Here is a 63,234-nt window from a genome sequence, read left to right on the forward strand (position 1 = left end):
CACTGCTTCCGATACAAGCCAGTCCTACTGGGACAGATCATGGGAAACCTGCCAGCTGATAGAGTGCGAAGAGCTCGGCCCTTTTTGATTTGTGGGGTAGATTTCTGCGGCCCATTCTACGTGTCTCTCAAGATTCGCGGCAGGCCCCCTATTAAGACATATGTAGCCGTCTTCGTCTGCTTTGTATCAAAGGCTGTTCACCTGGAGCTTGTAGCAGATTTGTCCACTGATAGTTTTTTATCTGTTTTTAAAAGGTTCATCGGGAGAAGAGGCCTTCCGGAGAAGGTGTACAGCGACAACGCCACCAACTTCGTGGGCGCGAGCAAGGTGCTGAACGAGCTGCATCAAGCGTACCAGAGGGACCAGGACCGGCTCAAGGCGTACGCAGCGCGCCAAGGCGTCGAGTGGTGTTTCATACCACCGAGAGCACCACACTTCGGCGGATTGTGGGAGGCAGCCGTCAAATCAGCCAAGCAGTGGTTGGTACGCGGAGTGGGCAACGCCAAGCTCACCGCGGACGAGCTGTGCACCCACCTGGTAGAGGTAGAGGCTCTTCTCAACTCCCGGCCAATCGCGTCCCCAGGCAACGATCCCAGCGATGGAGAAGCGCTAACGCCAGGGCACCTGCTGATCGGGCAGCCGCTTCTTTCGCTGCCGCCCGAATCAGATCACGACGACAGATGCAGCACGGGAAGCTTCGCGTACTTGAAGCGGTGGCGAATGCTGTCAGCGCTCAAGCAGCAGTTTTGGCAGGGCTGGTCCAAGGACTACCTGGTCAGCCTGCAGAAGCGTCACCAGTGGGCTACCAAAGGGCCAGACTTGGACATTGGCTGTCTAGTGCTCGTCCACGAGGACAACACACCGCCACAGAAGTGGACCACAGGACGAGTGGTGGCCGCAATCAAGGGAGAAGATGGGAGAGTGCGCGTCGCCGAGGTGCGAACACCCGCGGGCGTAATTAAACGCCCCATACACAAATTGGCAAAACTGCCAATAGATGGTTGAAGCACCGGAGGTCTTCAACGGGGCCGGAATGTTGCAGCAGACGATCGTAATTACCCTATCGTAGCGTGTGCGATGTTGTGAGCAGAGCTTTTGCTCTCACACGCCGCGCTCTTTTACTGCTCTCTGCGCATTCAAGATCGGCTCGACGGTGGAGTCGGGGAGTTTTGCTATCTCTGGCTGCGACCAGTCCAATAAATGCTTTGAAGTCGAGCACTTGTTTTTTTTTTAGTCATACATTACCTGACAATTTAACGTAAAAACCGAAACTAGAGCCCGCTGGACCGGAGTCATCATCACGTTTGTTTTTGGAAAAAGTCTTCCGAATTTTCCGAATTTAATCTCGAACTTGCCAAAATGTAATGGTTTGTTCATAAATACCAGTTTAAAGTGCAAAACGAAATTTATGTTTCTATTAGATAAGTATCACGACTAGTTCACAAATAAAAATTACAATATTTTTGTATTATATCGTATATTATACGTACCTTGTTATTTCTGCTCGTTCTTTTTCTAATTTTAACAATATTTGTTCTTGTTTTTTGGTGGTAGCCAAAATTTTCAATTGAAGTCCTTTTGACTTTAAATTCTTCTTCTGTAACTCCAACCAAGCCATTTTAGTCTTGGCTCGTTCTATTAGTAAATTTTCTCGTATGTTTAGAAGACATTTTAACTGTTCCAATTTGCATTCAATATTTGGTAGATAATTCTGTAAAATAAATATATTTAGCTTAGTTTTCTTTGAAGTAACCAATGAGTTGTTATTGAAAAACCCATGTATGTATATACATGTATCTGTTGATGATGAAAACTAATAGCAAGAAAGAAGGTATAATTTCGAAGCTGAAGCTTCAGATACCATGACAGTTTGTCCTCTGAGTTGTATGGCCGCGACCGCCAAGATGCCGCCAACACATTACGGAAAAAAATGCAGAACCGACAAGTCGTGAGTCAAGGTTCAAATAACAGAGGACAACTACACCAAAGCATCAGCGTCCAGGTGAGCGAATACAGTAGAGAATTTGTAAACAGAAGTCTTCAGCTGTTTAGAAGACAATAACGATTTTTATAAAGGCGCCATATTCTTCCGGCAAGCAAACGAAGCAGCTGCTTACGCCTCTCTATGGTTTTTAGTCTCTCCCTTTTCCTCAGTCATATTCGAAAGCCGTATTATTGAGCCATTTCTTTTGGCAGTGTGAAGACTCAATATTCTTTTTTTTGTGTGCAACTTATTTATGTTATACCAGGGTTAACTGGTCCAAACTTGGATATTTCCAAGTTGGTGCTAGTTCTTCAGATTTATTTATTTACATTTATTTGTTTTATATATGTATATATATTCCTCACGCGACACTATTTCTACTTTATGTTAACCCTCTAAGACCATAATCTAAAATAATTTTTTCTATAGTGAATTGCGGCTCCTGAACTCAAATATGTACTTAAAAAGAGTGTACATGCTTTCGTTTACCTGTAAGGTGAGAAAAAGTGAATAAGTGCCTATAGGCACTCTTGGGGCTCTGAGTATAAAAAAGTCATTTCCCAATTGCAAAATTTAATTTTATTTATTTTTATGATGCTCCGAAAAACAATTTTTGTTGGCTGAGCAACATAAATTCAGATTGCATTTAGTGCAAACGCACTGCGTTTGTGATGTTTTACAGTACGTGCACCATCTTCTTCCACTTTCTCGACCCAACCAATCCGGAAAATGGTTTAGCTGGTCAAACCGTAAGTGCGATATTGGATGCTTCGATTTTTCACCTCGTTTGAGCACTAGCTTTGAAGGTCGCTGAGAGAGTGGAGACTGCATTCTCCGCTCTGTCAGACAGGATGGAGACTGGATTGTTCGTGAAGATCGATTGTTGAATCCACTGATTGGACGACCTGGATAGCTTTTGGTTTGAAATGCCACCAGACCAGCAGCAATCGATTCGCGAAAATCTTGGAGTTCGATCAGATTCGTCGAGCATGCGTTCTCCTTTTCTATACGCCTGTATAAAACATAGGCGTTTGTTGCTGCCATATCGATAAGGTGGTAAAAAATTCGAGTCGCGGCATCCCGAGTTTTAGCTCTGATATGATAGCGGCCCAAAAGTCCATCCATTAGGTCCACGCCACCCATGTGAGCATTATATTCACGAATAATTTGTGGGCAATCGACTTCGATGTAACGCTTAGACTTCCTGTCGTAACGAGCAGTCTTTGCAGTTCCTTCATTGAAATTGTCCCTTGGAAATGTCTTAACACCCACATAAGTGGACAGCAAACGAACGGCTTTGTTGTCTTTTAACAGGACATTAGTTATGTCGACTCCATATGAGGAGCCTACGTACTCAGTCGAGAAACCCCTTGGCTCTTTGTTGATGGTACTATCGTTTGGCAGCTTGCAATCGTGGATTCGATTTACGCGCACTGTTCCAAGGCTGTAAATACCTTTCGCACGAAGATAGACCATCAAAGGGAGTGACGTATAAAAGTTATCAAAGTAAATAATGTGGTGCTTGAATTTTGTTACGGTTTTTGTTAAACGTACAACAATGTTGGCCGAAGCCCCAAGATCTGGGTGACCAGGCAAGATCACGTTATCACCTGCACCGCTATAGATCTCAAAGCGGAATGCATAGCCAAAAGAATCGCTGAAGACAAATAGCTTGATACCCCACTTGTGTGGCTTATTAGGCATATACTGGCGCAAGTGGTGCTTCATTTTTGTGTTGCACGAACAAATCGTCCACACAAAGGCGGGCTTGCTTTGGCACGGAGTCAAACCTTTGGTTGAGACAGTCGATGTTAATGCGCTAGTCACATAGTTGTGTGCTTTTAAACAGAATGATTTTCTTATTCTAGCATTTTTTGTATAACTAATATTTGTATTATTGATACAAATACTAATTCTAATTTTATTATTTTTATTATTATTTGGTATTAATATTATTATTATTATCTCTGGTCTGATGAGCTCGTGAGGTGGCTCAAAGGGGGCCTAGCTGAGGCCACCGGACGGGTCGCAGGTTGCGGATAGCGAGCGACCTACCTATATACAGGTCATATAGGTAGGTCAGCTGCGAATAATCGGACATCCCTAGGGAGAGTACCGAAAATAAGCAGCCCCGGACAGCCAGCGGGTGTTCGCGAAGTAGCAACACTGACGATGCGCTTGTGGTGCCGCCTCGTATAAGTAGCTCACACACTCCCCTATCCCTACACACTACCTACCCACATCCCAACCCCCCACATTCAGCTCACACCGGGCCGGACTAAGAGTGTTATTCGACCCGTGCCGAGAGTCAGCCTGGCTGGGGGCCCGGTATATAAAACTAGCCCAGTCGTTAACGGAGAGCTCAGGGACTTGGCAGCCCCCTGTTCTAAGTATGCCTTATCCGGGCAACGTGGATCTCTGCCCGGACGGACCGTACCCCTTCTCTGCAGCTCGTGGGAAAAGAATGGAAGAATTTAAAAACAAAAAAAAATGAGTCTGGCACTCCCCAAATGCCAACAGGGAGCAATCCCAAACAGGGGAAGGCAGCGGCCCAAAGGCCTGGCCCGACCCGCAAATCAGCAGGGAAAACCTGCGCGGCGGAAGATGCTAGGGAGAGCCCAAAGGGGTCCCATCCCGGTGTCGGGGTGGGTGGTGAATTGGCCCCCAAAACCGATACCTTGGCAGAGTGGCTATGCAATCCTGCGGCTGCTCTGCCTACTGGTAAAGTGGCGGGTGATGAGTCACCATCTACTAGTGTCCAAGCCAAATCTTTTACATATGCCGATAGAAGGAGTGCTGGCAATATACTCCGTCGGCAGAACGCAAGGCAGATGTCCAGCCCGACGGACAAATGGATAAAGAAGGTTGAGTGGGCCTCGAGGGTGCTGCCGAACTTTGGCAAGGAAGCACCGAAGAAGGAAGCCCCTCAGCCAAAAAGGCAGCGTTCACAAGAGACTCCGGGGCCGACACCGAAGCGCTCCAGAGTGCTGCCTAACACATCATTCTCGCAGATTGCCAGAGAAAGGACGCTGATTGGCGTCCTGGACAAAGGCAGCGCGGACTCCCGGATACCTAGAAACCAGTGGAAGTGGGTGGAAGCGGCACTGGCCGACCGCTGCTTCGAGCTGCTGGAAAAGCAGCCTGGACCCCCCCCCCCGTCTGCAAAGACATGGGCTGGTACCAGGGCTGCATAAAAATCGTAGCCTGTGAAGACGAGCGCTCCGTACAGCTGTACAAAGCAGCGGTAGCGCAAGTCGGGGAAGTCTACCCAGGGGCGAAGCTCGTCGCTGTAGACTGGAGCGAAGTGCCCAGTAGACCAAGGGCGAGAGTCTGGGTGCCCGCCTCCATGAAGGAGCCGGAGCGCATCCTAAAAATGTTGCAAAGATGCAACCCCCACCTCCCAACAGCGGATTGGAAGGTGGTCAAAGTTGAGACGACACAGGGCCCCACAAACCAGGCGGTGGTCGTCCTCAACAAAGAGTCGCTGGCCCCGATTGAGGCTGCCAAAGGCGAGCTCAATTTTGGGTTCAGCTCTGTGACCGTAAAGGTCTACAAGTCGGATGCGGCGGCCGAGGCACGTCCTGTCGACAAGCCAGTTGAGCAGGACGCTGCCTCGGAGATCGAAGCACCCGACGATCACACAGAGATAGACCCAGAGGGCTACTTCACCGATGGCACGCTGAGATGCGACTTCGAGGCGATGTGTTGCCACGAGGAAGTCGAGGACGATCCGGATGCCGACATTACAGTGGTGGAGAACACTAAGGATGTCCTTGAGGCTCCTTCAGATCAATCTCCACCACTGTAAAGCAGCATCCGCTGCCCTTATACTCCGCCTCGAAGAGAGCGGAGCAGACGTAGCCCTGATCCAGGAACCTTGGATAGTGGGAGACAAGGTTTGTGGACTAGGGTCGAAGGAGTACAAGATAATTGTAGCTCAACATGAAGGTAAAACCCGCACCTGCATTCTCGCCAGAAAGCACCTTAATATCTTTCTGCTCCATAACTATAGCGATAGCGACAACACGGCGGCAAGCCTAGAGCTGAAAGGGACACATCTAAGGCTAAACGATCCTCCCAACGACCTGGTTCGCAAACTAGCCAGCGACAGCGAGAGGTCGGACATAGACCTATTAATAGGTTGCGATGCCAACGCTCACCACACTCAATGGGGGAGCTCGAACACAAATGTAAGGGGTGAGTCACTTTTCAGCTTCATCCTCAACTCAAATCTATTTATTTGTAATCGGGGCAACGACCCCACTTTTATAATTAAAAATCGACAGGAGGTTATTGACATCACCCTAGTGTCTTCCAACCTGTTAGACATAGTCAAGAGTTGGCAAGTCCTTGATGACCACTCTTTCTCTGACCACAGATACATCGAGACCACACTATCCCTCGAGTGTCCGAAACCTAAGGACTATATTAATCCCAGGAAAGCCAGCTGGGAAAAATATAGCTCAGCCCTGGAGGACTTACTCCCCTCCAAAGCACCATCATGCCCTGACACAAAAGACGACCTAGATCGCCTAGTGAACAGGTTCACAGAGGCATGCAACAAAGCCTTCGCGGCAGCGTGCCCCTCTAGCAAACCTAGGGGGAAAAAGAAACCCCCCTGGTGGTCAAAACAAATAGACATCCTATGTAAAAGCTGCAGGACCCTCTTCAACAGGGCCAAAAGCGCGAACGAGGAGAGCCACTGGGCAGACTACAAAATCAGTCTGTCACTATATAAAAAGGAAACAAGGAAAGCAAAAAGGGCCTCTTGGCAAAAATTTTGCTCGGAAATTGAGGAAACGTCAGAGGCCGCAAGGCTTCGCAAGATTCTCTCAAAAACTAACCCCTCGGTAGGGTATCTTAAAAGGAATGACGGCACGTGGACTAACTCCAGTGAGGAGTCCCTGCAGATTCTACTAGACACACATTTTCCAGGGTGCACAACCATCGAGACGGCACATCTTCCAGGAGAGAGACCGGTAACCTCGATGGATCACATCCTCACAAAACGTAACATAAGCTGGGCAATAAACAGCTTCAACCCGTTCAAATCGCCAGGCCCAGACCAGGTAATCCCGGCCCGACTTCAGAAGGCCGGGGATACGGCCATCAACTGGCTACAAGGTATCTTCAGGAAGATACTGGCTGTGGGTACAATCCCGCGAACATGGCTTAAGGCAAAGATAGTCTTCATTCCCAAAGCTGGGAAAGCCTCGCACTCAGCTGCAAAAGACTTTAGACCAATCAGCCTATCGTCCTTCCTCCTCAAAACCTTTGAGAGACTCGTCGGGCTGCAACTGAGGACAACTATACACCCTCAGTTGCTGTCAGGCGCACAGCATGCCTACCGGAAAGGAAAATCCACGGAAACGGCTCTTCATGAAGTGATCTCAGCGGTAGAGAAATCTCTGCATCACAAAGAGTACTCACTAATAGCCTTTCTCGATATTGAGGGAGCTTTCAACAACGTTGTACCGGGCGCCATTACAGAAGCCCTGACTGACCTGGGGGTGGACCGTCACTTGGTGATGCTCATTGATCAATTGCTCATACGCAGGACGGTGACATCATCGATGGGATCGTCCGCCCAGTCAAGGTATGTCAACAGAGGCACCCCGCAAGGTGGTGTCCTGTCTCCTCTTCTGTGGAACATAGCAGTCAACAAGATTCTATGTGACCTAGAAGGGGGGGGCTGCAATGTCGTGGCCTATGCGGACGACGTTGCGATTATCTTCTCGGGGAAATACCCCCAAACACTGTGCGACTTAATGTCCACAAAGCTAGCGCAACTGTCGGATTGGACAGAATCGCGCGGTCTGGGAGTAAATCCCTCAAAAACGGAACTCGTACTATTCACAAATAAATACAAGGTCCCGCCCCTCAACCCTCCAATACTACAAGGATGCAGGCTCTCCTTTAGCGACAGTGCCAGTTACTTAGGGTTGGTAATTGACAAGAAGCTTAGCTGGAACCTGAATGTCAAAGACAGAGTGAAGAAGGCAATGACTGCACTCTACACATGCAAAAAAGCTATTGGGCTAAGATGGGGTATGATCCCAAGCATAGTCCAATGGATATATCAAGCTATAGTTAGACCAATACTACTCTACGGAGTTACGGTGTGTTGGCCGGCCCTATCAAAAAGGGCGATCACCAAGCAACTGGGCAAAGTCCAGCGGACTGCCGCCCTATGCATCAGCGGAGCTCTTCGCACCACCCCAAATGATGCCCTAAATGCCATCCTATGCCTACAGAGCCTTGACCTCGCAGGAAAGGAACGGGCAGAAGCAGCAGCAATACGTCTAAGAGACTCAGATCAATGGGTGACACAGTGCATAGGTCACTCAGCCATATTAAATAATAGCAGTACCGTCCCCTCAAAAACAGACTACCAAGTTCCAAGAGAGTACACAGACACTCCCTTCGACACAATCATCCCTCACAGAGACGAATGGCTCGAGGGACTCCCAGGCCCAGATGGGGCCATAAACATCTTCACAGATGGATCAAAGCTGGACGACAGAGTCGGAGGGGGAATCTACTCTGAACAGCTAAGCATAAGGCATTCCTTCAGACTCCCAGATCATTGCAGTGTCTTTCAAGCGGAAGTCATAGCAATCAGGCAGGCTCTAGACTGCCTACAAGCGGCTGCCGTCTCGGCAACCAAGCTAAACATTTATAGCGACAGCCAGGCTGCGATCAAATCGCTGAGCGCGATTTCCTCGAACTCGGCCACCGTGGCAGACTGCCGCAAATCTCTGCACGAGATGGCTCAGCAATTTGCTATTAGCCTGATTTGGGTCCCGGGCCACCGGGACATCGAGGGCAACTGTATAGCGGACGATCTGGCACTACAATCCCCCTTCTCCAAGACAAGGAGGATATCTGTATGCCAATGGCCACCTGTAAGCTCATTATAAGGGAGCAATACAAGCGACTAAACAACGATATGTGGCAAACAGTGCCACGATGTCGCACAACTCGGCAAACATGGCCGACCATGGACATGAAGCGCACCTCCGAGCTCCTCAAGTTAAGCAGGAAAAGGTGCAGCGTAGTCACACGTTCCCTCACGGGACACTGGCTAATAGGCACCCACGCTAACAGGCTGGGGGCCCCACATAACGATTTTTGTCGCAGCTGTAGAGACGAGGAAGAGGAGGAGACAGTGGAACATCTGTTCTGCTCCTGCCCAGCTCTCAGCAGAAGAAGGCTACAGCACCTGGGCTCAGCCTTTCTACACGACATCTCAGAGATGTCCAAACTATGTCCCAGGAGGATAGCGGACTTTGTGAGAGCATCTGGATGGGATAATTGCTGACAGGAAGTCTCACAACGCAGGAAGGAAATGATCCTATGCGGTATCACAACGGGCCGAAACCGGCCTAAGTGTGACGGGTTCCGAGCGAGCCCGGCAGCCGCCTCAACCTAACCTAACCTAACATTATTATTATTTATTTATTTTATTTTTTTATTATTATTTTTAATTATGTACTTGTTTTTGTTTTTATTTTTTTATTTTTATACCCGATACTCAAAATGAGTATTGGGGTATATTAGATTTGTGGTGAAAATGGATGTGTGTAGCGTCCAGAAGGAATCGTTTCCGACCCCATAAAGTATATATATTCTTGATCAGCATCAGTAGCCGAGTCGATTGAGCTCTGTCTGTATATCCGTTCGTCTGTCTATCCGTCCCTATCAGCGCCTAGTGCTCAAAGACTATAATTTCAAAACTTTGCCCCGCCCACTTCCGCCCCCAAAAAGGGCGAAAATCTGTGGCATCCACAAATTCAAAGATACAAGAAAACTGAAAACGCAGAATCGAAGAAAATGACTAGAGTTCTAGAGTGTAAAATCTGAACCAGATCGTATAATTATTATAGCCAGAATCAAGAAAAAAAATTACAGACTTTCTCGCTCTGTCTCTCTCTAACACACAGGTTTCATGGTCTGTTTTGCCAATTGTAAAATATGAGTTCAAGGATCTCAGAACTTATAAAAGCTAGAGCAACCAAATTTGGTATTCACACTACTAAGATATCGGACCGAGACGAGTTTGTTTCAAAATTTCGCCACAACCCCTTGCGCCCCCGCAAAAGACGAAAATCTGGGGCATCCACAAATCTCAGACACTATTAAGGCTAGAGTTACCAAATTTGGTATCCGCACTTCTGTTAGATCTCACTATAAAACGTATATCTCAAAATTTCGCCCCACCCCCTTCCGCCACCACAAAAGACAGAAATCTGTTGCGTCCACAATATTGCAGATTCGAGAAAACTAAAAACGCACAATCATAGAGAATGACTATCAGATTGCTGAATCTGGATCAGATCGGATCATTTTTATAGCCAAAAGGAACAAATCTGATGTATTTCTGTCTCTCTCGCACGCACTCTTTGTCGTGTCGTTCAATATTAGCGGCGTCTGCTGGAGGAAAGCCACACTGACTAAGTATCGGGTATAAATGTAGAGTTGCGGTCTCCGCAGTAGCTCACAACGTTCCCCTCGTTTTTTTTGTAATATTGAAAGGTAATTCGTATAGATTATTAGATGTAGAAAAATAATTGTTCTGTACCCTATCCATGTCTTTAAATCCATTTTGAATATTTTCCCTACTAAGATTGAGATATGATCGGTTCGTCTCTTATCATGAATGTAGCGGGCAATGTTGTTAAATGTGACTTTTAGTTTTTTTTAGATTCGCCGTCACAATTTCCAAATATTTCAATCCCATAAAATAAGGTGGGTGTCAAATTTGTCTTAGCTATCATTAGTTTGAGTATATCTGGTAAGTATTTTTGTGTTGGTGCGAGCTGTCTTAGTAGACCATATGTTCCACCAGTAGCTTTCACTGGTTACTCCAAGGAAGCGTATTGTTAAATGTTAATCCTAAGTTTTCCACATGATCTACGTAATTAATTTGTTTTCCTTCGATTTCAAGTTTTGGATAGGCCATCGTATTTAGTTGCTTCTTGTATTTTATTACACATTTAAATTTATCTGGATTAAGTGCCAGACCATTACGCTTCGCCCAGCTACTCACATTGAATAAATCACTGTTACACACATTTATACACTCATCAATTTTACTCAATGGACGACTAACATACATTTGGACATCATCCACATACATACACATGACTTTTACAATCCCTGCAGTACGGGTCATTAATGACTCAGCTGCTGACACGTCGATGACCGCGTCACTACCCCCGATGACATAGTTGATGACCGGCCATACGCTGAGCTGATGACATTAACATGGAGATGTCCTAGGGCATAATCGATGACATTGTCATCGAGCATTGCCGAAAAATCATGCACTTAATAAGCGATGATTTTTACCTAAAAATCATGCATTTTATAAGTGATGATTTTTTGGCTTAAGTCATCGCTTATTAAATGCATGATTTTTGGCTTAAATCATCGCTTATTATGTGCATGATATTTAGGAAAAAATCATGCATTTAATAAGCGATGATTTAAGCCAAAAATCATGCATTTAATAAGCGATGATTTAAGCCAAAAAATCATCACTTATAAAATGCATGATTTTTAGGTAAAAATCATCGCTTATTAAGTGCATGATTTTTACCTAAAAATCATGCATTTTATAAGTGATGATTTTTCCCGAAAAATCATGCACTTAATAAGTGATGATTTTTCACGAAAAACCATGCATTTAATATAAAAAGTAATACATTGTAATTGTTTATTTTTCCAATTATTTTTATTTATTATTATTCATTATTGTCTACTTTGAATTTTTTTTCCCTTGAGGTCTTCTGAAAATGACTATTCTTAATGTTGTGAATAGCCTTCCGAATCACTTTTTCTGCTGGCTCGTCGGGTATTTTCATCTTCACCGCCGCTGAAATAATTTTTTATTTAACACGCGCACAACACATATTATTAATTAATTAAAAACTGCAATTACCTGATAATAATAATAATCACATAATAATAATTAAAACTCCAGATTAATAATCACTTATTAAAACTCCGTCTGACGATTGCAATTAGCAAAGAACAAAGCAAAAGAGTTCTGTCGACGCAGGCGCAAAGAAGACGAAAAGATAAAACTAAGTTCTCTGCTACTGCGCACGGTCGGCAGAACCGAATTACGTTCGGCACGCGCGGAAAATAGCAAATGCAAAGCGAAAAAAGAAAAAAAGTGCTGTCGACGCAGGCGCAAAGAAGACGAAAAGATAAAACGACGTTCTCTGCTTCTGCGCACGGTCGGCAGAACCGAATTACGTTCGGCACGCGCGGAAAAGAAAGAAAAAAAGAAAAAACAAAGGGTTCGATTTGGCTGGCGTCAACGCCTCGATGACATTGTAGATGACATTCGTCATCGCTCAATGCTGGTACTGCAGGGATTTAACAGGACGTCTGGGAGGTCATTCACATATAATGGGAACAAAAGCGGTCCAAGAACTGAACCTTGAGGCGAGGCACTCCACGTATAGTGGTGTCTTACTAATACCTGTCTTCTATCAGCTAAATACGATTTTAATAGCTTTATAGCTACATTACTAAAATTGAAAAAGTTGACTAATTTACTTAATAAGTTTTCGTGGTTAACCGTGTCAAATGCTTTACTGAAGTCAAGTAGTACTAATAGCGGCACATTTCCTTCATCTTGTTATAATCTAATGTCTTCCGTTATATTTAATATTCCCGTAGTACAAATTTTTTGTCTTCTGTAACCTGACTGTTTGTCACTAAGTAGTGTTCAATTGTTCAAGGAATTTTGACAAAAACGATAGAATTGATATTGGTCTATACTCATTTTTTCCTTTAGGGACCGGAACTATTTTCGCAAGATTCCAAGTACTTGGAAATATTGATTTTGTTAAGACAGTGTTGCAAATATAAGTCACATGTGGCAATATTTTCGGAAGTAAGATTTTTAAAAACTTTTGGATGTATTTCATCTATTTCCATTGCATTTGACTTAATTTTAAACACAGATTCAAGGAAATCACACTGGCTGGCACACATAAAGCTAAATTTATTATCACAGGAACTATTCGGTATATTGTCAAGATAGTGATTATATGCTACTTCAGGTATCCCGTTTATCACAAATATTATATTTAATTCATCTATGTCTACATCAATTTTGGTGTTATTTGTCCTCTTCCCTATTCCCAAGTCTTTGAGCTCCCTCCACGTCCTTTTTGTTGATATTGCACTTTGAAACCTTACAGAATGAAAAGACTTTTTAGCTGTCAGTATTAATTGGCTGGTTTTTTTCCTTAAAGTTTTAAATTCTTGATAATGAACAGAAGTTCTGTAGCGTTTCCATTTGTTATATTCTTTGGTGCAATCTTTAATTTACGCAGCGGTACGAATTTCTCATAAAGACATGTTATGTGAGCTCGTAGTTGTTCTACTTGGGAATTAACATCATCCATGTTAAATATTATTTCCAGTCATATGAATGAAATGCATCATTCAGTTTGGTAATGTCAATGCTCTAAAAAATGTCGTTACCATATGTCGTCGTCAGTCTTTTTACAATTAAGATCATAAGTCAGGAAAAGTAGGTCTTGTCTGGAAAATATTGGAACAGATAACTGATCATATAGAACGATTTTTTCTTTATCATTAACAAAAAAGGTCCAATAATGTATTTGAAGTGTCTGAGAAATGTGTTGGTCTACTATTATTGACTAGATGAAAGCCGTTAATGCCATGGCTGACGCCATATGTCGTTCCTTCAGTATATTGCTGTTTAGAGCCCCGATTATAATTACGTCAGTATAGCTCACAGATAATTCTGAAATTACATAAATTACTTGGTGGTAGATTGTATTGCGATGTGGTCTGTACAGACAGCCCAATAGCAATTTAAGAGAACTGCTAGAGGCCGATAATTCTATAACAAGGTAATGTATTGCACTTTTGGAGGGTGTTTGCATATTAATTTGGAATTGAGTTTCTTATTTATGTATATAGCAACACTCCCACCATTTCTTCCCGATCAGATCGGTATAGATCAAATCCGGTACACAAAATGACATTATCACATAGATGCGGCATGAACCACGTTTCCGAAACACAAACTACATCAACATTCGATTGTTCAAACATATATCGTAACTCATCAATCTTACCATAAAGACTCTGAGCATTTATATGACAAATATTTATGCCATCTTTTTGTTCTGCCAGCGTAAGAATCAATATCAATATTCGTTCGTTCTCTTTCGTAGTGATCAGACGCGTTTTTGTTTTGCGCTCCGCATTTTTTCCTTTTTTTTTGAATAAACAGCCGGTGTTTTCCTAAATAAACTTTAATTAACTTCCTAACCAGCCTACAATCTGGAAACCTATTCTATTCCGCGAGTGCATGCCTTTTGATTTGTGCTAAAACATTATTTAACTTTTTATTTTTCGGCGTCGGCTTGTCGTGTTTGTGTTGTTGCAGTGAGTGAGTACGCATTACATTGCATTACAGTTCGCTCTCGTCTTGTAGCTTTTGTTGTATTATCACTCTCTCTCTATCACCTAAACTTAAATAACTGTTCTTTCTCTCTCGCTCTCGTAACTTTCTGTTCAGTAGCTCTCTCTCTCTCATTAGCTGCTGCTGCAACTGTTCTCCTCTCCTCCTATTAGCGTTTGTCTGGCACACTGGTTTGATAGCCATTTGTTTTGAAATATTATTTGATTTTAATTTTGTTCAAATTTTTTATTATGGAGTTTTCTGTTGTATGTGCCAAAAAATCATGCAATAAGCAGATCACCCACGATCATCCGATTATCCCCTGCAGGCTCTGCGACAGCGAAGTGCACGCAAAACGGGCTGGATTTTCTGGCCTTGTGGGTGATGCCATATCAAAGCGTAATGGTTTGCACTACAGTTGCGAGGCATGCCGTGCGGTGGAGAAAGACATGGTGGCTTTTATGAGGCAGACGCGGAGTGGCTTTAAGGAGCTGACCGTTGGTTTTAAAAACCAATACGATCGGCTCCTAGCCATGGAGGCTCAGTTTAGCGGTTTAAAACTGCTGAATGAGTCTCCGAGGCGCAAAAGGGTCACTCCGCGGGATCTGCAATTGCCAACCGTCACTCAGCCGTGCGCCGCCGAAAAACTGACTCCGACCACTCCAAGTGTGCAGCAGTTGATCTCGTTTGCCACTCAAAGGGCAACGACAGCTGCTGGCGATGCAGATTCGGTAGCCGAATTCATCGCCTCGGAGAATGTGCAGCCAAGTACGTCTGCAGCGTCCGTGTCCGTGGTGTCCGCAAGTTCGCTAGTTGTCCCGTCCATCCCGATCCCACCAGTAAATAGAAATATTGCCACCACGGGTACTAGGCCTGTGGTGCCCAAACCACTGGTGGGAGGTGGAGAAATTTAACTTCTCTTATGCCAGGGAGATAGCCTCGTTTAAGATAAGCATCTCCCCAACTCAATTTGACACCATTTGCTCCGCCAAATTTTGGCCGGAGCATTTGGTGGTGAAGGAGTTTAAGGCTAAGAAGAAGAATAGGCCCCCCATATCCCTTACAAATCTTTCCAGCGTGCCACCCTCAACCTCAACCTCAACTTCCTCTCCCTCAACTTCCCGTCTTGCTGCCACTTTTCCAAAAAACTAACTTCTCTTTTAGTAACCTATCAGAATGTAAGAGGCTTGCGTAGTAAGCTCAGCATTCTTTTCCGGGATAGTGTTGCATTTGCTTCCCACGTTATTGTGTTTACTGAAACCTGGTTAAAGCCGGACATTCTTAGTTCCGAGGTTTTGGCAGGTCGGTACACAACTTTTAGAAAGGACCGTTCGTCTCGACGTGCAGGGGGGTTCTAATTGCAGTGGACTCTTACTTCACGTCGGAACACTTCACAGTCCAAGTTCAACAGGAACTGGAATTCCTGTGTGTAAAACTGATTCTTCCCGCTTTCGCTATATTCATTACTTGCTCGTATATCCCACCTTCTTCGGATATTTCAATTTATGAGCAGCACTTGTCCGCTTTAACCGCTGTTTCTTCCTCGCTATCTGATAAAGATCGTATGATAGTTCTTGGTGACTTCAACTTGCCAGGAACTGTTTGGTCTTCGGTAAACGAGTCTAGTATCCTAGTGCCCATGTCACGACATGACTTTGTTGACGGCTTGCTTGACCTGTCCCTGTCTCAAGTCAATCATGTGAAAAATTCCTTGGGTCGATTGCTTGATCTGTGCTTTGTATCGGATCCGACCATAGTGTTGTTAGCCCGAGCCCTTCCGCTCACTATACCTGAAGACGCCTACCACCCTACTTTCGAGGTGTCGCTAGATATAGGACCAACTGTATTGGATCGGTCGAGTAGGCTACCTGAACGTGTCCGCTGCTTTCGTAAAGCCGAGTTTGCGAAGCTTAATAGCCTCATTAGGGATTTTGATTGGTCCGCTTTGTACTTGTGCACTGATGTCATAAAAGGCACAAACATTTTTTACAATGCTCTTGGCACATTTTTTGATTCTTGTGTCCCGCTTTCTTGTCCGACTAGATCTGGAAAACCCCATTGGTTTACCAAAGAGTTATCCAGGCTAAAAAACTTAAAATCAAGACTTTAAAATTTCAAGAAGTGGGTTCTCCTACTTCTCACTCTCGCTATGTAATAGCTCGGTCAAACTTTTCAGTTCTTAATGCTCAATGCTATAAGAACTACCTATCTCGATGCAGGATACGTTTTTCTCAGGACCCTAAATAGTTTTACTGTTTCACAAACAGTAAGCGTGGTCCAGACGGGGTTCCAGGTTGTGTACTCAGGTACTGCGCCGAGGCTCTGTGTGGACCTTTTCTTAAACTATTCACCCTGTCCATTGATTCTTCTTGCTTCCCCCCCATCTGGATGGAATCGTTTATAATTGCTCTCCATAAAAAAGGTAGCAAGTCTGATGCAAAAAATTATAGAGGTATAGCAAAGTTATCCGCTATTCCTAAAATGTTTGAGAAGGTTTTAACTCCGCACTTGCAACATCTCTGCAAGTCACTTATATCTCCAACTCAGCATGGATTTATAAGGCGGCGATCAACCACCACGAACTTGTTAGAGTTTACCTCTTTCATTATTAAAGGCTTTCAAGGTAACTTACAGACGGATGTTATTTACACCGACTCTAGTAAAGCATTCGACTCTGTGAACCATTCCCTTTTAGCGCATAAACTTGACCTGAGATGGATTTCTAGCTATCTTTGTTCCAGGTCTCAAGGAGCCCTCTTCAAAAACTCCCTCTCTTCACCAGTAAAGGTTTCTTCGGGAGTACCACAGGGCAGCCATCCAGGCCCCTTACTCTTCACACTCTTTATTAATGACTTGCTTTCGGTATTAACATACTCTCGAGTACTTATGTATGCGGATGATGTTAAACTCTGTGTCCAGTATAAGGAAATTTCATTTCATTCTCGCTTGCAATCAGATCTCAATAACTTTCAGTCATGCTGCTGTGCAAACTTGTTACACCTTAATGCCTCGAAATGCAAAGTTATGACATTTCATAGATCTAGCCCCTTGTTGGCTATCTATACCCTATGTGGCGGTTCTCTTGAGAGAATTACCCTGGTGAATGATCTTATTAGACGCAAACTTAAAGTTTTCCGAACACATTTCTACCATGGTTAATAAGGCCATGGGCGTGCTTGGGTTTATAATTAGGTGTTCAAAAGACGACCCCTATATAACAAAAACTCTCTATACTACGCTAGCTCATCCGATTTTAGAATACGGCTCCTGTGTATGGTGCCCTCAGTACAAAGTACACCAGGACCGTATAGAATCAGTACAGAAAAACTTTTTACTCTTTGCTCTGCGGGGTCTTAACTGGGATGAAGGTGTGAGACTCCCATCTTACTCTAGTAGACTACTATTAGTAAACCTCCCATCCTTAGTTAACCGTAGAAAAATGCTTGGTGTGATATTTATGCACAACTTGATCAGGGGTGACATAGACAGCCCTGATCTGTTGAGCCGCATAAACGATTCCTATTAGACTGACTAAACATTTTATACCGCTGTTCCTTCCACTTTGTAGATCGAATTATTCCTTGCATGAACCGTTTAGGGTCTTATGCTCGGATTATAATTCCCTCTACCCTATTATATCCACCACTAATTCTCTTCCTCTTATTAAATTACTAAACCTTACACACCTTTCAAGTAATTAGTAATTGTAGTGGTATTTGTATTTTGATTGCATGCTTAGTTTCTTAGTAAGTTTAGTGCTAATTTTCCTCGAATGTTAGTCTAATAGCTATCTTTCTTGCATGTTCGCGTTCGGTTCGGCTACGCACCGTGCATCATGCGGCAGCGCCCCTCGGTCGGTTGGGCGGGAGGAGGGCTGCGTTTTGCCTGGGATCCGCGCGTAACAGCCTTCTGCTGGTTTCACACGGGCCACTTGACGGTGCAGTAACTGCATCGCCTCTTGAAAGATGCAGTCATTGCATGTCAACGTCCAAGAATGAAAAAAAAATATCCTGCTATTCGTTGGAAGTCTATGCATATTATGGACCGTTTAAATGATATTAAATAGCATATTAGCAGCACATGAAATATACACAAATCACTACTAACTCTATAAAAACATAAAACCTTAAACTTTAACATCATAGTACTAGGGCTAAGAGAAGTTTTATTAACGAAAAAGGTTATTCTAGTCTGTATCAACTGGCCTGCTAACGGCACCGGGATCACCTGCTGCAAGCTCATCCTCGGAAGTATCTCGCAATGTTTGTAGGTCATGCATGTTCTCCACTCTAAAAATCTCTCCAGCTGGATGCTTCTTAACATACACGATCGCCCGACGAGTGAAAACCGCCGATAGTGCTTTTCCTTTTTTAATTTTCATTGCATCTTTCAAAACAGCCAGATTATTTTCAGCTGCTCATTAATATAAAACGCTGCCTGCGAGTCGAATTCCATTAGGTCCAGTGATAGCAGTTTTTTCGATTCCCTGCGATAGTTGCCAACAACTCGCAACAACGCCGCCTTCTCTCTGACACTCTCTAGTCGCAGGATTATCACTGGATCAACAGCTGTTCCGTGAGTTCTCTGTCGGATCCTAAAGATGTCTTTCATCCTTGGGAGGGGTGTTAGGTTAAGGCAAAGCACATCTTGTTGAATCGGACCTTCAACATTTCACCTTCTTCAAAGGGTATTCCATGAATATGGTGGCGTGCTAAACACATTGTGTGCTTAGATCTCTAACATGCGCAAGTATTTCTTACATACCATGTATCTCATTTTTATACCCGATACTAAAAATGAGTATTGGGGTATATTAGATTTGTGGTAAAAGTGGATGTGTGTAACGTCCAGAAGGAATCGTTTCCGACCCCATAAAGTATATATATTCTTGATCAGCATCAATAGCCGAGTCGATTGAGCCCTGTCTGTCTGTCCGTCCGTCCGTCTGTCCGTCCCCTTCAGCGCCTAGTGCTCAAAGACTATAAGAGCTAGAGCAACGATGTTTTGGATCCAGATTTTTGTGATATGTCACTGCTACAAAAATATTTCAAAACTTCGCCCCGCCCACTTCCGCCCCCACAAAGGACGAAAATCTGTGGCATCCACAATTTAAAAGATACGAGAAAACCAAAAACGCAGAATCGTAGAGAATGACCATATCTTTTAGACTGCAGAATGTAAATTGGATCGTATTATTATTATAGCCAGCATCAAGAAAACAGTTTCATTTTTTCTCGCCCTGTCTCTCTCTAACACACACGTAGCATAGCCGGCTTTGCTTAGAGTAAAACATTAGCGCCTAGATCTCAGAGACTATAAAAGCTAGAGCAACCAAATTTTTGATCCACACTCCTGAGATATCAGACCTTGACGAGTTTGTTTCGAAATTTCGCCCACCCCCTTCTGCCCCGCAAAGGACGAAAATCTGGGGGTATCCACAAATCTCAGAGACTATTAACGCTAGAGTAACCAAATTTGGTATCCGCACTCCTGTTAGATCTCACTATAAAACATATATCTCAAAATTTCGCCCCACCCCCTTTCGCCCTCACAAAGAACGAAAATCTGTTGCATCCACAATATTGCAGTTTCGAGAAAACTAAAAGCGCACAATCATAGAGAATGACCATATCTATCCGGTTGCTGAGTCTGGATTAGATCAGATCATTTTTATATCCAAAAGGAACAAATCAATTTGCAGTGGCTACGCAGCGCCCGATCATAAGATGTGTTTTAACAGCCATATAGCTGCAACAGTAAATAAAGCTAAGGATGTTTTAGCGTTCATCAAGCGTTGGTCCAAGGAGTTTGACGACCCGTACGTGACGAAACAACTGTATATCTCGTTAGTACGTTCGATATTGGAGTATTGCTCTTGTGTGTGGATCCCGCAGTATAAAGATCAGCAGGCTGTTATTGAATCCGTGCAAAAGCAATTTTTAATTTTTGCCCTTCGTAACTTTAACTGGGACTCAGATAGAATCTTGCCACTCTCCCGGACTAGGCTAAATCTAATTGACCTGCCGTCCTTGCACCATCGCAAAATATGCAATGGCGTAATGTTCGTGCACAAGCTCCTTCTCGGGATTATTGACTCCCAAACTCTCTTGGGTCAGATTGACTTGGCCGTCCCATCTTGACCTACCCGTACTTTTGGGCCAATCCGCTCAACCATATGTAGGTCTAATTATCCCGAACACGAGCCTTTTAGGGTTATATGCTCCCTCTGTTATACCTTATCCCCTGAACTATCCCTTACACTAATAGCATGTAATATTTATAGTAACCTAAATTTAACTAACTTCTCTTCTTTCCTCCTTTTGTAATTAAGTACTATTACTAGCAGATAATTGTTAATTAAATAAATAAATAAGCTATGGTGCGATTTTACAGTTTAGAAAGTAAGCTCAGCAATAATAAAAAATTAAAAGAAAATTACATCAGGTTTATGAATGAATATAAAACTAAGGACATATGGTAGAGTCCAAAGAAGATTGGAAATATTATTTTCCCCATCAAGAAGTCATAAGAGATTCAGCAAAAACCACAAACAATAAAAGTTTAAATGATATCATATGGGTTGGAGCAAGAGTCCAAAAAGATATTTTCGATATTATGGTGAAATGCCGTAAATGGCTATTTGTAATATCTGCTGACATTGAAAAAATGTACCAGCAAATTAATGTTGATAAAAACGATCAACAATATTTGCATATAACTTGGAGAGATAATCCAAACGAAAAGTAAAAAGAGTATAAACTTGCAACCGATTCGTACGTTACAGCTTCAGCACCTTACTTAGCAACCAGAGTGCTTGTTGCAATAGCAGATAATTGCAAAATTCAAGCGATTCGGGAAATCATATAGAATGATTTTTATATGGACGACTTGATGACAGGTGCCGACTCGATACTGGATGCTTAAAAGCATGTAAAGGAAGTTACCCGGGAGTTTAATAAGGTTGGTTTTAACTTAAGAAAGTGGATAACAAATATCCCAGGTACTATAGAAGGCGTTAGGGATGACCAAGAAAATATGATATTAACCATTGAGGAGAATGAATCCGTCAAAATCTTGTCGGAAAATTGTTTATTCAAAAACTTTGGGTAGCAGACACAAATTGGGATGAAGAATTATCAGAACATGATACTCGGGAATGGAATTCGTTTAATATATCGAACCGAATTTAACCGAATTAGAAAAAATTCGGATACCAAAGTTAATGGGTTTGCCGATGCATCCGAAAAGTCATATGCTGCCGTAGTGTATGCCAAGGCAAATGGTTCTAAAATTATAGTTGCCAGCAAAAGGAAAGTTAATCCGAAAAAGAATCGGAAAACTAAAAAATTCAAAAAAGAAAAATAAGAAAGAGGCCTCGTGCGGATTTCTGATCGGTAGAAAAAGGGTCCACAGTAATCTCCATTCCAAAAGTTCCTTAGGTAGGTCTTCCATGATGTGTTCAACCATGCGCGGCCTAGTCCTGAAGTATCTCACACACTTGCTGACGATCCTTGACACTGATTTAATACCTTCAATGGGCCAATATTCCAGTTGATTGTGAATAATATGCTCGAGTGTTTTGTTTTAGTGGACTGTATTTATTTGTATTCTAGTCCGGTTCAATGTCTATGTTCGGAGCAGCAGCCGTTAATAACTCTTAAGTCACGTCTCTCTTAAGTTTTCTGTTATCGCGTTTAGCCTATGTACGCTCTCAGTGCATACACGCACACACCTACATACATATGTAAAGTTATTACTTGTTATAAGCCACTGCTTCGACCCTTCCTTCTGTCTAGTCGGTCGTTCCTATTCGAGGCAGTCGGTCTGCAGTACTCTTTGTCGCCCAAAACGCCTAACACCTAAATCTACAAAATCGAACAAAAAACACACAAACAATATGAAACAATAAACTTCGAATTGTAACCTTAAAAACGGAACAATAATTTTCTTGTAAATTTTGGAGTCAGAGTTGCCGAAAAAGCTCGGCAGCTTCCAGCAGTCTAATTGGTACTGAAAAATGCCGTCGCAGCGGCGATAAGAATAGTTGTGTATGCAAATTTTGTCTCTTCCATTCTCTTCTTGCTCTCTTTTGGCGATTGCTTCTTCGCTTAGCGATGGACTTGTTATGCGTTTCTCAACATCCCGGCCCGCCCTGAAACACAGTTTCTGAACGGGGCAATACCGCAATCTTAGTAATTTGTCGGGTTAATTCGCCATATGCGGTCATCAGCTTGACCGCTCGAACCAGTTCGTCCTTTCCTGGATAGGCTTCTATAATTCGTGCGATGTGGCAAGAAGCCGGTGAGATGTTAGGGACTGACGCGGACCACTTTGGACGCTGTTGCAGAGTGGTCAGGTACTCCTGATGCCATTGTTTCCAGAAACCTTGGTACATGAATTAGATACTCTGCCAGTACCCCAATCAACCCACAGGATTGTGACCCAAGTCCGCCGCCGGTATGGTGGTGAATGGTCGTCTAATTAAGAAGTGAGCCGGCGATAAATAGTTGACCTCAGTATCTGGTGTGTAGCATAGAGGACGTGAGTTAACCACTGCGCTAACTTGCGCAAGTGGGGTACGCATCTGCTCAAATGTAAGCGTTGAGGTTCCGACGACTCGTCGAAGGTGCAGTTTAACAGATCGAAGTGCCGATTCCCATTTTCCACCCCAGTGAGGTGATCCAGGCGGAATGAATACCCATTGGATGCCATCATCCGCCAAGGTATGAATAACCAGGTTGGTGTGTTGCTGTGACGCCAGTAGGGTTTGCATTTAATCGATTTTGTAGATTTTGGCACACTTGCCACGTACAGATATGAAGCGCCGCCAGGAACGTTTCACTGGTGAGATCCGTGGCAAGTTCCAAATGTATTGCCTATGTGACCAGGAAAACGAATAGGCATATATAGCCGTTGCTGATACGTGGTTTGCGAACCGTACCATCCTTGAGAAGGATTGGTCCAGCATAGTCGCAACCGGTGTTGACAAATGGCAGATCAGCCGTTTGTTGCTGTGATGTATGCTCGAAAGCAAGCCAAACATTCGTGCGTGATTTTGCGTACGTGTGCCAAATCTAGAACCTTTGCCGAACAATTACGACGAGTGCAGAAACGATGATGCGATGAGTCTTTGGCAGCAAAACTGGATGTTTCGCCCCTGCTGGCAGTTGCGAGTGATGCAATCGTCCGCCGACCCTGAGTAGATTGTCCTTGTCAATGATTGGTGACAGTTTCACAAGCTGAGAGCGGCTCCGTAGTGTCTTCTTTGCAAGTAGCAATTGGTAGTCATCTTGAAAGCTGGTTTGCGCGTAACGTAAACACAGAATCCGTGCAGTCCTGATCTCATAAAATGTAAGAGACTGGGAGCTCCTGTCCCGAGATGGATGTTTTGTGCGTTGGATGAAGCGAACGACATATCCAATAGTGTGCACCAGCTTCTGCCAGGAGGAGACTCGGGCTATTAGTTCTTCTGGTGGATTATCCAATTTTGATTCGGCCAATGTAGATAAACAGTTGGTTTTGACTTCGTTTTGTACGCCACTTTCTGAAAGAGTTACATACAACTTTGAGCTTAAGACTTTCAACTTTACCAAGAATTGATCGTTGTTCCGCAGCCATGAAGGACCAGTCCACCACAGCCGAAAGTCGATGAGGTCGGCAGCCATGAGGCCCCTGGACGCACAGTCAGATGGGTTTGTTTTGGAGTCCACATGACGCCAAGCATGGCATTGAATGGAATCCAGAATTTCCGAGGTTAATTTCCAACAAACGTCTTCAGCAGGGCAGGCTGATTGCCACGATAAAACAATTGTAAAGCCGCATCATGCAAATACAGTTGTATCTCTGTGTCGCCACGCTCAGGCGTGGCAAGGATTGCTGCTTGAGTGGAACCGCCCTTGTCTTTGCAGCCACTAAAGATACGGACACAGAGCCGTCGTCGTGTATTACTCTGCTGTAAGCTATAGCAGCGTATGCCTTGATAGAAGTATCGGAGAATCCGTGCAAGTCGATGTTGTCTGCGTAGTTGACAACCAAACGTGGTAGTTGAAACTGATGCAATGTGTTGAGGTCAACATAGTTGAGCCATAGTCGTTGAAAAATAATCTTGAACTGAACCACGGCGGGTGCCAAAAGTCCAAGTGGGTCGAATATCACTGAAACATCGGACAAGACTTGTCTTTTTGTGCAGTTATGATTTGCAGATAGACCCACATTGTGTGTTAGCGTGTCCTTTCCAGGATGCCAGTAAAGTCCCAGAACTTTTACTGGTGACCATTGAGTTGGTTGTGTGGAAGCATCGGTATCCTCTGTTATGCCTTTGGTATTGGATACCCATATTCCGAGCACTAGCTTGGCGCAGGACATTAGTTGTATAAGTTCGTTCCGGTTCCGTAGTAGCTCATCCTCACTGTTTGATCCAGTAAGAACATCGTCAACGTAAAAATCGTCCAGTAGGATTTTCGAAACATTCGGAACTTCATGATGATAGTCCGAAGCCAGTTCCGTAGGCGAAGGTACATAGTTGAAAGTGCTTGATTTGATTGGTTGGACCTTCTCTCTAAACGATTCTCTGAAAATCTTGATGCTTATTGCAGACCCATATTTGAGACCCGCTGAGATTACGAATTTGTACATTCTGTAGCGCAGGCACAAAGCAAATATATTGCTTTGAATTAGTGCAATTGCGTTGGTTGCTTGGGGTGTCATGAGTGCCGTAATAACCCATCCAAAAACTGATGAAATGGCGATAAGATGGCCTTTGCTGTTATACATCTTTCTTCCTGTAAATGTAGACCATACGTGTTCGCTACCCAATAGTATGGTTTGGTGCGTTTGTGAAGAAGTGTGTGTCAGCCAATTGAAGATGTTTTTCCTTCCCAATGATGAAGGGATTCTGCCAAGTACAGTCAAATGATCCTCAGAAATCCGGGACTTGATGTGAAGTGTGCTGAGTCCCCTTGTGGTGTCAGCTTTCATTGAAGATATATTAATGAAACCAGGATCCGTGATTGTGAACGGTGCAACCCAAGAGCGGGAATGTAACGTTCCGATACATACGAGAGTTCTGAGCCAGTATTCAATTAGAGGCGATATGTTATGTAATCCCCATTTGCGTTTTCAACATAAACCATGGCCGTGGGTAATGTGCTTCTGTTCAATCCTTTTTCTTGAGTAGATTGTGAAGTGCCTTGCGCACATACAATCGATGGTGTGCCCTCTGCTTGGGCAATGTGACTTGAAGTCACCGCAGTGTTATAATACGCGTTTGAATTGCTCTGATTCTCCCCTTTTGCTTGGGCAAAGGTTGTTTGATTTACAAGTTGTTCAAATGACCAGGCCTTAAAAAGTTATAGCATTTCTTGTTTTTTTTTTTTTTTTTTTTTTTTTTTGCAAACCTGTCCAAAATTTGTGTACAGCCATACAGAATGTGTTCTGTCGAATAGCATTTGGTGCAGTTGCTGCCTTCCACTGCCACCATCGAATGTATGAACCTTTTTGATAAGCCCCCTTGAGTTACTGTTTTCCCTGCAGACGCAGGTTCCAATTCCTCGCAACGATCATCCAAGAGCTTGAAAAAGTCGTTGAGAGTGGGTGAGTCTTTATCCATACTGCGTTCAATCCACCTGCGTCTCGTGTCCGCATCAAGTTTTTCCAGTGCTAGATCCGTATATAATCCAACAGTCGCGTCCCGTTTGATTTACAGCATCCAGACCACGTACAATTTCGTTTGCACCGTCGGACACTTTACGCATCAATCGCCGCATAAATTTTATTAGTTGTGGGCAATCCCATAAATTGTTTCAAAAACGAATTTACGATATTCCACGGCCGATTGTACAATTCCTTGATACGTTCCCAAGCAGTGTTGTAAGCTGTGTCAGTGATCGCCAAATGTCGTACGAAGTTGGCAGCCTCATCGATAAGTAGTGTTTTCAAATGATAAAACTTAGGTGTGTTCGTCAAATGCTGCATGCTATTAGTTGTACTTTAATAGATATCCTGAAATGCTGGCCACTCTGTGTAGCTGCTAGCGAACCGTTTGATTTGAATTTTTGGAAATTCGCTTTGTATTGGTGTGATCGCACCAAATGCAGAATTTGAATTCACCGCGCTTCTAAATTCGCCCATCTCGCTCTCTCCACCAGCATGCATGGACATGTTCTAGTTTGCAGCTAACTGTTCAAATAGCTGTTGTTGTTGTAGCAGGCAGAGTACTGCGTCCTTGTGTAGATCAAGCCCTTTGCTGCCATCCCCGTTGATCGTTGTAGTTGTAGTTGGTTGTACTAACCGCTTTTTCTCCAAAATCATTGCATGTGCCGTTAGATATTTTTCCTCGCAGATTGCATTGTCTTCCTCTGGATCTCCATACCCATCCACGTGTTCGAGAGGGGCCATGGAATCCCCAAGTTGTGAGAACTCTTTCCAATCCGATTGGAGCAGCTCTATCCGTGAGGTGCGCGTGTGATAATGGCCTTGAGTCTGCCACGGGCTTTCACCAATGCCTTTAATTGTTCCATTGTAAAAAATTATCAATGAGCACCAAAACAAAAAACTATACAAGAATCCGTCTCAATTCTTGTATTTATTTGTATTCTTGTCCGGTTCAATGTCTATTTGGTACTGAAAAATGCCGTCGCACATACAAATTTTGTCTCTTCCATTCTCTTCTTGCTCTCTTTTGGCGATTGCTTCTTCGCTTAGCAATGGACTTGCTATGCGGTCCTCAACACCAGCCGAATTTTGGATAGCAGGGCGCGAGGTCCGGCATAGAGGTTCTTTTCGGGATAATATCTTATCAGCGCAAAAGTAATGGAATGTCCCTTTGGCAGAATGTGAAGGTGCTGAGCGTCAAATCCTAGCGATGAGTTGCTAAGACGACCTCCAACTCTAAGTAGTCCAGAATGATCGATGAACGGGTTGACCGAACTAATAGAACTGGATTTCATGACTTGACCATTGCGTCGAATCTCCTTTATGTCCATCCACAAATTTGCCAGCTGAATGTGTCGAATCAGAAGATGCGTTCCTTGCCGAATATCAGAAACGGTGAGTCCTGGATGCCTAAGACGATGTATAAATTTATGCATGTAGGCGAATGTGCGCTGCATGCGAAAGAATGAATTCGCAAATTTGCATACGGACGTGAGATCGGCATGTGGAGACGTGATCAGCAATACTCTCTTACAGGGCACTTATCCGTGGAGCCAAGCAAAAAGGATGGGCCGTGAAACCATAGTTTTTACTGGATAAGATGGCTGGGAAGCGAGCTTCTCGAGAGGATATCAGCAGGATTTAAAGATGTGGGGTCAACTCCTGAATTGATGCCACTCGATTTGCCACGAAAACTTGAAATTTGGCTGGTTCGGCCCTAATCCAAGATAATGCTGTTGACGAATCCTACCACCAATAAAACCGACCTGTAAAGATTCCCATGTCCTTTACATTCTGCATTATTTTCGCAAGCTAATGGGCTCCATGTAATTCCAGCTTAGGAATCGATAAATTCTTTAGTGGCACCACTCGCGACTTTGAGCACAAAACGTGGCTCGAAGACTGGGCTTCCTTGGACACGACATATACTAAGCTGGCATCCCATAAGCTGTGAACTTCTGTAGCCACACTAGAACGAAGAACCAAGCGAGGAAATGAGATCCGGGAAATGCTTGCCAAACTGTTTCTCAAGTCCATCCAAGTTAAATGCAACGCTGAGGGTAGGCATTCATCCCAATCCAAATTTTCTCTCCATAACTGCTGAAGGAAGATTTTGCACCTAACAATGACTGGATTTATGAATCCAAGATGGAAACTTAGGAACTTCTCTATGTCATCTTTAGGGGTTCCCTCAAGCACTTCCTGGTGACTGGAGCACCATTTCCTGAGTTTAAAACTACCACGGGACAGTAAAGGTGATGTTTGGTGCATCTTGTCCATGACCTGTGCGACCGAATTACCGCCCGAAATAAGGTCATCCACGTAAAAATCCTCCCGCAGAGTAGCTGAGCCAAGAGGGTAGGACTCACCCTCGTCGATGGCCAACTGGTGCATTGCGCGGACCGCTAAAAATGATGCAGCCCTCGTCCCGTATGTGACGGTGTCTAGACAAATGTTCCCAGTGAGAGCGACTGGATATGTTCAAAAGCGAATCAATATGTTAAACAATGAAGGCTGAATAACAGGGCCTGTCATCATTACATAATTTAGAGAATATCCAGTTGATGTAGCTGCGGATCCATCGACACGGAGTTTGTGGCCGTACTGTCCTCCTTTAGGACACAGTGATGAGGCAAGTAATATTTGCAGAGGCTACGGGAATCAGGGTTGACTTGGTGCATATGATGCAAATCAATGTATAAATCCCTTATAAAGGCGGAATACTGCTCCTTGAATGTAATATTACGCTCCAGTTTTCGCTCCAGACTGATGAACCGTCGATAAGCATGAGCATAAGATTCTCCTAAGCGATCAGTAATATTCTTTAGGCGACAGGCGAACTGAATACTCCCCGGATGACAACCGTGAAAGGTGGCTTACGAAAAGTGATTCACAATCTAATTCTTCTTTGGTATACAAGCCAGCCTCCACACAATTCTTGACTTCCCAAAACATACAAAGAGTTTTATCCGACCTTGCTTTTATCTCAGCTTCCGAATCTGGACAATTGTGCGTGGCCGAAAGCGCTGAGCTTGAAACCTTCTGTCCATCGCCAGATACAATCCACCCAAGCCGGGTCTTCTGCAGAAGAGGCAGACCAGAAGAATTTGATTTCCCGTACTCAGAGATCATAAAAAACGCAGAGGTGCGAGAATACATACAAATGCTTATGGTGGATCCCTCATTAGAAACGCTGGCATCGCCCAGCCCAGACACAACCGCTCCATGTATGCATGTAAATGACTGCAGAAGGCCAGTCTACTCTCTTGAGCCCAAGAATCTTCTTGATGTGTGCCTAAAAAACAAGAATCTTTTGTTATTACGTCAAACGTTTATCCAAAGCCGCACAATAATTGGCACTGGAGAGCTCCAACGATCGAACCGAATCGAAAGCCGCATCAGAGATGCAAGAGCGAAGGTGCTGGAATTTCTTGATGTCACTGAGATCCGCATCCGCTTCAATCACCGATTTGAACATGGCCATAAAATCTGAAAACTCGACGTATCCACCAGAAAACTTAGGCACCTTCAGCTCAGGAAGTCGTTGCTTGTGAGCCATGATTATGGTACTATGTCCGGAGTGGTTTGGCAGAGTCGTAGAATGGGCAGAGGCGTGCGACTGGCTTAAGTCAACAGCAGCCAGCAACTCATCTTTCAATAATATGAACCGAATATCGAACTTTTCGCGCAGCTCACTTCCAATCTCTTTTCGATCAAGAGCCTCAATTTCATTATGGGCCTTATTAAATTCCTTTCGAATTTCTGCCAACATATCAAGGCGCACCTCGACTTCCGCGGCGGTCAATTTGTCAATTTTATTCCCCGCGAAGGATTGGCAAAGCCTGTGCAATCGATCATATAATGACTGACTTTTTCGCTTATAAAGACTCAGTCTGGAATCAGCCATCACAATATATCCGCCCGCGGCTATATTCGGATCGTTGTCCATGTTAACCGTTGTGCAACTCGTCACAGCAACGGAAAATGAAATACCGCTTAAGCGACGATGTATAGACGAGAGAGCGAAAATGGAAGACACGAAAAGTCAAGAACGCGGCTGAAGCTGCGCGGAGATTCGCTTCTAGCTCTTGCTTAAGCCGGTCGTGTTTTTTCTTTCTCCTGCATTCTCTGCCTCTTTTTTAAATATCATACAACATTGTTTTGGTATCATTTGTCATTTTGTTTTGGTATATCATCGAATCTTTGATATTGATTATAATTTGTGTTAATCACCAGTGTTTCGCAAAGTAATATCGGACTTGTGCAGTCAATTTGTTATTGTTTTTTACCCAGTCTGATTTTGGTTATCGTTTCTTCGGTGTGCACTGTTCTCCCGCATCAGCGTTTGCATCGCCTACACTCTCTCGAAAGCATAAGCGGGCCTGCTGCTCGCATTCTTGCTCTCACTCTCTCTGGATCGCCTATATTCTCCCTCTTTTTGGACTACTTATTCTTTTGTTGTCTCTGCTTTGGTGAGTTTACTGCTCGTTCCCTGCACTTTGTTGGATCGTCTGCTCTGAATTAATGCCGCTGCTGCTGATTGTCGGGCTCGCTCTGCTGTCTGCTCTCCCATTTCGCCTGCGCTCTTAATCTGTGCTTTTATTATTCGTGCACAGTGATTCCACTGCTGTCAATATTTGCAATTGTTTGCAGTGCAAAGAAATGTGAATTCGGTGGTGTAATTATTGGCGATTCATTCCTTACCTGTTGGCTGTGCGACAATTTTGACCACATAAAATGTGCTGGTGGTGGAAATTTTGGCCGACTAAACGATCTGATCTCGAAACGTATGGGCCTGTCTTGGTCATGTCTGGCTTGTCGGGAGATTGAGGCCATGAGACAGACTCGAACTGGGTTTCTGGATGAACGGAAACAATTCGTGGCTCTCAACGAGAAATTTCTAGCCCTAGAATCGCAGTTTCTTGGGCTCAAACGCCCAATGATCTTGCAACCTAATCCGATTGGTATGCCTGCTTCCCACCTCCATCCATCGGAACCATTTGTTAATCCGTGTGGTCATGCCTCGCCGTTAGCAGTAAATCCGCCAACGGCAGCTCCGGTGTTTTTTACACCGGGCAATTTCTTCGAGCATCCAATTGCCCATCAGCATCAATCCCATCACTACCGACCTGGACCTGCTCCACCCGTTGCTGCCAATGCCTCTGCCCCACGACCGACATCTCTTTTTGGAGTAGCTCCACCATCACGCTCTCGCTCGGGACTTCAACTTAGAGCAGTGGTCCCTAGGAAAGCAATATTTGTTTCCCGTCTTATTTCTGAGGCTACAACGGAGGATGTTAAACAACATCTTTCCTCTAAACTTAAAGCTTCTGATGATATAGTTGTGACTAAATTTACATTTAAACATAAGCGCAACATATCATCCTTAAAAATTCTTCTCCCTGATTCTTTACTATCTAAATCTCTTGAACCGTCAATATGGCCTAAGCATACAACTATGCATGAGTTCCTTCACAAAGATACGAGCCCGAGTCCCAGAATTACTGAACCTGCTGCTCCAAAAAACTAATTAACCATTTTTCTATTCACTATCAGAACATTCGCAGTTTGTTGTGCAAATTGCGGCAAATTCATACTAATAGTGCGTTTTTTGATTTCGACGCCATAGCTTTTACCGAAACCTGGCTTAACTCTTCTGTCAATGATCATGAAATTTTCATTGATAGTTACACTATTTATAGAATAGACCGCCCATCTTTTGCAGGTGGGGTCTGATTGCTGTCAAATCCGTTTTCTCATCTGAGTTTTTCCCATTCAATAACATTCATGGAATTGAATTTTTTGCAGTCAAAGTTCGTATTGGTTCGGTATTTTTCTATTTAACCTGCTCCTACATTCCTCCCAGGTCTGATCCTGACGTTTACTTAAAGCACCTCTCAGTAATTAATACTGTCGTATCTGCATTAGGTTGCAATGATCAAATTATTGTCATGGGGAACCTCCCATTTCTTCCTTGGCTGCCTTGCGATGACGCAAACCTGTTGTTTCCCAATTGTCACAATGAATTTATCAATGAGCTAACGGATATTTCCTTTGTCCAAATTCATGCCGTTAAAAAGATTATGGACAGATATCTTGACCTAATGTTTGTTAACGTTGCTTCTCTAGCAACGGTATCCAGAGCAAGCCAATATCATTTCCTGAAGATCCTTACCATCAAACTTTGTCGATATCCCTTGAGTGTACCCGATCTGGTGGTGCTGACAGTTCCATGGCTCCTTGTCACATAAAGTGTTTTCGCAAAACAAACTTTATCGATTTAGATCTACATCTCTCGCGTGTTGATTGGTCGTTTCTTTATTCATTATCGAACATAGATGCAACTGTTAGCTCGTTTAATAGCTATGTACTCCGCCCTTAATGCATTTGTTCCAGATATCACTGTACCCGTATCGTCCAAGCCTCCCTGGTTCTCCAAGTATTTGTCATACTTAAAAAACGAGGGGGAACGTTGTGAGTTGCTGCGGAGACCGCAACTCTACAGTTATACCCGATACTAAGTCAGTATGGCTCTCCTCCGGCAGACGCCGCTAATATTAAACGACACGACAAGGAGTGCGTGCGAGAGAGACAGAAAATCAGTCTGAGCGTGACGTCGGGGGCTGCGTAGCCAGTGCAAATTGATTTGTTTCTTTTGGGTATAAAAATGATCTGATCTGATCCAGATTCAACAATCTGATAGATATGGTCATTATCTATGATTCTGCGTTTTTAGTTTTCTCGAATGTGCAATATTGTGGATGCAACAGATTTTCGTCCTTTGTGGGGGCGGAAAAAGGTGGGGCGAAATTCTGAGATAAACGTTTTATAGTGAGATCTAACAGAAGTGCGGATACCAAATTTGGTTACTCTAGCCTTAATAGTCTCTGAGATTTGTGGATGCCCCAGATTTTCGTCCTTTGCGGGGGCGGAAGGGGGTGTGACGAAATTTGGACACGAAACGGTCAAGGTCAGATATCACAGGAGTGTGGATACCAAATTTGGTTGCTCTGGCTCTTATACGTTCTGAGATTCTTGAACTCATATTTTGCAATTGGCAAAGCCGACCATGAAACCTGTGTGTTAGAGAGAGACAGAGCGAGAAAGAATGAAATTGTTTTCTTGATTCTGGCTATAATCATTATACGATCTGGTTGAGATTTTACACTCTAGAACATATAGTCATCCTCTACGATTCTGCATTTTTGGTTTTATCGTATCTTTAAAAATGTGGATGCCACAGATTTTCGTCCTTTGTGGGGGCGGAAGTGGGTGGGGCAAAGTTTTGAAATATTTTCGTAGCAGTGACATATCACAGATGTCTGGATCCAAAACATCGTTGCTCTAGCTCTTATAGTCTTTGAGCACTAGGCGCTGAAGGGGACGGACGGACGGACGGACGGACGGACGGACGGACAGACGGACAGACGGACAGACAGACAGGGCTCAATCGACTCGGCTATTGATGTTGATCAAGAATATATATACTTTATGGGGTCGGAAACGATTCCTTCTGGACGTTACACACATCCACTTTTACCACAAATCTAATATACCCCAATACTCATTTTGAGTATCGGGTATAACAATGAATTCCGGCTCTATAAAAAGTACCAGAAGTCGGGCTTCACGTCGGCCATAGCTCTATACTCCTCCGTTCGCTCTCTGTTCCTTGCCGTTAATAGTCAGTGTTAGTTAATAGTGTTAATAGTCATTACCTTTCACAATGTAGTAGAAACTTTCGTAGTGATCCTAAAAAATTCTATTCGTTCTTTAACTCTAAGCGTAAGTCAAACACTTTTCCTCCGTCCTTTATTACCAGAACAAAACAGAAGCTTCTGCTGTTGGTATTGCAAATTTATTCGCTACCTTTTTCCAAACAACGTACTCGTCTCATAGTTACAACGCATCCCCTCCGTATCCGTACCAGCTACCTCACGCTAGCAGCATTTTTCTGCTTATTTGCGAGGAAAGCGTTGTTCTGGAAGGTTTGTCATCTATGGAAATATCGTTTTCTGCTCAAAGCTTTCCGCCATCCCGAAGCTACATCTTTGTTGCACCCCTTTCGTTAGTGTCTGTGCTTCCCCACTGGCAGTGATGTGCGTTGGCGTCGCACCCCACAATTAGGCCGATGTAATTGGCCGAATAATCTGCAATTAAAGCCCGGAGAGTCGCGTGTGGAAGGGGGAACGCAGAGGCTGCCAAGGCAGCAGCCATCATGGCAGAGTGGAAGAACTCAATGAACTCAGACTGCGTCCAAATGAGCTAGAAATTTGTTAGATCTTCATCCGTGGCATCTTCTCTGGCCCAGGATAAGCTAAACGCACTAGGAGCCAAACTCACAGCGTTCCTGGTTGATCCAAACAACATTCTTAAAGGCGATTCTATAGCGAATAAATTTATTAAGTAAATTAGAGAATTTGTCAATGCTTCCAACGCAGAACTAGATAGGCGTCAGATTGCCCAAGGGATGGCAGTTGGTTCTCAAAACACCCAACAATGAAGATTCTTCAGCTAAATATTCAAAGTCTGACACACAACAACAACAAACAGCTCTTCTCAATGTTCCTAGACAACAACGCAATAGATATTGCCATCCTCTCAGAGATTTGGGTGCTGAACAACGCGGACTGCAGCATTTTAGACTATAACTTTTTCTGCAAGCCCAGAGAGGACGGCTACGGCGGGGTTGGCATCTACGTCAGGAAAAACATTCAATTCAGCATTTTAAAAATAGAGAACGACTTGGAAATTTTAGGAATAAAAACATTAAACCTCAAGAGCAATTTCAATATTTTTAGCATATATGCACCGCCATCAACAACAGTTTCACAGCTTAAATCGGGCACAAAAAAGGTTTTGGAATTCACGGCTTCGCTGGACATACCCTCAATAGTGGGCGGGGACTTCAACGCCAAGTCTTCTATCTGGGGAAATGCGATCTGTGATCGCAAGGTTCGCAGCATTGAGAATTAAAACCCGAGAGGCCGGATTTATCTGCCTAAACGACGGTTCCCCAATCTTCTCCAGGAGCCCATCTCAATTCTCTGTTCTTGACCTTTTTTTTTCGAACTACAGAAATGGAACTATTCACTGGAAAGTCCTTAAAACAAAAAGTACGAACAGCAACCACTTCCCAATTGTAATATCAGTGCAAGGCCTAAATGCCCCCCTCCAAGGCAAGAAGATCCTTCACAACAGAATTGCCCGGATTCTGGGTGCAAGTGACTTCTCAAATCTGGAGGAGCTCAATGAAAAATTGAAATCCCTGACCTTAAAAAACACGGTCACATTCCCAAGCAAGAACAAGTTCGTTGCTAAGAAATGGTGGAACGAGGAAACGGAAAAACTTTTTCGCGTGAGAAACGCTTGCCGGAAAAAATTCTACCTCACCAAAAAATTGGCTGATGCCAGGGCAACCTGAGAAGCTGACAAAAATCTAAAAAATCACGTAAAAAATCTTAGAAAGCGCAACTTTTCCAAGTTTATAGAAGAGGTCTCCTCATCGCCCTCTATGTGGAGCAGGGTGAAGAACATCAAAAAATACGGTCAAATCAAGATGACAAACACTTTCTCAATATGGTTAAAGTAACCCCATCCACGTCAAACAGTAGGCCCCCTAAGAAAATTCCTGCCCCTTTGTTAGGACCAGACGACCCGGAACCCCTGGAACTGGAAGAATTCCTGGCCTTCCTAAAAACCAGGAACCCTAATTCGGCTAGAGGCCCTGATGGCATCTCGTTCAGGATGCTTCAAAAGCTACCAAATAGGAAAAAACAAGACATTTTTGAAATTATAAATAAGGTATGGCTGAGTGGCGTCATCCCTGAAGTCTGGCAGGATAAAAGTGGTACCCATCCCCAAGAAGAATGCAGACCCTACTTCCTTCCAAAACCATAGGCCGATTTGTTTGATTAACACGCTGTTTAAATCCATAGAGGGGTTGATAAAGATGAAGTTGGACGAGCACATAGCAAACTGTGACCTGCTGCCGGTCAGGTCCTATGCCTTCAAGAGAAACAGGTCCACGGCTCTTTGCATCAACGACCTTATCAACAAAGTTCTGGCGCTGAAAGCGAGGGGTTGTCAGGTTGTCGCAGCTTGTCTAGATCTACAAAGAGCGTTCGACTGCGTAAGAGTGGACACACTTGAGCACAGGATGAGGAATATGCGGTTCAATACAAGCCTCACGGCTTGGATCTCCAGCTTCCTTAACAGACGAATTCTCATAAAGGGCAAAAGCGAGGTAGAGGTGAACAGAGGTGTTAGCCAGGGTAGCTGTCTCGCTAACATCCCTCAGAACACTTCAGTTGACGCAGCAGCCAAAGAAGCCCACAGACGAGGTAAATACACAGTGGCTTAATGGAACCTTAAAGACGCTATGTGCGAAATACACAGAATCTTAAAAGCTGAATGGGAGAGAGAATACGCCGAGTTTGCTAGTCTCAAGCACCGAGGTTACTGCTCGCTTTTCCCCTCAACATCATCCAAACCGTGGTTCCTAAATAAAACTAAGCTTAAAGCCATTGACGCTAAAAGAATCAACAGACTGCTTAGTGGTAACGCATTTGATAGGCACACTCTCGCCAAAATGCATGTAGTTCCTAGTAACATATGTGATACATGCGATAGTATCGATAACGCCTCGCATTTAATTTTCAATTGTACCAAGTACAACACAACAAGGCAAAACTTCCCATCTCTAAGAAAGTATAATGATATTTACAAATTCTTTGAAAAAGAAAACATCAGCGCGTACCAAACACTAATTGACTTCATCGACGAAATTGATGTAAAGCTATAAACAGTACTCCAACATCTTCTATTATTTGACTTGGCAATTTCCACCTTCAAACGGCGTGCGGCCAAATAATCCCACGCTACTCACGGGTAGCATGGTAACTTAAACCCTCAAAAAAAAAAAGCCTTCTTGGTCTGGCTCCAGCTTTTCGTCAGGCGCTTCGATCTCCGCAGCGACGTCCTGCATGTCTGATTTATAGACCTTGATGGTGACCGAGCTGAAGCCGAAGTTTACCTCGCCTTTTGCTGCCTCTATCGGGGCCAGCGACTCTTTGTTGAGGACGAGCACTGCCTGGTTAGTCGGCCTTTGTATCGTCTCAACCTTGAGTACCTTCCAATCCGATGTCGGTAGGCCTGGGTTGCACCTCTGCAACATCTTGAGGATGCGCACTGGCTGTTTGAAGGTAGCCGGCACCCAAATTCTGGCCCTCGGTCTGCTTGGCAGCGACGAGTTTCGCCCCAGCATAGACCTCGCCGACCTGCGCCACCGCTACTTTGTACAACTTCACGGAGCGCTCGTCTTCGCAGGAAATTATCTGAACGTTTCCCTGGAAACACCCCATATCCTTGCAGACTGGCGGTGGTCCTGGGTCCTTGTCGAGGAGGTCGAAGCAGCTGTCGGCCAATGCCGCTTCCACCCACTTCCACTGACTCCTTGGAATCCTTCCCTCTGCGCTGCCTTTGTCGAGGACGCCAATTAGCGTTCTCTCCTTGGCAATTTGCGCAAAAAGGACATTGGGCAGCACTCTGGAGCGCTTTGCTGCCGGTCCCGGTGTCTCCTGCGAGCGCTGCCTCTTAGCTTGGGGAGCCACCTTATTCTGTTCTAAGGTGAACTCCGGGAGCACAGCCGAAGCCCATTCCACCTTCTTCAGACAGTCGGCTGATGGGCTGGCTTCACTGCTGGCGTGTTGCATCCTCTTTTCGGCATATGTGTAGCGTTTGGCTTGGGCGCTTGTCGACGGCAAGTCAACACCCTCCGCTTTACCAGAAGGTCGGGCTGCCGCAGTATTGCTTAGCTTCCTTTCCAAGGCAAGTATTTCCTGCTGTAGAGCTGGTAGGGCCAGGCCTTTGGGCCGTTGCCTTCCCATGTTTGGGATTGCTCCCAGTTGGCGTTTTGGCATATTTTGCATATGTTTTGCATATTTTCGATATGCGTTAAAATTCGTCATATTTAATATGATCAAACGTCTAAATACAAATTTTGGTAACAATCTGATGAAAATATGCAAAAATTCAAAATCCGCGGTCTACTGATCATTAAGGAAAAATATGGGTAAAGCGCTGGGAGATGGTATCGCGCATAAAGCATTCATTCTGGAAACAATGGTCTACGGAATACCTCCAAAAATTGCAAGACAAACTTCCTGTAATGAAGTGGCCAATGGGTCGCATCATTATGACATATCCTAGACAGGACAACCACGTACGAGTGGTTGACGTTAAGATGGTATCTGGCGTGTAAAAGCGCCCGATTATTGGACTAGCGTTTCTATTTCCAGAAGATGTGGCAATCAAACGGTCTAACAACGTGATCAATGACACCACGGAGATTGATGAGCCACCCACCACACAGCGAACAAGGATATTGCTACCTACATTAACATCAACATTATTATGCCCATGCTTTCATTAGCATTGTCACAGTCAATACATGTGACACAATTCGCAAACAAGTCTGGAATATTTTATGAGAAACTTGGAATATCACGAATAGCAACTTCTGAGTGGACCCTGATCGTATACTATGACTTGGATCCATATTGGAAGACTGTGCTACTAATGTCTGATGGATTGTCAGAGTTACGATACATGTTCCCTGGACTAAAAAATGTTCCGTCATGCAACTCCATATTTCAACACTCAACATGTGTATACCGAGCTACCAACAGGAAACGTTTTAATGAAAAACTCTAGAAGCCGCAGATCGCAGCTGGATATCATAGAAAATGTAGCAAGCAGTCTTTTTGGTGCTCTCGACTCAAAATGCGCTGAGGAGATGACTCAAGTAATTGAAAAAGTGAAAACCAATGAAGACTTTCTACTTAATCTGCTGGAAAATCATGATCGTCTTGAATGATGGGATCTTCTTCTCTCTCAGTAACTGATTCCATACTGGACAAAACTCCAGTGCGAATAATTTCTTCATACTTTTTTTAATTTAGCAAGGCCTAAATCATAATTAGCGATTCAGTTTTATATTTAGATATGTATCCCCATATTATATAAATCGAATGCATCACGGTGGCAATGCAGCAATTTTCGGAAAAGCGTTCGCCTCTTCTGCGGCGAACTGCGCGCGAACCATCGGGTACAATAAGATTAAATTTTGACTCATCCGAGAGTATGATTCGTGACCACTCAGATTCACTCCAATTTGAATTTTCGTTAGACCAATTTAAGCGAGGTTTCTTCATTCAACTATGCAGAAGTGGCTTTTTACCAGGTGTCCTTGTTATTAAAGACACCTCGTTTGGCCGACGTTGAATAGTTTGAGCCGAAATATCTGCAAAACGCTGCTACAGTTCTGAAGCTATTTTAACATAATTCTTAAACCGATCCTGAAGCTCGTTTAATAATAACACGATCTTTCCTTATCCAATTGCTAAGATTGGTACCACAAAATATTAATTAATTACCAATTTTAAAAAAACTTTTGAACTATGCATATTCAATTTGTTATAAGTTTACCAAAAAAAAATGTCTGAACATGTCGACGGGCGCTGCGTAGCCACTGCAAATTAATTTGTTCCTTTTGGCTATAAAAATGATCCGATCTGATCCATATTCAGCAGTCTCATAGAAACGGTCATTCTCAATGATTGTACGTTTTTAGTTTTCTCGTATCTTCAATATTGTGGATGCCACAGATTTTCGTACTTTTTGTGGGCGGAAGGGGGTGGGGCGAAATCCTGAGATATACTTTTTATAGTGAGATCTTTGTCTTTGGCAAAACGTCGTTACTCTAGCTCTTATAGTCTTTGAGCACTAGGCGCTAATAGGGACGGACAGACGGACAGACAGACAGGGCTCAATCGACTCGGCTATTGATGCTGATCAAGAATATATATACTTTATGGGGTCGGAAACGTTTCCTTTTGGACGTTACACACATCCACTTTTACCACAAATCTAATATACCCCAATACCCATTTTGAGTATCGGGTATAAAAATAAAAACTAAAGAAATCGGATAACATTTGGGAAAACCTCATGCTGGCGAAGTCAAACACGGTTTTCGTGTTTCGGTTTGAATTCAGTTATTTTAGATATTATATTCAAGCTTACACTCATCTATATACACATATAAAAGAAATTCGTCGCAGCATTTTCGATTTAAATTCGGTTATTTTATATATTATATTTATATATCACACTGATATTTAGCGTATCGTGGGGATATTTAATATTAATAAGACGAAAAACAAATGAGTAGAGGCAAAACATGAGTTTTAAAACGTTCCCCATCCCCAAAAAACGGCCAATTAAAAACCTGTAATGCACATATTAATTTTTTGCACAATAATTTGGTAGATTCAAAAGATTCATAGATTTGCACTATTTATTTTAGGGAATAATAGCTTATTAAATAATTTAAGTGCAAAGATTTTACAATTTTACTATATTTTTATATTGCAAGCATGGTAGTTTAGTTTTTTATGCAAAAAAAAAAAAAATGAATATACTGTTGAATCTTGCGGAGACATAATAATATACATGGACATAATACCAAATTATTTTAAGAATAATTTTTGGAGAATAATAAACGGCTATAGTACAAAAAAAAAATATGAAGAAAAGACAAAATACTACTTGCTAGACAGGAATGAATTTTTCATCTCTTATTATACGCTTGATTTAGTATTATTTCAGTATTATTTTTAAAAATTGTTGGCTGGAAGTCGCGAAAAAAAAAAATTGATGTGTAATCATAATTTATTAAAGTTCCAATTATTTATTCCAGAGGCTGTCATAATAAAACTAAATTTAAGTTACAAGTAGCCCCATTTCTTTTTTTATGTGACGTTAACTTTAAAAAACAGTTTACGGCTCTAATTTTGCTCGCAACGATTCACGTTTTCGGGCATTGGACATCTGTCTACTATTATTAGCGATACTGTGGTTAAACTGCACCAAACGCGGTTTCTCCTGGGATACAGCAGCAGCAGCTTGGTTCTTGGGACCAACCATAAAGAAAGTATGCACCCGAGGCTTATCATACTTCACGGGTATTCTATCAAATATCGTATTACTTTGTGGTTCATTAACTGCGTCATATTTTGGCGTACTGGGATGCCAGCTAGTGCTATTTGGTCGGAGCCTGGCAGGGATCATATGGGCCTTCAGCTCCAGTTCCTTTGTATTAAATACCTCACAGTCCACCTGCATTAACATAATGTCGCCGTTGCTTGTAGGATCGCCTGTAGGCAATAGTAATGACATTTTGGGTCGCTCAGTGTTATTATAATTGGATGCTGGAAGAAGTATGTGATCAGTGTTGAAAGAAAGCACATAAAATGTATCATCTTTTCTTTTTATGCCATTAAACAATGGTATGTGTTCTTTTTTATTGTTAAATGCTCTATTTATAGTAGAATCTATTTTCCTGCGTCGTTTATCCTCAACATCAGGATTATAATCGTTTACATCCATGTAAATTTTACGTTTTCCCTGGTGTTGACTGTGAACTTCAGGTTTCAACTCAATGTAGTCTTTCGATATTTTAAACCCGTGTGGGTTGTTTTTCTCATTAGTAAAATCTGAAGACATGTTTAAATTCAAAAAGTCATTTCTGTTAGCCCATTTATGTAGATTCTGGGCCAGTCGGAAATAGTCAGATTGGTTGACTGCAGAGTTAGAAGAGTTGCAATCACCACTGTTCTTTTTTATAGACGAGTACGCCAGCGGTGGCGGTTCGTTACCCAAATAGTTTCTTGATGAATTTTTGGTATTGTTTTTATCAGAGCCAACAGTAATGTTGCGCCTAACCGGATTTAAAAAATGCAGAGGTGGAACGGACATTTCATCCGATTGACTCTTATTCTGGTTAATTTTGTCGTTATATTCTTCTTCAGTTTCCACCCAAAGTAGACGACGACCAACAGCCGTAGATTCCGGCACAACAATATCTAGCTTGCCACTATCGTCATCAACGCTTTGCTTGGTAAGAAATGACTGAAAATTTCCAGCATTCATAGTTACCATAAAAGCCATAGCAAATAGCACAGCGACATTTTTTTTTACACTGGCTGCATTGATTTTCCGGTTTGAAAATTTCGGCTTTGGTGCGATCTTTACGTGGTGTGGTTCGCTCCTGGCCGCAGAACTTAAAGAATGGAGTAAAATTTCACTTGTGTTTCCGGTGTGACATTTGCATGTATTGGCAAACGTGACTAACTGGGTGCGCAATGTTGTGTTATCCTGTATAAAAAAGAAGAAAATAACAACTATCAAATTAAATCCGAACATTTACTTCTAATAAAATTGGATTGTTGAATTCAGTTTATTAGCAGATACATAATTTTTACTAGATTGTGCCCCAGAAAATAAGTACTTTCATTGGAATTAACATGAAATATTGTTTAGTAGAACAGAGTACGGATCGGGTCACTAAAACTAAAACTCAAACAAGGGGGAACGTTGTGAGTTGCTGCGGAGACCGCAACTCTACATTTATACCCGATACTTAGTCAGTATGGCTCTCCTCGGGCAGACGCCGCGAATATTAGACGACAAGACAAAGAGTTTTGAAACATTCTTGTAACAGTGACATATCACAGAAGTCCGGAGTTGAAATGTAGTTGCTCTAGCTCTTATAGTCTTTGAGCACTAGGCGCTGATAGGGTCGAACAGACGGACGGACGGACAGACGGAGAGACAGACAGGGCTCAATCGACTCGGCTATTGATGCTGATCAAGAATATATATACTTTATGGGGTCGGGAACGATTCCTTCTGGACGTTACACACATCTATTTTCACCACAAATCTAATATACCCCAATACTCATTTTGAGTATCTAAAAATTGAGTAAGCGTGTCGATGCCGAGAAAATTTCACTCTCTTCTTCGTTCTGCATATATTAATCTATTAGATGGTCTTTAAAAATGTCTAAAATGATCCTGTCTGAAACGACTCTCCTAATTAGACATTGCTTTTGTCTGGCAATTGAAACGAAAGTCGTAGTGTTACTTGTATATACTTTAAGTAGATTAGGCGTAGTTCTTGTTTAGTCTTCGTTATGTTGACGACCGTAAAGAAGCCAGTGTACCGTTTGGGCACTTACTTTTTAATCCGTACTGAAAGAGAGAGATACGAGAGAATTTCCTGGGAACTTGTGTTCGACATTTCAGGTAAAATAATGATCGAAACAATTTTAAGTAGGATAAAATATGTCATAATGTCTGTGTAAACGGTAAGGAAAAAGAAAATACAAAATCCCAGTTGAGAATCAAGCTGCTTTTTTCCTAACGAAGGCCAATCGCAAGCTAAAATTGGGGAAATCACAAAAAGAGGTACGGATTTCAATTCGGAGCATCGATCGGATCAATAGAAGAGCTTCACAATTTAAAGTTTGAAATTTGGCGATCATTAATGGTATTTCGAGTCTGAATGTTGGACAGTTCTACACAAATTATGAAAGAAAGTGACGAAATTACAAAAACATAGGCTCATTAAAAAGTAGAAGTGTCCTAACAATTTTTCCGCTTAAAAAATTGTACAAAATATTGCAATAAAATTACGCTTATTAAAATGATCTTTATGATCTAATCTTATAGAAAATTTGTCGGATGAAATTGAAAAAATAGAGCATACAAGCATATTTTTACGGCTAGTTAAGGTTGTGAATGAAAATACCTAATCTGTTATTGTAAGATAATTTTACATTCTTATAACAACGAGCATCGTTCGTCATCGTTCGTTCTCTTTTGTAGTGATCAGACGCGTTTTTGTTTTGCGCTCCGCATTTTTTCCTTTTGTTTTGAATAAACAGCCGGTGTTTTCCTAAATAAACTTTAATTAACTTCCTAACCAGCCAACAATCTGGAAACCTATTCTATTCCGCGAGTTCATGCCTTTTGATTTTTGTTAAAACATTATTTAACTTTTTATTTTTCGGCGTCGGCTTGTCGTGTTTGTGTTGTTGCAGTGAGTGAGTACGCATTACATTGCATTGCAGTCCGCTCTCGTCTTGTAGCTTTTGTTGTATTATCACTCTCTCTCTATCACCTAAACTTAAATAACTGTTCTTTCTCTCTCGCTCTCGTAACTTTCTGTTCAGTAGCTCTCTCTCTCTCATTAGCTGCTGCTGCAACTGTTCTCCTCTCCTCCTATTAGCGTTTGTCTGGCACACTGGTTTGATAGCCATTTATTTTGAAATATTATTTGATTCTAATTTTATTCAATTTCTTATTATGGAGTTTTCTGTTGTATGTGCCAAAAAATCATGCAATAAGCAGATCACCCACGATCATCCGATTATCCCCTGCTGGCTCTGCGACAGCGTAGTGCACGCAAAATGTGCTGGATTTTCTGGCCTTGTGAGTGATGCCATTTCAAAGCGTAATGGTTTGCACTACAGTTGCGAGGCATGCCGTGCGGTGGAGAAAGACATGGTGGCTTTTATGAGGCAGACGCGGAGTGGCTTTAAGGAGCTGACCGTTGGTTTTAAAAACCAATAAGATCGGCTCCTAGCCATGGAGGCTCAGTTTAGCGGTTTAAAACTGCTGAATGAGTCTCCGAGGCGCAAAAGGGTCACTCCGCGGGATCTGCAATTGCCAACCGTCACTCAGCCGTGCGCCGCCGAAAAACTGACTCCGACCACTCCAAGTGTGCAGCAGTTGATCTCGTTTGCCACTCAAAGGGCAACGACAGCTGCTGGCGATGCAGATTCGGTAGCCGAATTCATCGCCTCGGAGAATGTGCAGCCAAGTACGTCTGCAGCGTCCGTGTCCGTGGTGTCCGCAAGTTCGCTAGTTGTCCCGTCCATCCCGATCCCACCAGTAAATAGAAATATTGCCACCACGGGTACTAGGCCTGTGGTGCCCAAACCACTGGTGGGAGGTGGAGAAATTTAACTTCTCTTATGCCAGGGAGATAGCCTCGCTTAAGATAAGCATCTCCCCAACTCAATTTGACACCATTTGCTCCGCCAAATTTTGGCCGGAGCATTTGGTGGTGAAGGAGTTTAAGGCTAAGAAGAAGAATAGGCCCCCCATATCCCTTACAAATCTTTCCAGCGTGCCACCCTCAACCTCAACCTCAACTTCCTCTCCCTCAACTTCCCGTCTTGCTGCCACTTTTCCAAAAAACTAACTTCTCTTTTAGTAACCTATCAGAATGTAAGAGGCTTGCGTAGTAAGCTCAGCATTCTTTTCCGGGATAGTGTTGCATTTGCTTCCCACGTTATTGTGTTTACTGAAACCTGGTTAAAGCCGGACATTCTTAGTTCCGAGGTTTTGGCAGGTCGGTACACAACTTTTAGAAAGGACCGTTCGTCTCGACGTGCAGGGGGGTTCTAATTGCAGTGGACTCTTACTTCACGTCGGAACACTTCACAGTCCAAGTTCAACAGGAACTGGAATTCCTGTGTGTAAAACTGATTCTTCCCGCTTTCGCTATATTCATTACTTGCTCGTATATCCCACCTTCTTCGGATATTTCAATTTATGAGCAGCACTTGTCCGCTTTAACCGCTGTTTCTTCCTCGCTATCTGATAAAGATCGTATGATAGTTCTTGGTGACTTCAACTTGCCAGGAACTGTTTGGTCTTCGGTAAACGAGTCTAGTATCCTAGTGCCCATGTCACGACATGACTTTGTTGACGGCTTGCTTGACCTGTCCCTGTCTCAAGTCAATCATGTGAAAAATTCCTTGGGTCGATTGCTTGATCTGTGCTTTGTATCGGATCCGACCATAGTGTTGTTAGCCCGAGCCCTTGCGCTCACTATACCTGAAGACGCCTACCACCCTACTTTCGAGGTGTCGCTAGATATAGGACCAACTGTATTGGATCGGTCGAGTAGGCTACCTGAACGTGTCCGCTGCTTTCGTAAAGCCGAGTTTGCGAAGCTTAATAGCCTCATTAGGGATTTTGATTGGTCCGCTTTGTACTTGTGCACTGATGTCATAAAAGGCACAAACATTTTTTACAATGCTCTTGGCACATTTTTTGATTCTTGTGTCCCGCTTTCTTGTCCGACTAGATCTGGAAAACCCCATTGGTTTACCAAAGAGTTATCCAGGCTAAAAAACTTAAAATCAAGACTTTAAAATTTCAAGAAGTGGGTTCTCCTACTTCTCACTCTCGCTATGTAATAGCTCGGTCAAACTTTTCAGTTCTTAATGCTCAATGCTATAAGAACTACCTATCTCGATGCAGGATACTTTTTCTCAGGACCCCAAACAGTTTTACTGCTTCGTAAACAGTAAGCGTAGAACGTCCGCACACCCATCCTCGCTATCATTTTGTAATACGTCGGCAAATAATGATCAGGCAATTGGCGATCTTTTTACCAAATTCTTCCAAACCACCTATTCTGAGGAAAGCTACTCTGGTCATCCGTACCCATACGGTTTACCGAGGTCGAACGGCATTTTCACTCCCTTGTTAAATGAATGTTCTTTACTTCATGATCTTCGACTAGTAAAGCCGGTGTTTTCACCGGGTCCAGACGGGGTTCCAGGTTGTGTACTCAGGTACTGCGCCGAGGCTCTGTGTGGACCTTTGCTTAAACTATTCACCCTGTCCATTGATTCTTCTTGCTTCCCCCCGATCTGGAAGGAATCGTTTATAATTCCTCTCCATAAAAAAGGTAGCAAGTCTGATGCAAAAAATTATGGAGGTATAGCAAAGTTATCCGCTATTCCTAAAATGTTTGAGAAGGTTTTAACTCCACACTTGCAACATCTCTGCAAGTCACTGATATCTCCAACTCAGCATGGATTTATAAGGCGGCGTTCAACCACCACGAACTTGTTAGAGTTTACCTCTTTCATTATTAAAGGCTTTCAAGGTAACTTACAGACGGATGTTATTTACACCGACTTTAGTAAAGCATTCGACTCTGTAAACCATTCCCTATTAGCGCATAAACTTGACCTTTTAGGGTTTCCGCCCAACCTCCTGAGATGGATTTCTAGCTATCTTTGTTCTAGGTCTCAAAGAGTCCTCTTCAAAAACTCCCTCTCTTTACCAGTAAAGGTTTCTTCGGGAGTACCACAAGGCAGCCATCTAGGCCCCTTACTCTTCACAGTCTTTATTAATGACTTGCCTTCAGTATTAACATACTCTCGAGTACTTATGTACACTACTGGCCAAAAAAATAAGTACATCGGTGTCGTGCTAGTTTGTTATGGAATAGCTCGAATGTTTGTAAATGTATTGATGCCAATTGTTTATATTCGGAAAGGTTACAGTCTTGCCAATTATTTAAATCAAAAAATTAAAGTGGGGAACCATCTTAATAAAATGCTATGCATACATTTTTGCTGAATGGGCATTTTTGGTCTGGCCAAAATAATAAGTACACTGGTGTTATTTATAAATTTTGAAGGATTAGATAAGGATTTGGTCAAAGGATTGTTGGTTTTTATTGAGTTCTTTCATATTTAAGTACATGAGAGTTTAAAAAAATTCTTTAGTTAGGCCCTACTCCTGAAGAAAAGAAGTTTTCCATAAGTCTTCAAAAATAAAGGAAAATTCTCCGGGAAATTGCGAAAAGTCTTGGACGCTCGGAATTTTTTGTTCAGAATGCTTTAATATCTAAAGTGGTTATTGAAAATCGAGGATGGAAGAAGAAATCTTTACAAACAACAGACACCCGCATCATCAGTCTTGCAAAAAAGGATCAGTTCATGTCTTCCAAGGCCATATCCGCTCAAATTGGCAAAGAAAAATCAGGTCTGATGGTTCGTCGGAGACTTCAATATATAGACCTAACAGGACGTATAGTCCGAAAAGTTCACTTACTCCGAGTAAAAATTTTGAAGATGAGGCAAAAAGTCGTTGAAAATCATTTGGCATGGTCTGGGTCAGATGGGTCTTAGAAGTGGAATAATATATTATTGAGAGATGAAACAAAAATAAATCTTTTTGATAATGACTCCAGAAGATGTATACAACGACCCAAAGGCAAAGAATTCGACTTCCGGTACACAAAGAAAATGGTTAAGAACGGAGACCGATGTATAGGTATCTGAGGCCATTTTTCTTGGCATGGCGTTGAGCCGGTACATCGCATAACTGATCATGTGATCCAATTCGGGTATAAAAACATATTGACAGTCATTATACAACCTTAAGCTGAGGAAAACATGCCCTTAAGATGGGTCTTTCTAACGGAAAATTACCCAAAGCACACCTCAAAGGTGGTGAAGGCTTGGTTTACGGGAAAAAATGTAAACGTTATGGCTTGGCTAAGTCAGTTTCCTGACTTAAACCCATTTTAAAACCTTTGGGGTGACTTAAAACGTCGAATTGGTAAAAATTCTTTTCGAAAAGAAAAAGAATTGTGGAGAATTTGTGCAAAAAACGTGGTATGAGATTCCAGTGGAGACTTGCCGCAAACTTATTGCTAGTATGCCAAGAAGAATGGCCAAAATCATCCAAAATAAGTGTGGCTATATAGGATACTATTAAAAGATTATAAATTATAAGAAAAAAGTGTAAAAAATTTGAAACGCTTTTAGTTTTTCGCTTTGGAGAATTGCTGTACTTATTATTTTGGCCAGCCCTTATTTATGATTTTAAGGTTTAATCGATCATAAAATATATATTTGAAATGAAAAATGCTTATGATAAACATTTTTATAGTCTATTGTAGGTTAGAAAACTAAAAGTAATTTTGATTTTTTAATTATGTTTATTAGAAAAGTTTTATAGGAGATGAAAGAAAGCTTATAAGCGTGTACTTATTATTTTGGCCAGTAGTGTATGCGGATGATGTTAAACTCTGTGTCCAGTACAAGGACATTTCATTTCATTCTCGCTTGCAATCCGATCTCAATAACTTTCAGTCATGGTGTTGTGCAAACTTGTTACACCTTAATGCCTCGAAATGCAAAGTTATGACATTTCATCGTTCTAGCCCTTTGTTGGCTCCCTACACCCTATTTGGTGGTTCTCTTGAGAGAATTACCCTGGTGGATGATCTGGGTGTTATGTTAGACCCCAAGTTAAAGTTTTCCGAACACATTTCTACCATGGTAAATAAGGCCATGGGCGTGCTTGGGTTTATAAAGAGGTGTTCAAAAGACGACCCCTATATAACAAAGACTCTCTATACTACGCTAGTTCATCCGATTTTAGAATACGGCTCCTGTGTATGGTGCCCTCAGTACAAAGTACACCAGGACCGTATAGAATCAGTACAGAAAAACTTTTTACTCTTTGCTCTGCGGGGCCTTAACTGGGATGCGGGTGTAAGACTCCCATCTTACTCTAGTAGACTACTATTAGTAAACCTCCCATCCTTAGTTAACCGTAGAAAAATGCTTGGTGTGATATTTATGCACAACTTGATCAGGGGTGACATAGACAGCCCTGATCTGTTGAGCCGCATAAACTTCACGATTCCTATTAGACTGACTAGAAATTTTATACCGCTGTTCCTTCCACTTTGTAGATCGAATTATTCCTTGCATGAACCGTTTAGGGTCTTATGCTCGGATTATAATTCCCTCTACCATATTATATCCACCACTAATTATCTTCCTCTTATTAAATTACTCATCCTTACACACCTTTCAAGTAATTAGTAATTGTAGTGGTATTTGTATTTTGATTGCATGCTTAGTTTCTTAGTAAGTTTAGTGCTAATTTTCCTCGAATGTTAGTCTAATAGCTATCTTTCTTCCATGTTCGCGTTCGGTTCGACTACGCACCGTGCGTCATGCGGCAGCGCCCCTCGGTCGGTTGGGCGGGAGGAGGGTTGCGTTTTGCCTGGGATCCGCGCGTAACAGCCTTCTGCTGGTTTAACACGGGCCACTTGACGGTGCAGTAAGTGCATCGCCTCTTGAAAGATGCAGTCATTGCATGTCAACGTCCAAGAAAAAAAAAAGAAAAACAAGTTTCAAGCGAAGATAATATTTTTAAATAAATTTTCGCCATATTGGTTTTTTGAAGTTAAAAAAAATCCTATCGTGATGGACCAAATCTAACGTTGGATTCGTGTTCAGCGCACCAACATGCATGGGGATATGCTACACTGATCAGCCGACACGAAATCTTACTTTTTATTCACATACATTATTTAATTGCTACGCTCTAAATTTAAAATATAATATATTTAGCTAATAGTAAAGCGAGTCTTACTTACTCCTTTTAGCGTATAGTTTTCTCGTTCAAGTTTGGTTATTCGAGTCTCCAATGACACAACATACTCCTTCTTTTTTTTACGGGATAAGGAAGCAGATTCCCGATTCTTAATCATACGCTGCTGTTTTTTATATATCTTTTCATCTATTGATACGCTATTAGAGATTTCCGTTTTTATGCCACCTCGTATATGTATGCCCCTATTATGACACATTCGATCTACACAGTGTGGTCTTCCCAGCTGGTGTTTTATTTCACCGCACGGAGCTTTTGATGTTTTTGAATTGTCTGGTTTTTTAACTATATTAGGAATTTGCGTGTTGCAGCCGCCAACTGTAACATTTTTTTTTCCGTTCAAGTTTATCTTTTGCATAAGCGCTTTGTAGTCATGAGAAGAGAGAAATATTGTCTTAGGTTTGACAGCATTTGCCGTGGAACCTTTGACAAGTTCAGCCGGCGAAGAATTTTGTGTTCGTGAATCCATGCATGCTTCAATATTAATTGGCTCAATGTTGGCGACTGTTGAGCCAAATTGCCCAATGTTAGCTGTAATCGAATTAAATTTTGTTTTTTGCTGTTTATCGATTGCAGATGAAATATTTGATTCAGAAATACAGAATTCATTTCTACTGGTCCGATCACTTATTGTGTTCAAGTTGTGTACAGCCTGCATGGCTGACTCAACGTCAATATGGTCGAGAGGTTTATTGTGTGATGCATCAGATATATCGCTCTGTACTCCACTTGTCGAGCTACCGCTAGAGCTGCTACAACTTCCTGTGGGAGACGGTGTATTACGTTCTTTCGAATACCGTAATATATTATCGCATCTGAACTTAGAAACGCTATCATCATTAAGAAAGCTAATAAAATCTTCGAAATTTTCCGGGTCCTCGGCAGACGATGTGGAAGCAGTTCTTTTCGCAGAGGAAAGATGCGCAGGGAACGGCGAGAGTGTGTCCAAATTATAATCTAAATCATGGCTTTGCTGATATGATCCGTGATACATGCCAGAAAATATATCACTGTGAACTTCAGGTATCAATGTACTCAAATCCAGCGAAGAATCAATAGGCGGTACTGATGAGTTTAACATATCGTCCAAAACACTGTTATTAAGCTCATAATCAATCGGTGATGGACCCATCAACGATAAACCAGCTAAAAGAGTAAATAAAATGTTTTATTTTTCGTACGAAAAATCAAAAAAGTAAAGTTAAAATGTCACTATGGATAATGATTGATGAAAGATTTTTTTTATGAGTTGATGTAACAGAGTGCGTATATCGACATCTATGCTATCTTTCTCCTCAATTTTAAAGCTGCTGCCCTTAGGGGTAATCGTCCTTTCAGCTTTCTTCTAGTTCGGGGGAGTCAAAGCGAATTCTAACTGAGTTTGAATTGTATCAAACATACGACATTGGCTGTTTCGTGCTATATACTAAGTGCTGCAAGAAGTGACACAGAACTGAACCAGTAGTTTGTTATGAAACTAACAGACGCTGTTAGTCGAACATGTTTGTTTCCGCTTTTTTGTTATTGTGTGTTCATCTGAATATAATCAAAAAATTAAAGCACTGAATATGGTGGGCCAATTTGATCATGGAACTTGGAAGAATACCATCAAGAGGAATAGATCTTCAATATATACTGTGGATTATGGAACATGGGCTGGAATCTAAGGTATTTTTCTTAAAAATGTTTGGAAATCATCACTTGTTTTTATATACATATGTATATAGACGTGTATGTTCCTATATTATATATATATGTATATAAGGACACGAATGTTTAAACATAAACATAAACCATAATGAAATCACTTCACGGAAATTGTCAAACTTACAGTAAAAACATTCATTATCGTCCATGATATTATATTTAAATGGGATCAGGCGGCGTTTAAATTTGTTTCAAACATATCAAATTTGTCGACGAAAGCAAAAAAAAGTAGTGATGCAAGAATCCCTTGTTTAAAATCTAGAAAAATATCGATAGTTGAATTTTTATAGATGGCTGCCACTTTTGTGAGTTCAGTTATCGAGCTGTAGCCTCTCAACACTGAACACATCCCTGGGGAACGGTGGGATTTTTTAACATATGCCCCGATTCACACTCTATCAGTCTAAAACCAGCTGATGAAAATACAAAAAAAGTTTTGGTCTGGTGGAATTTCAACAAGTTTAAATTAATAAATTGGCTATTATAAAAAGATTTATGTATATACAATCCTATCCCATCAAAGAATGACAAAATGGTTTGAAAATAAAATATATAAAGCAACAGCAGTCGAAGGTAGCGTGCGACTTAACAGCCTTAGCCATGTTATCTAGATTGCAAGGAAGTTATACAAAATACTGCAGCTTCCTGAACCTTGCGAAAATCCAAGACATTATATACCCCCATTGCACATGAAGACGGGACTGATACAGAATTTTTTAAAGCACCGGAAAAGAAAGATGATTCGATTAGGTACCTAAAAACTGTTTTTCCACGTCTGTCGCTGTAAAAAGTAAAAAGGGTCCCGAAATTCGACTATTACTAAAAGATGATGTAATTGTTCGTTCTCTTTCGTTGTGACCAGACGCGTATTTTTTTCTGCGCTCCGATTTTTTTCTTTTTCTTGTTCATAAACAGCCGGTGTTTATAAAAAAAAACTTTAAATTACTCTCTAACCAGCCCAAAATCTGGAAATCTATGTTATTTCGCGAGTGCATGCATCTTTTAATACAACATCGAACAATAAACTCTAGACCCTAACAACGGAGAAACTTTTACTTGTAAATTTTGGATTCAGAGTTGCCGAAAAAGCTCGGCAGCTTCCAACAATTTGGTGACCCCGACGTGATCGCCGTGACTTGTCGTGTGTTAAATGTGTTTCATGCAGTTCGTTAAATCAAATTCAAAGGTAAAACGTGACATTTGCCAATAAGTAGCGAACCAAAGATCGTTATGGCCGACCGTGGCAGTTCTAGCGACGCGCTATTCGTTTCCGCTTCTCTTTCGCCGTCTGCTTTTGTCTGCGCAGAGCACTGTCGAGACCGGCTACATAGAGTATTTGGCGTGGTTCGTTAGTTTTCTTCGCCTCCTCTTTCGTCGTTTGCTTCAGCAAGCTCTCGTGACTGGCAGCACATATCTCTATCTCGAATTCGAGCTCGAAACAATTCAAAAAATCTCGGTCGTTCGTTTGTGCATAGCTGTTGGTTCTTTTTTAATTGTCGCTTAGTTGCTTTGCCGGCGCATACATTTTGGACAGAAAATAAAAACAAAATAATAATAATAATAATAATAATAATAATAATATATAATAAAAATAAAATAAAAAATAAAAAACAAAAAACAAAATAAAAAAATTAAACAAATAAAAAGTGCTGCAAAAGTGAACATTGTAAACTGGTCTGAACTCTCGCGTTGCCTCAACAGTTAAAAACGTAAACAATGGGAAAAGGAAAAATAATAGAAGGAGTGGATCATTGTCTATGGGCAATAATAGTGATACTCTGATAGTTGGTGATGCTCCATCTAGTGATTCCCTGCATCGCGGATTTCCTTCATGAGGCTGAAAGCTAGAGCCATTTTCGACAGGCTAGAGTCCATACGCACAGAGATGGATCGCGAAAAGCAACGCCAAATGGATGATTATGATTTGCAAAGATTGTTGGAATCATTGACGAAGCTGCAAGCTAATTTTATTGTGAGGAAGTGGATTTTGAGTCTATGTCCAGTGAAATACCAGGAAAATTTGACTCGTCCATCCTATCATTGAGGACCATTCTACAGCGTGAGTTGGGCAATCGTTCGCCGCCCAAGCATTGTTCCACGTTTCAAATGAACCCAAGTGAATCCCAATCCATTACGTACATGTCCAGTCGATCGCGCTTGACACAGCTGTAGCTGCCCAAGTTCAGCGGAGACAACACAGAGTGGACAAGCTTCTATTCCATGTTCACAGCTGTTATTGATGGTGAAGCTGAGCTGACTTCTATCGAGAAAAAACAGTATTTGCGGTCTTGTTTGAGCGGAGCGGCGTTGGACACCATTAGTTCCTTGGAGATGAGCGAGGATAATTACAATACCGCATTAGATATTCTCAACAAACGATTTGCTAATAAACGTCTCATTCTACAGGCACAAATTCAAGAAATATTTGGGCTGGCGCGTGGGGACTCATCTGTTGTTCAGCTGCGGGCGTTTACGGACGCCGCCACCTCACATCTTCGCGTTGGAAGCGCTGGCAACTAAGGAGGAAATAGGTGATTGCATCATCGTTTACGCACTCTGTAAGAATTTGGACAGTTAAAGTTAATTGGGAAGCAGCTTCGTCGAATCACGATCTTCCATCGTGGGAGAAATTATCTGCCTTTCTGGAACAAAGATGTCGTACCCTTAAAGGCATTCACCACTCCATGCAAGGGCAAGATCGTCAGGTTGGCAAGTTAGGGAAAACCGTGCACTCCTTTTTCATGTGTGTTGCTTAGGGGCACGAACCATATGATTGCCAATTGTCAACGGTTCAAAACTCTACCGCCGAATGATCGTCACAAGAAAGCGAAGAGGCTCTTGTTATGACTACGAAAGGGTCATCACGTGAAAAATTGTAAATCAGGTCCCTGCCGTACTTGCCAATCGAAGCACCACACTCTTCTGCATTTCCTTCGTCCAACAGCGACATTCCATACTGTTTCTCCAATTGAGCCACAGCCAAATCATACCGCCATGGTTGCATTGTCGCCCTTCTCGCCGCAAACTCATATATCCCAGCGTCCGTCTGAGCCTGTTCTATTAGCCACCGTCGTCGTTCTCGTTAAAAACAGTGCTGGAACTTGCATGCCTTTGTTGGACTCGGGCTCGCAATTGCATTTCGTAACTACTCGTCTAGCTAATCAGCTTCAACTGCGAAAAACCAAGCTGCTTATTGCAGTCTCTGGCATAGGAGATTCTAGCTTCTCAACTGAAGGTATCTCGGTGGATCTCGTTCTGAAATCGCGGATTTCAGACTTCACCACTAGCATCACTGCCGTCGTTGCCCAGAAGATTACGGACAGTCAACCTCGCATCTCAATTAGAACTGCTAATTGGCCTATACCTTTGAATATCCAGCTTGCTGACCCTTCGTTCCATAAGCCGCAGCGGATTGATCTGCTCATCGGAGCCGGACTTTTCTTTGAGTTGCTGTGTGGGAGAAATTCAGCTAGCGCCTGGATTACCCTTGCTACAGAAGACACATCTCGGATGGATTCTATCTGGTGGCGGGCACTCGGCCCCCAACTCCTCGTCGTTTATAGCAACCCAATCTTTGGATGACACCAATCACAGCACTCGGCTCTGTGACTTGGTTCGTCAATTTTGGGAAGTGGAGCACATCTTTGAGCCAATCGCTAGGGCAACAAACGAGGATCTTCACTGCGAGGAACACTTCGTCAACCATCAAACTCGCTTACCCTCAGGGGAATACTCTGTTCGCTTGCCTATGAAGCGAACTTCAGAGTCCTTGGGAGATTCCTATTTGCAAGCAAAGCGGTGCTTGGAAAACTTGGAGCGCAAGTTCGTGCGTAATCCAGTTCTTCATGAAAAATATTCGGCATTTATGAAGGAGTACCTGTCCCTGGATCATATGTCTCTGGTGCCCAAGGAAGATAGGCACAAGTGCAAATATTTCTTGCAACATAAATGCGTCATCAAAGAGGACAGCTCCACAACAAAGCTGAGGGTCGTATTCGACGGCTCTGCAGCTAGCACATCCGGTCTAAATGATGTGCCTATGACTGGTCCCACCATTCAAGCCAAGCTTTTCAAACACTCATCCGTTTTCGTACATGTTATCTAAAGCCAATTCGGCCGAGGAAGTACTAGATATTATGCGTCAAACAACGGATCTTCTTGCTCGAGGGAATTTTCAATTGCGGAAATGGTGTTCCAATTCCCTTGATGTCCTTCGTAAAGTCCCAGAGGCCGAAGGGGAAAGTTTTCTGAAGCTGGATGATGGCAGTGATGTAACCAAAGCGCTTGGGCATATTTGAGAGCCACATTTTCTCCTCAAATCTGTGTTGGCAAGCAAACAAAGCGTTCGGCGTTGTCAACCATTGCACTGTGCTATGATCCCTTGGGTTTGGTCCGACCTACATTGACAAGAGCGAAAATAATCATGCAGCGCATGTGGAGGGACAAGCTGCATTGGGATGAAAGTCTTCATCAGCCTTTGGAGTCGGCCTGGACTGGGTTTGCAAGGATTTCGCTACTGTGGGTCACGCTACATTTCCTCGATACGTACTTCAACCTAAGATCAGGTTTGAATTACATTGCTTCTATGATGCCAAGACTATGGGGCTTGTATCAGGCTCGTTCGTTTACGGATACCGCCGCTGACGTTTATTTGCCTTGTTCGAAGGCTAGGGTTGCCCCACTGAAAACACTCACGGTGCCTAAGCTTGAACTATGCGCAGCGTTCTTATTGGCCAATTTGCTTGGCGAAATCCGGAAAATGGATACCTTCGACTGCCCAATCATTTGTTGGTCGGATTCAGCTGTGGTCCTGTCTTGACAATGAGAGGAACCATCCAAATTAAACGTTTTCGTCTCTAACAAGATCTCGTCTATACAACAACTTACCAGGGGCATAGATTGGCGCTATGTGCCAACTGAAATGAACCCAGCTGACATTCTGTCAAAGGGAGCCGTGCCTCAGGAGCTCTAACATTCTAAGATGTGGATAAATGGACCTGCCTTCTTGCAAGGAGAAAAAGGTTTCTGGCCTGAACGACGCTCGCTAGAAGTTAATCTTCCAGAAATTCGACATACGGTATTGCTTTCGTCTGGGCGTGTCGACATCTCGCTTTCGTTTAAGCACATAATCTCATTTGGAGTCATGATGCGCATTTTTGGTTACGTTCAGAAGTTCATCAGTAGGGCGAAGTCACCGGATCTCTCATCTGAGGACCTTCGCAAAGGATCGCTCTTGTTATGTCGCATCGTTCAACGGGCCCACCTGTATCCTGAGTACCTTGCTCTGCGGAAAGGGAACTGCGTAGACGCTTCCAGCAGAATCATCTTGCTTTCGCCGTTCATACATGACTTCGGTCTTATTCGTGTTGGTGGCCGCCTGCGGCACTCGACTCTCGGCTTCGATGCATGCCAGGCAATCATTTTGCCCAAAGATCATCCATTGACGTTCGCCATCATTACGCACTTTCATCGAAATCATCCCCATGCTGGTCTGCACTCGCTACTTGTAGCGATTCGCTTACAGTTTTGGCCCATCGGCGGCATGAAAACTGTGGCTCGCGCCTTGCAAAAGTGCGTCAACTGCTGCCGGTCCAGACCTCGTCTTGTGGAACACATCAGGGCTGACCTACCGAAGGATCGAGTACAGGATTTGCCTGCATTCAGCGTCACTCAAATTCACTACTTCTGTCCCTTCTACTATAGGCCAGATAAGCGCAGTCGAGCACTGATGAAATCGTACATCTGTGTGTTCATCTGTTTTGCAACAAAGGCCGTCTGGTTGGAATTGGTGAAGGACCTAACCACTGCTGCTTTTTTGAGCGCCCTCAAACGCTTCGTTGCCACGCGCGGTATTCCCCGATGCATTTGATCGGATAATGCCACCAATTTTGTGGGCGCAAGGAACGAGCTAGAGGACCTTCGGCGGCTATTTATGAGCGAGAAGCATCGTGCTGAAGTTCATAATCATTGCATCAACAACGGCTTCGACTGGAGATTCATACCGACTCGCTCGCCGCATTTTGACGGCTTGTGGGAGGCAGCGGTAAAGACGGCCAAGCAGCATTTCTATCGCGCCTTGGGATCGTCACTTTTTGGATTGGACGAGCTGCGAACATTGGTCTGCCAAATCCAGGCTGTAATGAATTCTCGTCCTCTTATATTGATTTCAGAAAACCCTGGGCGTCCTTACACCCGGACATTTTTTAATTGGTCGTCCGCTGATGGAGTTTCCTGATCCAGACGTTACGGGTCTCAACTTCAATCGACTTGATCGCTGGCAGCGAGTCTCCTGTGCCCAGCAGATCTATTGAAAGCGTTGGAGTGAGGAGTACCTGACTCTGCTTCAACAACGTGCCAAATGGCGCACACCACAACCCTCGATCCAAGTCAACGATGTCGTTTGCATCAAGGATGAAAACTAGAAACCGTTGAAGTGGCCCTTGGCGCGGTCGATCGAGGTTATCGCTGAAGCTGATGGCGCAGTGAGAGTTGCCATCCTGCAGACTCCCTCTGGAACCACTCGATGAGCCGTCAACAAGCTTTGCGTCCTTCCAGTTGAGGATCCTGTTAAAAGCCCTGGTTTTTCAACGGGGGGGAGTATGTTCGGAGCAGCAGACGCTAAAAGCTCTTAAGTCACGTCTCTCTTTAGTTTTCTGTTATCGCGCTGATCCTTTTTACGATCTCATTGCATACACGCACACACATACGTAACGTTCTTACTTCTTATAAGCCACTGCTTCAACCCTTCCATCTGTCTGTCGGTCGTCCTTCTTCGAGACAGACGGAGCAGTCCTCTTCGCCGCCCAAAACGACTAGCATCTAAATCAAAGTCCACGGCCACGTCCTCTAACAAAAACATACAACATCGAACAACAAACGCTATACCCTAACAACGGAGAATTTTTTACTTTTAAATTTTGGAGTCAGAGTTGCCGATTGGAGGATTATTTTACAGAAACAATAAAATTCAACCTACTTTCATGACAAAATAAACAAACATTTTATTTTAGGTTGAGTTTAAAATTAAATTAAAAATAATATTTCATAGTAAAAATTACCATTAAAAGTACTTTATCGATCTAAACAAAAAAAATTAGCATTTTACATAGGAAAGTATGCACCGGCAACAAAGTTAAACTTTAACCCATTATCGTGGAGATTTTAGACATTATAACAAAATTTTACTTAATCAGATTACATTTTAAAAGATTTTTCTTTCAAATGCAGTTTGTTTCCTGAAGTTATCTTTATTTGCTCAGAAGTTATTAATTTAGCATGCTGAAACGGCGGAATGTCCCACTGTGCGTCGGTGGGACTGCTATAACCGGCGGGCACGTGGGGGAGCAATCCTCTCCGCGTGTCGCCAGCGGTCACACCTCGGACTTGGGGGGAGCAGGACAGGTCAATTGCAAAGCTACTGCCACAACAACAACTCATTGTAGGAAGATAGCCTTCTTCGCTCGCCAACGTGACGTTGCAGGGAATCGTCAAATATTTTTGTCGATCTTTAATTGTAGTTATGAAGTAAGTTGTAAGTTGTAAGTTTTGCGCTGGAAAAGCGGAAGCGAATTTGCCCCGCCATAATATATATCAATATATAGCCACCCAACGTTTTCGGTTATTTCGTATTAAAAAACTCTTCTGATTTTTCAATGTATAAGAATAACATTTATTTTTAACAATATTTATTTCATAAAGAACAGCTTCCACAAATTCGTTTGAGGTGCTGAAAACTCTCCATATCTCAAATAACTTTTTATTTTGAAAATGAAATTCTTGAAATATATTTAAAATTGTATTCATTGCTGCTTATACGCAACTGAATGCTTTAAAAGTCAAAATAATACTATAGAACCTACAAGATTGCGCCACTTAAATCGATCTAAAATCTGATAGACTCAGAAACGCAGAATGCGCTTTCAACTAAGGTAAAGGAATATTCAAAGAATATATTGTAACGAGCCTTCTTTCGGCCGCTTGAGTTGGCTGGGCTCGCTCAGCGGTTAGCAGGCTCGATGCAACGAATTTATTTTGTTGCCCCCAACGACAAATAATAACAACAATTTCTTCGGTATTTGTCTGCATTATTTATATTGCAATGGATAGAACTTAAGGCTAGGGCTGACAATATTGGCTTAAGTATTGGCTTCCACCACACACGGGGCTACCGCTGGGGTGTCAGCGTAGGTACTGTTGATTTGGAGCAAATTGACCTCAGCGTCTGCTTTGGCCCGCCACTCTTATCCGCACACTACGACTCGCACTTCCCTGTTAGCTTTCGCCGGTGGATGTGGATCACCAAGTAATACGACTCACTCATACGGCCTGGTTCTGGGTTTTCCGTTATCACTTGCACTTTTACTTTCCGCACTGTACCGCGTTGAGGTTCCGCACTAGACGAGATTTAGATCCACGCACTTCGACTCACGCGATTCAAAAGAGATCCTCTCCGACGCCGCAGCTTCCTTTTATAGCCACGCCATAACAGGACCTCCGCCCGGCGTCGGTTCTTTTTTATCCTCGTCTCGCGGTTTCCACGGCATTCACAACGGCATCCGGTTATGCTTCGGCCGAGTTCATTCTGTGAGAACCCTGGTTCCTCACACTCCCCTCTTTCTTCACAAAGCGGAATACACCCGGATCTGGGTTTGGGCGCGGGCCACCACCTCGGGCCACTCCTCCCGTGGGATCGGCACCCACTGCACGCCCACCGGTGCTGAGCTCTGTCGCTGCAGGGCTGGCCACTACGGTCCTAACTGGGGTTCGAGACATGAAGCTTGCCGCTTCAAGGCTGGACGGTCTGCCTCCCGGTCGCCCGATTCCGGTGACTCCCCGGACTCTGACTGCGGACTTGCCCGCCACACCTCCTCCGCTTCCGCCTCTTGCAGCCGTCGCCGCCATTCCGCCACCGCATCAGCGGGTTGGGGTTGGACTAGCCCTGGAAACTCGCCTGCGGACGGTGGTGGCACCTCCACGGACTTCGACTTTGGCGGTAGCTGCCAGATAGCCTCTTCTTCTTCCTCCGCCGTGAAATAGTGGGGGTGGCGGAGCCTCGTCGCTCTCCTCGCTCCTTCTTCTCCCGCAACCTGCTCCTCATCGCCAGCGCCGCTCTTCTCCGTTTCCTTGTGTGTTATTTCCCGGTTCATCTCCATACTCGATTTTTTTTGTTTGTGCTAAGTGTACTGAGTGTTACCGCAAAGTGTTCGTCGCCCCGTTTCCCACCTGCCTATATATACGCGTTGCATTGTCAATCGTTCCTCCTAACTGTGATCGTTCTCCGCGTTTTGGCCTCTCTCGCATAGTTATACCGGTTGTTGCGCTCCCGATTCACCACCCGCAGCATCGTCTCTCTATAGGCTGCGCTCTGCAACGGAACCTTGCCGCTTGCTGTGAGATCCCCTCTCATGATCGGTTCTTTCGCTACCGCTGACCTTATCCTCCTCATCCCATACTGCTCGGTTCCTCCTCCGCCTGGGTGAATTCTCCCGCTCTGATGACTTCATTGAAACCTCTCCTATCTTCGAGCTCGCCCTCTGCCCCCAACGCGGGCCGTTTGCCGAGATCCCGTGAACAATAGGTCGTCCGACCTTCCGCCCGGGCTGGAATCCTTGGCCTACAGTCCAGGACAACTCCTACGCGCCTTTGACCGCACTCATTGGCGGGTGTCTCCCTCTCACAGTGTCTCGGACCCGAGGATCATCCGACTCCTCACCCGGCAGTCCACGCATGAGCGGCACCCGTCTGGCCTGACGCTTGTAGTTGCCCTGTGCGTCCGCTCAGAAGCGTGAGCCTGGCCCCTGGTTTTGTCACCCCGTGATTAAGATCCCCCTCCCCGACCAAGGACTCGCCTTCCAGGTTAATGTGATGAGTTTCCTGTTCAGGTTTGCTATGTCTCTCCTTTCCTTTCCTTTTTTTTGTATTTTAACTAATTTTTCCCTTTTTCTTGCAGATTTTTCCAGCCGTGACCTGCCTTTTTTTTCCTTAATCTAAGTGCACGAGGCCGTCACCCTGCGTACTGACGAGTCTCGTGCGTATCCTGCGCGGCATTGCTTTGTGTGCCTTTCGTGGCCTATTATAACTCCTCACCTTCACTCCTACGTTTCTTGCTCCTCGGGCTGGGGTTTAAGATCTCGGACGTGTGCCGTTCTTTGCTTTTTTTCACCATCCTTCCTTGGGCGGCATATGACCGGTGATATGAAGTTCTCTATTCGGTATGGCCCATCGTATCTTGGTGCCAGTTTTACGGCAAATCCTTCCGCTGCGTTGGAAAGGTGGTGCTGTTTGGCCCATACCACCTCACTCACCTTGAGTTTCCACGGCCGTCTTCGCAGATTGTAATGCCTGTCCTGGTCCTGGGCCGCCCTTTCCAAGTTGCGCCGCACCAGTTGGTACAATTCCTTCAACTTCCTTGCATCTTCGTCGGGCGTTTCGGTTCCTTGTCCCGTACCTATCGTTTCTTCGTCGTATAGGGCCCTTGGCAGTCGGGGCTCCCCTCCCTGCACCACGAACGCCGGTGAATATCCTGTTTAATCCGACACTCCCGAGTTCATTGCCAGAATTAGCTCCGGCCACTTTTCGTCCCAGCACCTTTAATCGCCCTCAGTAAACTGGGCTATCATGGTTTTTACCGTCCTATTCGTTCGCTCTGTAGGATTCTCCAGCGGCGTGTATGGCGCCGTGTATTGGTGACGGACTCCCAGCTGCTACAGGAATCTTTTGAATGTCCTGCTCGTGAACTGCACCGCATTGTCCGTCATGAAGACTTTGGGCGCTCCAAATCGGGCCACTATGCGCTCTCGACAGGCCTTTATTAACGCCTCTGCCGTGGCTTTCCTCAGCTGTACTAATTCCGTCCATTTCGAGAACCGGTCCACCTGCTGGTATTGCAGCATCGAGTTCCCATGCTTCGACCTTGGCAAAGGACCCACAAAGTCGGCGCATACCGTTGCTCACGGCTCTTTCGGCACCTGCGTTAACATTTCCCCTGCTGCTTGTAGCTGGCTTGGCTTGAAGCGGAGGCAGAGTTCGCACTTCCGCACGTAGGCCCTAACATCTCTATACATTCCTGGCCAGTAATACCTTGCTGTTACCCGGGCCACGGTTCTCCTCCCGCCGGTATGGCCCGCTTCCGGGTTATCGTGGCTTTCCTTTAGAACCCTTTCCCGGGCAGGCTTCGGAACGCATAGTTTCCACGAGACGACCTCTTCGCTCCCCGCCCGGTGAGGAATATGCCTATACAGGTTTCCATCCTTCTCCACATAGTCCGGGTATTTTTGAGATTCTTTTTTAATTTTTTCCCTCAT

General features: G+C 43.4%; 1 protein-coding gene across 1 annotated transcript; it reads right to left on the reverse strand.

The window, feature by feature from the left end:
* Nucleotides 1-40,425: 40,425 nt before the first annotated feature.
* LOC117188009 (cyclic AMP-dependent transcription factor ATF-6 alpha) lies at nucleotides 40,426-52,179 on the reverse strand. Its single transcript, XM_033391124.1, has 3 exons — nucleotides 52,056-52,179; nucleotides 50,211-51,370; nucleotides 40,426-42,311 (listed from the first exon to the last, which is right to left on the reverse strand). Exons 1-3 carry the CDS (start codon nucleotides 52,078-52,080, stop codon nucleotides 40,935-40,937), a joined length of 2,562 nt encoding a protein of 853 aa, XP_033247015.1. The 5' UTR covers nucleotides 52,081-52,179; the 3' UTR covers nucleotides 40,426-40,934.
* Between the last annotated feature and the right edge of the window lie 11,055 nt (nucleotides 52,180-63,234).

Source organism: Drosophila miranda, chromosome 3 (genome assembly GCF_003369915.1).
Source record: "Drosophila miranda strain MSH22 chromosome 3, D.miranda_PacBio2.1, whole genome shotgun sequence".
NCBI classification, from domain to species: Eukaryota; Metazoa; Arthropoda; class Insecta; order Diptera; family Drosophilidae; genus Drosophila; species Drosophila miranda.

Bases quoted from the DNA above. Each gene is read 5' to 3' on its own strand.
- LOC117188009 (XM_033391124.1), bottom strand. From the start codon at position 52,080: ATGGACGATAATGAATGTTTTTACT. The intron at 51,371-52,055 runs GTAAGTTTGACA...TTACTCTTTTAG, and splicing joins CGATAATGAATGTTTTTACT to CTGGTTTATCGTTGATGGGT. The intron at 42,312-50,210 runs GTAAGTAAGACT...TTTTTTATACAG, and splicing joins AAAACTATACGCTAAAAGGA to GATAACACAACATTGCGCAC.